Source organism: Notechis scutatus, chromosome 1 (assembly GCF_049901735.1).
Source record: "Notechis scutatus isolate UNSWTSFEM ecotype Mainland chromosome 1, rNotScu1.2, whole genome shotgun sequence".
Taxonomy (NCBI): domain Eukaryota; kingdom Metazoa; phylum Chordata; class Lepidosauria; order Squamata; family Elapidae; genus Notechis; species Notechis scutatus.
In genome coordinates this window covers 31173005-31242955 of record NC_142009.1, presented here as the reverse complement: position 1 = coordinate 31242955, position 69951 = coordinate 31173005, and the positions used below count along the sequence as shown (strand labels likewise).

General features: G+C 38.2%; 1 protein-coding gene and 2 long non-coding RNA genes across 5 annotated transcripts; 1 reads left to right on the top strand and 2 right to left on the bottom strand.

The window, feature by feature from the left end:
• The first annotated feature begins 6436 nt into the window (after positions 1–6436).
• LOC148132726 (uncharacterized) lies at positions 6437–11855 on the top strand. Its single transcript, XR_015746873.1, has 3 exons — positions 6437–6575; positions 8549–8675; positions 11635–11855. It is a non-coding gene; the product is annotated as an uncharacterized LOC148132726 (long non-coding RNA).
• A 20751-nt stretch (positions 11856–32606) lies between these two features.
• On the bottom strand, positions 32607–33781 carry LOC148132725 (uncharacterized). Its single transcript, XR_015746872.1, has 3 exons — positions 33655–33781; positions 33046–33099; positions 32607–32713 (listed from the first exon to the last, which is right to left on the bottom strand). It is a non-coding gene; the product is annotated as an uncharacterized LOC148132725 (long non-coding RNA).
• An 11768-nt stretch (positions 33782–45549) lies between these two features.
• Positions 45550–69324, bottom strand: LOC113424357 (L-threonine 3-dehydrogenase, mitochondrial-like). 3 transcript variants are annotated; one of them, XM_026686021.2, is made up of 9 exons: positions 69204–69324; positions 56109–56304; positions 55256–55298; positions 54822–54892; positions 53370–53519; positions 53078–53250; positions 51072–51162; positions 49612–49881; positions 45550–48960 (listed from the first exon to the last, which is right to left on the bottom strand). In XM_026686021.2, the coding sequence occupies exons 2-9, from the start codon at positions 56290–56292 to the stop codon at positions 48812–48814; spliced, it is 1131 nt and encodes a 376-aa protein (XP_026541806.2). In that variant the 5' UTR covers positions 56293–56304; positions 69204–69324; the 3' UTR covers positions 45550–48811. The 3 variants fall into 3 exon arrangements, with proteins under 3 accessions (XP_026541806.2, XP_087816575.1, XP_026541804.2); XM_087960449.1 differs by lacking the exon at positions 69204–69324 and adding an exon at positions 68109–68136; XM_026686019.2 differs by lacking the exon at positions 69204–69324 and adding an exon at positions 58044–58064.
• Between the last annotated feature and the right edge of the window lie 627 nt (positions 69325–69951).

Genomic DNA, 69951 nt, shown 5'->3' with positions numbered 1-69951 from the left:
CCATTGTTTTTATGGTGTAGGCAAGGTTTGCAAAAATCTGGGAGGGGCAACAGTGCTGTTTTTCACCTGTCAGCATCCCACACATGAGTCCATGTACCCTCCCACATTATAACACACCTTCCTATTTTCCCCAACCCTATGAGGTGGTAGGCTGAGACAGAGTGAGACAGAGCCTAAAGTTACCCAGCTGATTCTCATGATTAAGATAGGATTTGAACTTACAGTATGCCACTTTCTAGCCTGCAGTCCATCACTAGAGCAATGGAAGTGAGTGATCAGTAAGAGAAACCTACTGATGATTGCTTTAGTCACATATGGAGAATGAATGAATGAGGATCAAATACCAAAGCAAGTACCTCATCGAAAAGTGACTAGGCAGAGAGGAAGGGGAAAACAAACATAATTCTGGTTAGAGGGAATTAATGAAAGTCTTAAAAAGAGACATCAAGGGAAAACGAGTGTAAGAAAGAAAAGGGAATTCATGATGTGTGTTGTGTAATAACAAGAAACAGTCACATGTGTTGTGTGGCCATGGTATCGCCAAAGATGGTTTGTAGCAAGTGTTTCCTGTTATTCATTTCTTATTCTTCATTTTGTGCTTTGGCGACATTGATAATTCTGAAAATTGTGTTAAGTTTTTTGGTATGTATCTGCCTCCCCTCCACCCCTGCGGTTTCCTGTATATATTCCCTTGTTTTTTAGCTCAGCTGATTCGTACGGCAGAGTGGATTGCTGCTTCTCAGTTAACTAAAAAACAGCTCAGCTCACCAGCACTGACACAGAGGGTGGTGTTTGAGCGCTGCACGTGCGCTCTCATAGGACCAGTGGGAAAAAATTTGGAATCCCACCACTGCTCTAAATGTGTCTCCACACATTCTATTTTCCTAAAGAAACCTTGGATGCCTTGTGCACTTGATAGAGAATATCCTTCTGCCTTTGAGGCTTAGCAAATCACAAAAGGGGAGTGAAATTCAGATTGACAGATTAACAGAGTTGGAAGGGACCTTGAAGATCATCTAGTCCAACCCCCCAAGCAGAAGACCCTAAACCATTTCTGACAGATGGCAGTCCAGTCTCTTCTTGAAAGCTTCCAGTGATGAAGCTCCTGTTAGGAATATAAGTCACCTAACAGGTATTTGGGTTAGAAATATATAAACCAGGATAAACATTTTAATACTGTCTCTTTAAGGGAATGCAAGAGCATGCAATTGGGTGTGGTTTTTCAAACAGCCATAAGATGGAGCCAGAAACCTGGCTTGTTTTCAGTCTGAGTCTCAGAAGAGAGTGTGAGTGTATCTCTGTTTCCTTCTGTTGGAAAGTATTGCTGTTGCTCCATTTCTTCTAATTGACTGATATTACTGGATTTAATGTAAGTCTGATACTGAACTATTTTTGATACTGGAATTTGATGTTTGGATTATCCCTGGATGAAAATTGACTGATTTTACCTGTGAATGACTTTTGGATTGCTTATTTTGGACTTTGTTTAAACCTTTCTGGAAGTAAAAACCTACATTTACTGTAGAGTGTATCTGTGTACTGTGTGTGTATTATTCAAACACTTCTCTCAAATACGTCTCCCTGTACGCGCTCATTCTCCTAATGGGGAATTACCTCAACAGCTCCCACCACTTCTGAAGGCAAGCTGTTCCATTGGTTGATTGCTCTCGTTGTCAGAAAATTTCTCCTTATTTCCAGGTTGATTTTTCTCCTTGTTCAGTTTCCATTCATTATTCCTTGTCTGGCCTTTGGGTGCCTTGGAAAATAAGTTGACCCCCCCCCTCCTCTCTATAGCAGCCCCTCCTCAAATATTGGTACACTGCTCTCATGTCTCCCCTGGTCCTTCTCGTCACTAGACTAGCCATGCCCAGTTCCTGCAATCGTTCTTCATATGTTTTAGTCTCCAGTCCCCTAATCATCCTGGTTGCTCTTCTCTGCACTCTTTCTAGAGTTTCAGCATCTTTTTTTATAGTGTGGTGACCAAAACTGGATGCAGTACTCTCGGTATGGTCTTACTAAGGCTTTATAGAGTGGCATTAGTACCTCTTGATTGTATCCCTCTGTTAATGCTACTTAGGATTGCATTGCCTTTTTTGGCTGCTGCTGCACACTGCTGGCTCATAATTAGTTACTGCTATTGACCAGGTTTCACCCAGTCTATATGTGTACTTTTGGTTTTTCTTGCCTAAGTGTAGGACTTTACTTTTCTCTACATTGACTACATTCACTATCAACCCCTAGTGTTACCTGCTCATTATCGTCTCCTAGGCTGATATTTATTACAATTCTCTTTGTGTCTAATTTACTGAAAAAGAATTCTGTTTCTCTCTATCTTCATATCAGTGACTGGGAGAACTGTGTGGAAAATTATTTGTCTTCTTTTTGAGAGAGAGAGAGATTTCCTCTTCTTTTGACTGGTCGGGGGAGTTGCTGTGTGCAGTGACCAGTCTGCCTTAGTCTGTACGGGGAATGTTTTTGCAATGCTTCAAGAGAGCAGTCCCTGGCAATCCCAACAGAAGGAACCAGGTGTCCAGGCATCAAACTGCTTTTCCACCACAAAACTAACCACAACCTTCAGTTGCAAATTGCTGATTCTTAGTGGCATACCACAGGTATCCATGAAGAAGAAATAGTCACATATTGGAGACAACAAATGTTGGGGTTAGCAATAGCAATAGCACTTAGACTTATATACTGCTTCACAGTGCTTTACAGCCCTCTTTAAGCAGTTTACAGAGTCAGCGTGGAGTGAGCAGTGAGTACGCCTGCAGTACTGCACCACCATGGTTACAAAGGATTTCCAAACAAGTGAAGCTTCCATGGCACAACAGGCTTTGGGTTTTGGCTCCAATAACCTGAAATGACACTGGAGATGAAATGATTTATTTTTCCTCTTAAAATGAACCTATTTGCAATCACTCTCAGCCTGGAACTTTCAGTCTTCATCTTCCAAATGTTAATTAATACCATAAACATATACCTCTTAAACCTGGATTTTCTAAACCTATCAGTCCACCAAAACAATTTTATAGGAGATGGTTCCAATTGTATGAAAATTAAACTTCCCCTTAGATCCTTGATTAAGATTAAAACACTTGTCATATTTGGGGCTCAAATGTATATGTCAGGGAAACTAACATTCAAATATTATTTTGGAGGAAAGTGTTTGCATGCATTTGATATTTTAGCAAGGATCTCACAAAAAGTGCATAGTATGTATTATATAAAAATATCCATAGAATGAAAGAATATGAAACTTGGGATTGGCACATCAATGGGAGTAATAAGTTAAGGTCTACAGTAGAACCTAATTTACTTTCTTTCACCTCCTGATTCTGAGGCATGGAATAGTTTTCCAAATTTTCTGGTGTTGTGGAACTCTTTGGAGAATGTCTTAAGGTAAACCAGGAAGATTTTTTTTGAGAAGAGAAAAGCTGGTTTACTCTCATATTCCACAGTGTGGAGAGGAATCAAAGCAGGACTTCTGTTCATAGTTCAGTCTCAATCTCTGGATGTATCTTCCCCAGATAGGCTTTGTTGGACAATGGTTATGCTTCTGGAGATTGGATAGAGAGGTCAATTGAAACAGGCAGCAACTGTATATTTGGGGACTAATGAAAAAGAGTGTTCCTATTAGATATAGTTTTTCTGCTCAACCCAATTTGAAAGTGTGGTCATCATTATACTAGAAAAGAAATGCTTGGACCTGAGCCTTTAAGCATCTGAAGCTACTCTTAAAAATTAAATGATGTCACAAACGGAATGCTTCTCTTGTTTGACTTTCAGCTAATTCATTTAAGTTGCTTGTAGCCCTCAGTTCACAATTGCCAAGAGAAGATTCTATTGCAGCCAGCTCACCATTTATTTTTTGAAACATCTGAAGACTTCTTGTTTGAGAGCCTGAAATACTGCCTTTTCCCTGCCAGTATAGAATACTACCTTGTCTCCAAACTGCCTTGGCCTGCAGTTAAAGGAAGACTGTCTGCTTTGCAAAGATTTCCATCGGTTCTTGCATTTAAAAACAAAATAAATAAATCATTCTTGCTATTTTCAGCATTCAAAATGAAAAGTTGTGGCTAATATGTATTTATAAGTTCAACCCTGGAGGCAACAGAGTAGAACTAGTTCCAAGAAGGGCAACCAGGATGAACAACTAAGTTGGAAGGACCTGGGCATGTTTAGCTTTGAGAAGGTGTGGTAAGGTGGGAGGTCATTTCAAGGAATTGAATGGGTGACACACAAAAGAAAATCAAGCCACCTTCAGTCTTACTTTGGAGTGGAGGACATTGAGTAATAAATTTCAGTTAAAAAAGGCAAATGTTGGTTGTAGATTAGGAAAAATTTCCTAACAAAAAGAGAAGTTCAACTGAATGGCAATATGGGAACAATTTCATAATTTAAAAATATTCATTTTTAAAGAAGTAAGACATAATAAAATTGTTTGGTATTTCTTTAGAAACAAAATTAGGAATGGAGGAAAAAGAAATATATTTATATGAAAAATAATAGTTGTTGTTTTCCACCAGAAGATGGCATCAAATATTTCTTTAGTTAGACACTGTGAAGACTTGCTGTGTTGTTTAAGTTCCTGAAATCATCTGGAGGGCCAATGAGGCAATTTGAACGGCGTCATCACACCATCCAATTTATCAAGTTTTGTGGCTGTTTCTCAAAGCATCCAGCATATTGGAAGGATGCCAGCTCATTCAGGCCTGGTGACTATTATGTAAAACAGTGCAAAAGGAAACATGCCCCAGATATTTCTGTCCCTATAAACAATCTTTGACTGCACCATGTCCACACACCCCTTGTCATAAGTACTCGTTTGTTATTTTACACTTATTTCTCTATTCTCCTTTTAAGGTTTTCAATTCCATCCAACTAGAACTATCCTTTTCTTCCTCTTCTTCTCTGCCCATTCATTCTTCAATAAGATACTTGCTTTGGGATTTATCTCATTCACTCATTCCCCCTATTTGACCAAACCAACCATCAGTGTGTGTGTGTGTGTGTGTAGATTAGCCTATATAGTCCATATCAAAATAAAGGTTCAAACACATATTACCAATAAAATTCCAAACAAACAGTTTAAAATGAGAGTAGAGTAAAAAAACAACCATTGTAGGATAAAATAAAATAACCAACCAACCATCAGTAGATATCTCTTATTGATCACTCACTTCCATATTCATATTCATCAGCACCCATTCATTCTTGATTCTCTTTCTTGTTTTACCATACACACTTCTCAAGTGAATGAAGGAAAATATATGTGTCCCGGGATAATGGTACAGACTCCAGTCTGGGTCAGTCAGCAGGACCAGAGGTTTAGTCTTCTGAGCTTGCTTGGACCCACCCTCAGAAAACTTCTCTCACATACATTCTGGTGAGAGACGAGTTTCCTGAGGATGGGTTTCCTTGCGAGTCCAAAAGCTCCCCGAGATTAAATTTCTCAAGCATTTCAGTTTCTCTGAATTCAAGATATGGCTGTATTTCTCAGGATATCCCCAATTCTCTCTTCGATAAGCACAATCTTGTGCAAAGGAAAAGATGCAGAGTGTCCAGAGAGAATCAAAACATGCCTAAAACCTAAAAAGTTGCTAAAACTTCAAGAAGAATGCATGAAACACTTTAGTACTTTGCAGTGAGTAAGGGTATCAGCCGGGATACTAATAATAAAACCTAAGAATAGAAACAAATAGTTAATTAATTAAGAAAAAATATTTTTGGCACAAACATTTGAAGTGTTAGCAGACATTCACATTTTTTTTGATTAATTGCATTACATATTAAAATCCATTATCACAAAAAAAAATTGAAGAAAAAACAAACAGCCTTCAATATCTTTCATTAAAAGTTCATATTCTTTGTGAACCGTTATCTGTACATCTTCCTAATGATGTATATTTGTTCATTTGTTTTATCTGTGAAGGATCTGCTAGGAGGTCATCTTCATTTGTAGTTAGGAGATTTGTTTGATTGTTAAATATATACATATACATACCCATACACGTATCCATACAGATCATTTAATTGTTGATTACAATGCACATATTTTACTTTATATTTACACATTTAACTTCTGCTTTCTGCAGATAAGGAATTATTGTTATCTAATATGGGGCCAAAAATTCTTTGCTCTAACCTAGAGGGTGAAACAGCTAGCATTTTTATACAGATATTTCTCCACCTCCACCACCGCCTCACTAAAATGATATCCAAAAGAGGAAGAAAAAGGTTGGAAATTGGAACACATCTGCAGTAACCAAATTAAATGTATCATGCTCTGTGACTGTTTTGTTACTTCAAAACAAAAATCGTTAGATTGGCAAATTCCAGGAAGAATTTTACAATGACAATAGGTTGGTATCCTATTTTGCTTCATCTGCCACGATGTCCCAACTTCCTGAGAATGCTATAAATTGTGGATGGCAGCTTTCAGGTCAAACACAGAGAGACTGTCCTATTTCTAGGTGTCTTGTAAACTTTCCTGCCTTCTGACTTTTTAACAGAAACTATGAAGGTCCCTCATTTCCTCTTGGCTACTCTGTTTGTCCTCCTTCTGGTTTCTGCAGGTAAGGAGTTAAAAAGAAAAGGGAGGAACAAAGGAAGGAAATGTCTGGGTCTGATCTTCAGCCATGCATCAGAACTCCCTTTTCTGCCTCAGCCCTGGAATGAAAGCATCTTCCAGACCAGGGACAGGGTCTCCAGGCTTTGCTGTATCCTTAGGAACATCCTGGCTGACATCCATGCAGGCCAATGTTCAGCCACAAAGGGGGAGCAACGTATGGCAGGTGGATGGGTTTTAGAACACAGTCTTGGTCTCTTTTACTGAAGTTGGGGTGAGTTGGGGTGGGGGAGAAAATGTGTTTTTAAGCCCCTTTTAAACAAGGAAATGGCTAAGGTGTGTCAGGATAGAGTGACTGTGGGGTCACAAGGGAGGAGAGGCCTTTTAATTGGATGCCTCTCAATCAACGGACTATTCTGAAACTGGTTTCCCACACATCCTATTTTCCTCAAGAAAAACCTGAATGCTTTGTGCACTGCTTGATAAAGAATATCCTTCTGCCTTTGAGGCTTGCCAAGTCAGATCAAAAGGAGAGTGAAATGATCTATGTACAGCTAGCAACACCTTGGCCACAAACCAAGGAAGTGTTATCTTCTCATGGTCCTTTTGTAGGTTGAGATTTATTATATTTCCCTTTCTATCTAAATTACTGTATAATAATTCTGTTTCACTCTAAATCCGTCTTATCTTCATATCAATGTCAGGGAGAACTGTGTGGATAATTATTTGTTTTGCTTTGTTTCTTAGAGACCCATTTCCTGTTTGACAATTTGGGGTGGGATGGAGGAATTGATATGTGTAGTGGCCAGCTTGCTTTAATTTGCACAGGAGTATTTTGGCCAAGTTTCAAGAGAGAAGTCCATAGCAATCCCAATAGAAGGAATCAGACTGGGCAGGCAACAAACAGTTTTTTTCACCACATAACTAACCACTATGCTAAACAAAACTCAATTGTGGGTTGCTGAGTCTTAGTGGCAGACTACAGGCATCCATGCTGGAGGAAAGACCACACATTTGAAATGCACAAATTTTGCGGTTGCAAAATTGCGTCACTTCTTGTGGAAGTGACACTTCCATGGACAACTGGTTTGGCTTTTTGGCTCCAATAATCTGGAATGAAAATTGGAGATGAATTTTTCCTCTTATGATCCCAGGAATTCTGGGACTTCTAGTATAACGTATTTGAAGAGCACCCAGGTAGGTTTGCTGATGAGTGTTTCAACAAGTAAAACTGTTTCCCAGAACACAAAAGTTGCTGCATGATAATTTAACCAAAGAGATATTAGCCACCTCCAGGGGAGTCTCTAACTCTGTATTTCCTGCATTAAATGGAGGGTTGAACTAAACAGGTCTCCATTTCCCTCCAATTTTATGCCATAAAGAAGAGAGAAATTGTATCTTTTATCTACAGTAGTTGAATCAATGTCATCCTTAAGGAAAAGGGAGTTTGTCAGCTGACTTCGGCAATATTAACATTTATGGATGGTTAAACATCCTTAGGAACAAGATCCCAAGGAAAACCCTTACATCTCAAGCAGAGTGGCCATGCTTAACGGCCACAAAATGCCGAATATATTGTATTTGAGAAAAGAAAAGGGGAAAAGGGTGAAAGAGAACTAGTATGAAGCATCTGGGGAGGGAAGGGTTCACTGAGTTTAAGTACTGCATCTTGCAACATTCTGTCTTTCTGTCTGTTTTAAGTCTTTCCTGATTCCCTCTCAATGGCTGTAGGCCATAGGCAGCTCCTCACAGGCCACTGGCAGCCTCCTTCATAGTGGGAGAGAATGACATTTTCTTATTTGCCTCCCTATTTGTGAGATTGCCTACAACTTCCAACATTCTGTAAACATTTTGTTCAATCTCACTCATCTTTCTTCTGATTCTTATCCATATTAATAAATATTTTCCTTGCTTCTTACCTTTCCTTGACGTTCTATCAAGAGTGAATTCTTTAAAATAAGTCTCCCCCCTTCTGTGCAGGATTTGCCTCCAAAAAACCAAAAAATAAAAAGCAATGCTACCAGCAAAATGGTACCTGTAGCTGGAAGTGCAGCAAAAACCTCAGAGGATATGGAAAATGTAGTTTTTGGAGACGCTGTTGCATCAGGTATTTTTTTTTTCTGTTCAATTGAAAGATCCTATAAGTTGTCAGGGAATGAAAGGTTTCTTCCTAAATCTCCTTGGGAACAGTGATCATATTCCTAAGTATAAGAGACTTTGTTTTATATGGATAAAATATGCATTAACATTCAAAGATGAGAAGTTTCCCAGTTTTCCATAATTCAAAGATAAATAGATGATAGGTAGATGATAGATAGATACAGATGAAACTCGAAAAATTAGAATATCATGCAAAAGTTCATTTATTTCAGTAATGCAACTTAAAAGGTGAAACCAATATATGAGATAGACTCATTACATGCAAAGCAAGATAGTTCAAGCCGTGATTTGTCACAATTGAGATGATTATGGCTTACAGCTCATGAAAACCCCAAATCCACAGTCTCAGAAAATTAGAATATTACGTGCAATCAATAAAACAAGGATTGTACATAGAACAATATCGGACCTCTGAAAAGTATAATCATGCATATGTACTCAGTACTTGGTTTGGGCCCCTTTTGCAGCAATTACTGCCTCAATGCAGCGTGGCATGGAAGCTATCAGCCTGTGGCACTGCTGAGGTGTTATGGAAGACCAGGATGCTTCAATAGCGGCCTTCAGCTCTTCTGCATTGTTCGGTCCCATGTCTCTCATCTTTCTCTTGGCAATGCCCCATAGATTCCCTATGGGGTTCAGGTCAGGCGAGTTTGCTGGCCAATCAAGCACAGTAATCCCACGGTCATTGAACCAGGTTTTGGTGCTTTTGGCAGTGTGGGCAGGTGCCAAGTCCTGCTGGAAAATGAAGTCAGCATCCCCATAAAGCTTGTCTGTGGAAGGAAGCATGAAGTGCTCCAAAATCTCCTGGTAGATGGCTGCGTTGACTCTGGACTTAATGAAGCACAGTGGACCAACACCAGCAGATGACATGGCTTCCCAAATCAACACAGACTGTGGAAATTTCGCACTGGACTTCAAGCATCTTACAGTGTGTGCCTCTCCATTCTTCCTCCGGACTCGGTCCTTGGTTTCCAAATGAGATGCAAAAGTTGCTCTCATCAGAGAAGAGGACTTTGGACCACTGAGCAACAGACCAGTTCTGTTTTTCTTTAGCCCAGGTAAGACACTTCTGATGTTGTTTGTTGTTCAAGAACAGCTTGACAAGAGGAATATGACATTTGAAGCCCATGTCCAGGATCCGTCTGTGTGTGGTGGCTCTTGATGCATTGACTCCAGCCTCAGTCTACTCCTTGCGAAAGTCCCCAACACTTTTGAATGGCCTTTTCCTAACAATCCTCTCCAGACTGCGGTCATCCTGCTGCGTGTGCACCTTTTTCTTCCACACTTTTCCCTTCCACATAACTTTCTATTAATGTGCTTTGATACAGCACTTTGGGAACATCCAACTTCTTTTGCAATTACCTTTTGAGGCTTTCCCTCCTTATGGAGGGTGTCAATGATGGTTTTCTGCACAACTGTCAGGTCAGCAGTCTTTCCCATGATTGTGATTCCTACTGAACTCGACTGAGAGACCATTTAAAGGCTCAGCAACCCTTTGCAGGTGTTATGGCTTAATTAGCTGATTAGAGTGGAACACTTTGAGCCTAGAATATTGAACCTTTTCACAATATTCTAATTTTGTGAGATTGTGGATTTGGGTTTTCATGAGCTGTAAGCCATAATCATCTCAATTATGACACATCACAGCTTGAACTATCTTGCTTTGCATGTAATGAGTCTATCTCATATATTAGGTTCACCTTTTAGGTTGCATTACTGAAATAAATGAACTTTTGCACAATATTCTAATTTTTTGAGTTTCACCTGTAGATAGATAGATGGATGGATAGATTGATTGATTGATTGATAGATAGATAGACATAGAGATAAAGATAGATGATGACATTTTATATGTATATTTGTGTGTGTGTGTGTGTGTATGTATACAGAGAGAGAGAGAGAGAGATCTGTGTAATTTATTTGCTGCCTATCTGGTAATTTGGAGTGAAGATAGCTATAGATATATTAGATGAGAGAGAGAGAGAGGCAGGCAGGCAGGCAGACAAACAGACAGACATAGACAGACAGATATGAAACTTCTCATCTTTGACTTTTACCAGTTATGTACTTTTTAAATCGAAGTGCAGCTACATTGCCTGAAATTTTCACTTTGTCAGATGTTATAATACTTTCCTGCAGTAAAATGATACTTTTGATACTTTCCCGCATTAAAAAGGGAAAATGGAATGGGGACACATATACCTGGGGAAATGTACAAAACATGCCTATGTCAGGGAAAGTAACATTCAAATATACAGTACATAATGAAATGAAAGAACATGAGAGCTCTGTGTAGCACATCAATGGGAGTAATAGGAAAAGGTCTACCATAGAACACAAATAACCTTCTATTGCCTCTTCATTCCAAGGCATGGAACAATTTTTCAGATTTTCAGGAATTTGGGGAATTCGTATGGGAATTTTCTACAGGGCTTCTTTTAGAAAGAGAAAAGGTGGTTTACTCTCATATTCCTCAGGCTGTGTGGAGAGGAATCAAACCAGGGCTTCTATTCATAGTTCAATCTCAGTCTCTGCCTTCCCCAGGCATTTCCAAGCACTACCCATATTTCTAGCCTGGTTGGACAGAGAGACAAATCGGCGTAGGACAAGAATGGATGGGGAGGCGGAAGTCTGGAGGAGAAGGAGGTGCGGCCAAGGGTAGGAGACTGAAGGTCCCATTCCAGAATGGGTGTATTTGGGGATTAAAGAAAAGGAATATTTCTGTTAGATGTAGCTATTCCCTTCAATCCATTTTGAAAGAGTGGTTCTCATTAAAGTACTTGTAAAGCTTGGAACTTCACATTAAAGCATCTGAAGCGACTCTTTAGTTTTAGGTTATGTTTGAAACATAAAATGTGTCTTGTTTGATGTTCAGCTTATTGTTTTAATTTGCTTGTTTTCCTCAGAATACAATCTCCAGAAGGAAATCATATCGCAGCCAGCTCACCGTCCATTTTTTGAAAGATCTGTCTTGTCTGAGAGCAACTGAATCCTGCTTTTTCCCTGCCAGCATAGAATATTGCCCTGTTTCCAAACTGTCTTGGCCTGCAGTTGAAGGTTGCCTACTTTGCAATGGTTTCTATGAGTTCTTGCATTTGAAATCAAAATAAATAAGCTATTCTTGCTACTCCTGGCATTCAGAAGTAAAGGTTGTTGCTTTTATGTGTTTATAGGCATAGCCCTGGAGGCAACCGAGTAGAACTGGTTCCTGGAAGGGTGCTGAGGGTGATCAATTAAGTTACATGAAGAGTTATAGAAGGACCTGGGCAGGTTTAGCTTTGAGAAGGAATGTATGTGTGGGGGGAAGGGAGATGTCTCTTCAGGGAACTGGCCAAATGACACACACACACACACACACACACACACACACACACACACACAATCAAGCCTTGTTTTGTCTCACCTCAGAGCAATGAATTTTAGTTACAGGAAGGCAAATCTCGCGTTTATGATAGTTCCTGACAAAAAGAACAGTTTAACCAAAGGGCAATTTGGAAACAATTCATAGCTAAGAGATATTCATTTTTAAATAATCAAACAAAAAAAAAATGAAAAGATTGGAAATGAAAGTATCGACAAAAGCTCTTTGACTTTTTTTTCCAGAACTAGATCTGGGTATGGAAAGAACAGCGCTATCCTTACATGCCAAATAATAGTTGCCCGTTTTGCCCAGAAGATGGCACCAAACATTAGTTTTTCAAGGCTTGTGGCTTAACTTTCTGAAATTGTGTGGAGGGCCAACTTCCCAAGAATGCTACAAATTGGCCACTGCAGATTTGTGTGTGAAAACTCTGGCAGCCCAGGGAATTGGAACAGTGCCAAGTTATGCAAATCTAATAGATATTATTCAAAACCAAAGCAAAAGCACATACTGAAAAACTTACCTAACACACTATTCCTTTCAGAATGAGCAATGTCCCCAAAGCACAGAAAAGAAGAAGAAATGAACAACAGAAAAGGAAACACTTGCCATACATTCTCTACAAATCATTTTTTTACTACATCATGTCTGCACACCGCATCATCCATTCCCTTTTCTTTTTTTATTCTTATTTCTCCTTTATCTCTCTTTTGAAGACTTTCATCGATTCCATGTAACTAGAATTATGTTTGTCTTCCCTTTTCCCTTCCTCTCTGCCTAGTCATTCTTCCATGAGAACTTGCTTTGGGATTTGATCCTCATTCATTCATTTTCCATATGTGACCAAACCAACCATCCAGTGGGGAGATTCAAATTTTTTTACTACTGGTTCTGTGGGCATGGCTTGGTGGGCGTGACAGGGGAAGGATACTGTAAAATCTCCATTCCCACCCCACTCCAGGGGGAAGGTTACTGTATAATCCACATTCTCTCCCCACCTCACTAACCTGCTGTCCCGCACCGTTCTCCTGTGCAGGGCAACAAAAGACCCAGCCGATCAGCTGGGACTCAGGAGGCAGAGAATAGATGAGGGTGAGGTCAGTCAGAGATGGTATTTGCTGGTTCTCCAAACTAGTCAAAATTTCTACTACCGGTTCTCCAGAACTGGTCAGAACCTGCTGAATACCACCTCTGTCCCAACCTACCTCGCAGGGTACTTATTGACTTGAAAATAGGAAGAGGAAGGTGTATTGGATATGGTCAGTGCCTTGAGTTATTTTGTATAACTAATAAAGGCAGGATAAAAATAAATGAATAAATAAAAATAAATACTCCCATTCCTCAGCACCCATTCATTCTTGATTCTCTCCCTTCTTATTTTACCAAACCCACTTTTCAAGCAATTCTGTTTTGTTTGGATTTCTCCTGACATTCAATTCTCTCTTCCACAAGCATACTCTTATACAAAGCCATATCCCCTTCTCACAATGTTTAATTGCTGGAAACAAACTGCATAATACCTAAAGCTTTGTAGCAGCATTTAAATACCTTTAGTTTTGCACAACCACTCTGAAATCTTTAGTAACATTCTACCAAGCTGTGCAAAATAATCTATTTGCCTTAGTTTTTTTCCTGTTTATGTAAACCTTACAATCATTTATGTACACATTACAATGAGAAAGAGGGGGCGAGAGAGAGATTTCCTGTTTGACTCGTTGAGCCAGGTTTCTATATAGAGTGGACCAATCAGCCTTATCTTGCATGGGGAGTATCTTTTTACAAAGCTTCAATGGAATAGTCCTTTGCAAACTCAAAGGAATGAACCAGACTAGGAAGGAAGCAAACTGTTTCCACCACAAAATTAACCATCATGCAAAGCAAACCTCTGCTGCCAGTTGCTAATTCTTAGCAGCAGATGACAAGCATCCATGCTGGGGGTGGGGGTACACACTTGAGACACATATATTTTGGGGTTACACAGGATTTCTTGAAATGAAGCTTTCATGGCACAACAGGCTTGGCTTTTTGGCTCTAATAACCTGAAATGAAAACTGGAGAGACATGATTTCTTTTTTCACTTAAGAGAAACCTATTTGCAACCATTTTCAGCATGGAATTTTCAATCTCCATCTTCCAAATGTTAATTGATGCTATAAATATCTATGATATCTCTTAAAGTCTGCTTTCTACCATGTCAGAATTATTTCATAGAGAGAGGCTCTAATTCCCTGAGAATTCTCCTTCTCCTTTGCCGCATACCTTCTAGAAGTATGATGGTCCACCTATGGCATGCAGAGTCCTCTCTGTGGGCACACCAGCCATTGCCAGCTGCTCTTCCAGATTCCATTGTGCACATGCGTGTGATGGAACCCGGAAGAGAACAGCTGGCCGATGCACATGTGTGCCAGACCAGCTGGATTTGAACACAGAACATTATTGTCTACATATTGAAACATTTTATTTTTTTTAAATCATTTCCCAGGTATAACACTCTCCTCTTTCAAACTTCAAAAATATGAAAGCAAATAAGAAAACATCATCTACTCTCACTATGGATGAGGGAGACTGGCAATGGCATGTGAGAAGTTGCATATGGCCTGTAACCACTGACAGGGATATAGACAGAGAATATCCCAACTTGGTCTCCTCAAAATCATATGGAGATTGGATCCAAGCAAGGACACACTGGCCAGGAACTCTGGGTGTTATAGTTCAATTAATTTGGGGTGTCTTGGCTAGGAGAGAGGCTAATGAGTACATCAACAATTAAATGTATTTTCTGGACAGCACTGGAGTTCCTTCATGAAAACAATTTAACAACAGAGACATTAAGCCACCTCTTGGGGAGACTAGCTCTGGATTTCCTGCATTAAGTGGAGGGTTGAACTAAGTAAATAGTTGTCCAAATCCCTCCAATGTTGTGCCATAAAAAAGAAAAATATTTTATCTGGTTGAAACAATGCCATCTTTAAGGAAAGGGAGACTGTCAGCTGACTTTGGCAATATTAACATTTGCAGATCATAAAAAAACCAATTTAGGAACAAGATTCCAAGGGGGAACCCCCCCAGCCCCAATTAAGCTCAAGAAGAGTATCAAGGCTTAATGTCTGAAAAACATTATGTCATTTTCGTGGGAGGAGAAAAAATGGAGAAAAAGGAATAACATGAATCATTTTGGTGGAGAGTAGGGTTCATTGAGTGTAAGTACTGCAAGTCTTACTAATGATTCTTCTCAAGAATATCCTCCTTGCTTGGATGGAAGAAGGTGGAGCCTCCTCGCTGACAGACCGTAGATCTCATTTCTCTGTGGCTATGGTCCATGCTCTTTCATTGGAGAGCCCCGATCATTATGATTAGGGGCTGAAGCTGCCTTGGAGGGGTGGTGGAGTAGGGGGAAGCCGCAAGCCAGGTTGAGGGGAGCTGCATCTCCCCTCCTGGGCTTGGTCTTTTTCCCCCCGAAGATGACTCCAGCGGTGGTTTAAAATGGCCACCCCGAAGAGGAGGACTCAGCTGGGTTAAGATTTGTGTAGGAGGGAAGAAAGAGGTAGATAACATCTGAACCGGGACAATTGAGTGATACAACTAAACAAAAGTACCCCAGGGTTAAGGTAACATGGAATTTTTAAGAAAAGAAAAGTGAGCAGCGAAATTACAAAGGGACAGGAAAAAAAATAAGAATATATTTCTGTCAGCTAAGCAGGGCTTCGAACCGGGAAAGGAAGAAGCCGGAACTAAAGATTTAACTAAATTGGACTAAAATATTTTGGCAATAAACAGGCATAAAATAAAGCTGGACTTAAGATTGTCAAAAAATAATAATAATAAAGTTTACAAATTGGAGACTGGACTGTGTCAGAATATTGAGGTTCGAAAAACCCTAAATAAAAAAATAGGGGAAAAAGTTGAAGACTTTGTATAATGGAAAGTGCTACCTTTTGACAAAAACTTGAGCTCAAACATCCTGTTTCTGAATGAACGTGTGTGGATATAATATTAAAGAAATATTGAAACAAAGTAAGAATCTTAGAAAGAGAAAGCAGAATAAAGAAAAAAGCAAGGAAAGACTGACTGGGATTGATTGATGTTTTTGGTATAGACCCTAGGCTGGAATAATTGAGAACTTTAGAAAATTGAAAGAAGAAAAAAGGAAAGTAAAAGTGGTTTTTTTGTGGACTTTAATGATCATAAAATACAAGAGTGTGTAATGATGATATATCTTCAGGAATTAAAAATGGAACTAAAAATATGAGAGAATTACTACAGGAAAGAGGTGAATCATTTTGTTCTGTGTTAGAAAAAAATGGAAATGGCAATTGAAGAACAAGAAGAAAGAGCTTCAGAGGAGGAGGAGTCTGTTAGGGATAACATTGTTTTACCCTAACTGTTTTGGGTAAAGATAATAAAATGATGAATCATGGTTTGTCACATAAAGTGTATGTGACTTTAAGCTAAAGGAATGTAATTAAGGGTGCAGCTGTAAAAGTACTATATAAGCAGCAAGGCACTCTCTGGCTCTTACTGGCTGGCTTATTGAAGACTGCGTTCTTGCTGGATCGGGAGGAGAAGAAGTGTTGGATTACTTTGAAGATATTTCTCAATGGAGAGAAGATAAGTTTTGGACAGATTTATTATATGTGTACTGACACTGGCTATTCGACACGGACTTTGCAATTAGAGTATCCTCGACAAGACTTGACTGAATTTGGTATATGACTAATGGACTGTTTATAATGACTATGCTATAATTCTTAAATGGAATAAATTATAATTTTGATAGCACAAGCGTATCTGTATTTTTACTGCGTGTTAACGAGAAGGCTTATCTCACACATTTACCTGTCTTCCTATCTGACTTCGCTGCACGTTCTGTTTAGTTTGTTTTCCTTAACACCTATTGGGGAATCCAGGCTTAACAGAGTCAACTCAAGGAGAAGACATTTTAAATAGACAATTAACACAAAGAACGCTACAAAGAAGTGGGGAAAGAAGGAAGGTTAAAAAGTTGAGACTTAAGAAGGCAATCAAAAGGGGGAATACCTGTGAAGTTGGGAAAGACAGAAAGACCCAGCAGAAAAGGGGAAAGGAAGATATTAAGAAAGAGAGGGATATAAATTGGAATGAGAAAAGATATGGGGAAAAGAGGGGGAGGAGAAGCAGTAAGAAACAGGTGCATGAAATAAAGAAATTAGACTAAAATATTTTGACAATAAACAGGCATAAAATAAAGCTGGACTTAAGATTGTCAAAAAATAATAATAATAAAGTTTACAAATTGGAGACTGGACTGTGTTGGACTATGTATTGAGGTTCGAAATAGTAGTAAAATGTTGAAAAGAAATTGTTTTTTCAGAGATAATGGTTGATGAATTAAAAAGGGGATTCTGCAGGGTGACAAGGGGTAATAAGAATATTTCTGCAATTAAAAATATTTAGAAAATAGGGTAATATAGATATTGATAACTCTTATTAAAAATTAAGGGGGGAAAATATGCTGCGGAATCCAAATGAAAAGATGTAATGATTATTATTGTAACTTCTTAAAAATAATGGTTTATTGGGAATCAAGATGAGGAAATAAAGGTATATTTTAACCACTGAGGTGTCACACTCAAAGCAGTAAAAGGGGAGAAACCTATACTTGTTTTTTTCTTTAGTGTTAAAACTTGTATTAATTTAGAATTTATAAAAAGAATGTGTAATGGAAAGGGAATATGACAGACTAAAGAACCAACTAAATTAATAATATAGATTATTAAAAGCAAGGAGAGACATTGGCAACTTATTATTATTATTATTATTATTATTATTATTATTATTATTATTATTATTATTATTATTAGGCAAACACATATTGTTTATCTTTATTTTTTAAATAAATATTAAAGGATTATATTTGAAATAATTGAAATGAAACAAAAAGGTGCTTCGATTGAGATTAGTGAAAGAGGCCAGAATTAATGTGTTTGTTTCTCTCCTTACTGAAAATTTGGAATGGAAAAGGTAATAATAGAATTAAGTATGCATATATGAATGTATAATTGCTGTCATATTTGTATGTAAAGGTGATGACCCGGAAATATGTTGTCCACTAAAAAGAGATTTTTGTTTTTATGTGAAAAACTGAATAAAATTTGTTTAAAAAAAAAAAAGAATACCCTCCTTGCTTCTTAACTTTCCCTGACCATCCATCAATTAAGCAACAAAGTAGTCTTTTTAAATAAGTCTCTCCATTTCTGTGCAGGATTTGCCCACAGAAAACCAAGAACTAAGAAGCAATTTCACGTTCTTAATGGTATTTGCAGGTTCAGGTATAGTTCATCCTTCAGACAGTATGGAAAACTCATTTTTTGCAAGCTTGTTACATCAGGTGATTTTGTCAAATCAATTGCCAGATCCCATCAGTTGCTGGGGAATGAAAGTTTTCTTCCTAATCTCCTTGGGACCAGTGTATCTTCATGTCTCTCGAGTAGATATGCCCTGTATATGATTGTGATCCAAACATCCATTACAGGAGGATTCGATAATCTCTGAATGTTAAATGCATATTTATCAGTTATATGCATTTTTACCCAAAGTGAAGCTACATTGTAGGGAATTTTCACTTTGCTAGATTTTATGAGGCTTTCATCCAGATATATGCATGCATATACTGGGGAAATGTACAAAATATGCATCTGTCATGGAAGCCAACATTCAAATATGTATTATTGTTAGAGAAAAAAGTTTGCATCCATTTGATGTTTTAGGAACAATCTCACAAAAAATGCATGGCATATACAAATGTCTATAGAATAAAGAAATACAAAACATCTGTGCAGCACGTCAATGGGAGTACAAGTAGTCCTTGACTTGCAACCACAACGGAGCCCAAAATTTCTGTAAAGCGAAACATTTGTGAAGTGAATTTTACTCCCTTTTACAACCTTTCTTGCCGCAGTTGTCAAATCACTGTAGTTGTTAAATCGGTAACAGAGTTATTAAGTGAATCTTGCTTCCCCATTAGAATAGAATAGAATAACAGAGTTGGAAGGGACCTTGGAGGTCTTCTAGTCCAGCCTCTTGCCTAGGCAGGAAACCCTATACCATTTCAGACCAATGGTTATCCACTGACTTGCCTTGTCAGAAGGTCGCCAGAGGGGATCTTGTGACCCTGGGACACTGCAACATTTGTAAATATGAGTCAATTGCAAAGCGGCCGAATTTTGATTACATGACCATGGAGATGTTGCAATGGTTGTAAATGTGAAAAACAGTTGTAAGTCATCTTTTTCAGTGGCTTTGTAACTTTGAATGATCACTAAATGAACTGCTGTAAACCGAGGACTACCTGTAATAGAAAAAAGTCTACCATAGAACCCAACTTGCCCTCTTTGGCTCCTGATTCTCAGGCAAGGCATAGTTTTCCAAATCTTCAGGAGTTTTGGAGCTCATATGGGATCCTTCTAAGGTAAACCAGGATAGCTGCTTTGGAAAGAGAAAAGCTGGTTTATTCTCATATTTGACAGGCTGTGTGGAGAGGAATCAAACCAGGACTTTTGTTCATAGTTCAGTCTCAATCTCTAGCCTAGCCTTCCCCAGATAACCACTTCCAAGCATTCCCCACATTCCCAGCCTGGGTGGGCAATGGTTATGCTTCTGGAAATTGGACTGGAGGATAAATTGACAAAGGACAGCGTGTGTGTAATTGAGGATGAAAGGAACGAAATATTTTCACTTGATGTAGTTTTTCTGCTCAGCCCATTTTTAAAGTGCTGCCCTCATCAATGTAGAAAACAAATGCTTGGACCTTTACATTAAAGGATCTGAAACAACTCTTTAAAGTCAAGTCACGCTTGACTCTTGTCTCTTGTTTGACTTTCTGTTTATTGTTTTAATTTGTTTGCATCCCTTAGGTAACAATTTCGGAAAGGAAACCCTACTGTAGCCAGCTCACCATCTCTCTTTTGAAAAATGGAAGATGTCTTTTTGTTTGAGAGACACTTCATCTTGCCTTTTTCCCTGCCAGCATAGAATATTGCCCTGTCTCCACAGTGTCTTGGCCTGAAGTTAAACGTTGCCTGTTTTGCAATTATTTCTATGAATTCTTGCATTTAAAACCAAATGAAATAAACCATTCTTGCTACTTCTGGCATTCAAAGTGAAGGTTCTTGATTTTATGTATTTATAGGCACAGCCCTGGATGCAACAGAGTAGAACTGGTTCCTGGAAGGGCACTGAGGAAGTTACATGAAGAGTTATAGAAGGACCTGGGCAGGTTTAGCTTTGAGAAGGAGTGAGTGTGTGTGTGTGTGTGTGTGTGCGTGCGTGTGTGCGTGCGCACGCGCATGTGTGTGCACGCGTGTGTGCATGTGTGTGTGCATGTATGTGTGTGTGCGCGCTCGTGTGTGTGCATGTGTGTGTGTAGGGAGATGTCTTTTCAGGACACACACACACACACACACACACACACACACACCATACACACAAAATCAAGCCTTGTTCTTTTTTATTTCAAAACAATGGATTTCGAAACTTGGTTACAGGAAAACGAAACTTGGTTACAGGAAAACAAAGCTTACAGGACTGACACACACACACACACGCACCACACAAAATCAAGCCTTGTTCTTTTTTATTTCAAAACAATGGATTTCAATTATAGGAAAACAAAACTTGGTTACAGGAAAACAAAGCTTACAGGACTGACACACACACACACACACACACCACACAAAATCAAGCCTTGTTCTTTTTTATTTCAAAGCAATGGATTTCAATTACAGGAAAACAAAACTTGGTTGTATATTAGGAAATAGCTCCCGACAAAAAGAGCAGTTTAAACAATATGGAAAGTATTTCATAACTAATACGTTCTTTAAAGAATCAAACAAAAATGAAAGTATAAACAAAAGCGGTTTGACTTTCTTTTCTGAAATAAAACTGGGAATAGAAAGAATAGCACTATATTTACATGAGACCTACTAGTTGTCCATTTTCTCCAGAAGTTGCATCAAACATTAGTTTTCCCTGGCACTATGAGGACTGTATTTGCAAGTTAACACCCTGAAATTATCTGGAGGGCTACAGTGGCAATTTGAATGATATTATTGTACCATTTAATCAACCAAGTATTGTGGCTATTTCTCAAAGCATCATCCATAGTAAGTGTATTGGAAGGGTGCCAGTTTATGCAAGTCTGATGGAAATTATCTCATATTAGGGATTGCCTTATGGCAATAAGGGTAGCATAATATCAGGATTTCTTGACTCTTACTGCATCTGCTGATAGCCATCCAGCATCAATGGATGCATTCTGCATCATCCCTTTGGGAAGAGAGCACACCTTAGAATATTTGCTGTCCACTGTGAGAATTATTCAGATTATCTAGTGGATAAAAGTGCTTAGATTTGCCCTTCCTTGAATTCTGACTGGATAGGGCTGGCTGAGATGCCTGGGACATAGTCTGGTCGTGCAATATGGTATAAGCCAGTGACTCCAAAGGAAGTGGACAAAGGTCTAATTTGCTGTCTACTCAGCTACCTGTTTACTGGATCCAGGTCCCTCCTGTGCTGTGAAGGTGGCCAGGGAGGGGACATGGTTGAGTACATGTTGTAGTATTAGCATCTCTGGCAGATTAGGTATTTTTGAAAGAGGCAATGATGCATCCGTTCCTCAAGAGGCTTACTTTGGGTCCATGGTTTTTGTAACAATTGACTAACCTTCCCTTCTTGGAAAATTGTTGAAAAGGTGTGAAGTTGTTAAGAACTATAGAACTATCCCATTTCAGACTGGGATTTAGTTTTGGTTATGCTTGCCAATAATCTGTAGTGGAGCCAGGATGGCAGTGAGGAATCCATCCTTGTATTCCTTAGTCTTTTAGCAGGTTTTAAACCTATCAACTATGGTATCTTTTTGAACAATGGGAGCACTGTTTTATGTTGGTTCTTTTCTTTCTTTGGGGTCAGTTCCAGTCAGTGCTCATTGATGGAAAGAGATCACTTCCCAAGCTCCTTACTCTGTGAGGTGCCACAGATTTGTGCTCTCTCTTTCCTCCTTTTCACAATCTTTATGAATCCACTGCATTGGTCACTTATTTGAGGTTTGGTATCATCAGAAACCTGATATCCAACTATATCTTTCAACCCCAGACTAGCCAAGCAAAGTTGTTGACATTCTGTCCCAGTGCCCACATGCTGTGTAGTTCAGATGAGAAGGAACTATCCCCAGCTCAGTCCAACCAAGACCTAACGTTGCCTTTGTTAATAGATCTTATATCAAAGTCTTTAGCCATTTTCAAGTTAACTTCTGTTGCTGTCAGCTGCTGTTCTGAACCACTGCCCAGCTTTGGATTTGTAACTTTTCAGTCTATGACTAGTTTGGAAAATGGGAATGGGAAGGAAGCTGCTTTATCAGCTGCTGGCTGGCTAGACAGTCTCAGCATCAATGCTGGGGTGGTGAAACTAATGACCTCTGCTTCCCCTTTCAGCTTGTCTCCTGTTGCTTTATTGAAGTCCAAGCCTCTGCCTCCTTCTTCATCGGTCCCCTGTTAAGATAACAGTTGTTCCACTCCCTTCACTGAAAATTCCTTCTCTCTGCTCACCCACACAACAGAAATCTTCCTCCTACGAGTGGTTTTATATATTAAAGAGACCATCCCAGCAAAATTGATTTATACCGATGATGACGGAAGAATACTAATGGTGGAAATAATAGACAATAATACGAAAACACTCCTGATTGCAATCTATGCCCCAAATGACAAACAAGAAGAATTCTACAAAAAATTACATATGAAAATAATTGAACTGGACTATGCTAATATAGTTATGATGGGAGATTTTAATGGAATTGTAGACAATAAATTGGACTATACAGCACAGAAAACAATAAAGCAAAACAGAAAGACTCTCCCTAAATCTTTTTTTTTAAATGGTAGATGAAATAAACGTAAAAGATACATGGAGAGAAAGAAATGCTAAAACTAAACAATACACCTTCTATTCAAATAGACACTTATCATGGTCCAGAATAGATATGATATGGATGTCAACAGAATTAATAACTAATATTCAAGAAATAAATATTGAAACAAGTACTTGGGCAGATCACAATCCAATGACAATTAAATGGAAAGGACAAAAAAGAAGATCTAGATGGACATTAAATAATACTATTTTAAAGGAAAAAGACTTCACACAGTGGATGGAGAAAGAATTGGCTTTTTTCTTTAGAGAAAACAAAAAGAAGATACATCAATTCAGAATGTATGGGATACAATGAAGGCATATGTTAGAGGCTTGATAATAGACTATACAAGGAAAAGAAATACTATGAAAAGATTATCCTCTAAGGCCTTAGAGGATGAGTATAAAAGACTTGAAAAAGAGCTACAGAAAATGCCACAGAAAAAGGACATCAAGCTAAAAATAGATATAGTTAAACATAAAATGGGTCAAATAGAAAAAGAAGAATTAGCACAGAAACTTAGAGGTGCTAAACAGAACTACTTTGAAGATGCAAACAAACCAGGTAGATGGTTAGCATACAAATTGAGAAAGGAGAAAGAATCAAGGAAAATATTGCAATTAACAGATGACCAAGGCCAAGTTTGCTATGGTAGTAAAGAGAAGAAGGAAATCATTTGAGACTTCTATGGGAAACTATATATGCAAGAGAATATTGATGAGGAAAGAGTTAAACAGTACTTACAGAATGCTAATTTACCTCAGATACCTAAAGAGATTGAAACAATGTTAGAAAGCAATATAATGATGATGGAGTTAACTGAAGCACTCAAGAAGCAAAATAATGGAAAGGCACCAGGCCCAAATGGACTTCCGGCAGAATTTTACAAAACATTACAAGAATCGTTGAATCTTCCATTGCTAGAAGTTATGAATGAAGTTATGTTAAAGAAGAATATACCTAAATCATGGTCAGAAGCCTATATTACACTTATTTCAAAAGAGGAGGCCGATTCATTACAAATTAAGAACTATAGACCTATTTCTCTACTAAATGCAGATTATAAAATCTTTGCTTCAATATTGGCAGAAAGACTTAAAAAATATCTAAATAATTTTATTCATCCTGATCAAAATGGATTTCTGCCAAAGAGACAAATTAAAAATAATATGAGAGTAATCTTGGACACCTTGGAATACTACGAGGCACATCCTGAAAAACAAATGGCTCTGATAGAAGAAGGCATTTGATAATGTGAATTGGTGATTCATGTTATTACTGCTGGAACAGATGGGCTTTGCTAGAAAATTTATTCAAGCAATAGAAGCTATATACTATAAGCAAACGGCAAAGGTAATGATAGAGGGAGAACTGACAGACTCTATCAATATAAGAAAAGAAACAAGACAAGGGTGCCCACTATCACCTTTGTTGTTTGTGTTAACTTTGGAAGTGCTAAACAGAAATATTAGAGATGAAAAGAATATAAAAGGAATGAAAATCAAAAAGGAAGAATTTAAGCTGCAAGCATTTGCAGATGGTCTGGTTTTTATCTTAGAAGACCCTCTAGAAATAGCACCAAAATTGATAGAAAAGATAGAGACATATGGAAAGGTGGCTGATTTGAAAATAAATAAAGATAAGACAAAGATCTTGACAAAGAATATGCTATTAAGACAAAAGGAAGAACTGGCAGACCTATTGAAAATTCAGGTCACAAATAAGAGCAAGTACTTGGGGATATATTTGACAGCAAGATGTAGTACACTAAAAGAGAATAATTATATCAAACTTAAACAGCAGATAGCGCTAGATCTGGTGAAATGGGAAAATTTACAACTGTCACTAATAGGGAGAATTTCAACAATCAAGATGAATATATTACCCAGAATTTTATATTTGTTTCAAACAATTCCAATTAGACTTGGAAAAGATTACTTTGAAGATTTAAATAAAATTGTGTTGAAATATATATGGCAAGGCAAGAAAGCGAGAATAAAGTTAAAACTTTTGCAAGATGCTAGAATTAGAGGAGGATTTGGTTTGCCTAATTGGGAGTTGTATTATCAAGCTACAAATCTGATGTGGGTTAAGGAATGGATAACACTAAGAAATACTAGATTGTTGACATTAGAAGGACATGATTTGTTGTTGGGGTGGCATGCTTTTTTATTGTATAAAGAAACTAAAACACAGGGGTATTTTAGAAGACATTATATACGGGAGTCTCTGTGGTTAAACTGGGAGAAGATTAAAAGACAATGTTATTTGAAAATTCCAGTCTGGCTATCGACTATTGAAGCATTTTCTTATCCTATAATATAGAAAAAGGAACAAACAGTTAGATATGGTGAAATATTGAATGAAAAGGGTGAACTCAAATCTATACAAAAACTAGAGGAACAAGGTATAAAGATGAATTGGTTTTCATATGCGCAAATACATTCAAGGTATGATAAAGATTCTAAAATGGAAGGTTTCTATGATAAATTGACTGATTTAGATAAGATTTTGACAGGTACTGATGAAAAGGTGATTAAAAAATTATACAGTTACTTACTGGGAATTAAAGTAGAGGAAGAACAAGTTAAAGAAACTATGATTACTTGGGGGAAGAATTTTGGATATGGGATCGATTTAGAGAAATGGCAAAAATTGTGGTCTCAAAATTATAAAATGACAATGTCAACAGCATATAAATAAAATTTGTATAAGATGTTTTACAGGTGGCATTTTCCTCCGACAAGAATAGCAAGAATGTTCAAGAATAAATCTGAAAAATGTTGGAAATGTCATCAGACACCTGGCTCATATTACCACATGTGGTGGACTTGTGCGGATGCTAAAAAATACTGGACTAAAATCCACATGTGGTTGGAAAAAATGTCAAAAAAACACAAAACATATAGACTTGAAACCAGAGATATTTTTATTGGGAATTTTACCTGAAATATATAGTAAAGAATTGAAATATCTGATTGTAAATGTATTAACAGCAGCTAGGATTGTATTTGCCAAAAACTGGAAAAATGAGAAAACACCATCATAGGAGGAAATCATTAAGAAAATATTGGAATGTGCTGAAATGAGTGGATTGACATTTGAAATTAGAGAACAAGAGGATAAACAATGTTATAAAATTTGGGATCTATTCTATCAATGGTTAGACAATAAAATACAGTAATGAAATATGTAGACTTTTAGAAAATAATATATAAAGATGTACTTCTTTCTTATTATATCTACAAAATGATTTTAGGATAGATTTGGGGTGATAATATGAACTGTTATAAAACAAACTAAGTAAATTATGATTATCTTGTAAAACATGAATGAATAAAAGTATAGTCAAATGATTGATTAATAATGATACTAAGGTATTTAATTTTTGATTGAAAATATGAGATTATATGCAATGTAATTGTAATTGAAGACTACGAAATGGAAGCACAAAACAATTTGTAAACCAACCGGCACACTGTATGTATACATATGGAAGATGGCTTGATGTTTTTATGTTTTGTTTGTTTATGTTTGTTTTTAAAAACCAATAAAAACTTAAATAAAAAAAAAGAAATCTTCCTCCTACAACCCACACTTAGATGCCATCAGTGTTTTCCTTTTATAAGGTGTGGTCTCATGCTTTTCATACCACATTTTAGTCCTAAGGGAGAAAACAAAGTAACTGAAGAGCTTATGCTGATTACTGCATGCCTGTGATGACCCGGGGCATGGTACAAAAATAACAAAGTCACCAAAGTAGATAAATTCCCTTTAATGCCTCCAACTTGGCTCCCAATGTCCAGTTATTCTCAGCTGGAGATCAAACTCTTCCAAAAAACAATCTACAAAGGGAAGAAATGCAGTCCAAACTCAAAGTAAAGATAATTAGAAATTTTTTAAAAAAACAACCCAAACCACGCTGACATAATTAACACGACAGGCCAGGATGATAAATTGCAGACTTCCAAAAGATACGCAGCACCCACAGTTGGGAGGATGCCAAAACCCAGATAAGCCTTGATAAAGATAATGCATGCTTTGCTTCCAGCAACTTTGCCATGCACAGTTTGCCCTTTTAAACAGGCTTCCCAGCTGCAGCCCATGAAGGGGATCAGGGCCCTTTCCTCTCCCGTAAGCCATGTTGCTCCCTTCTCCGTTCCTCCCTGCATGCCCTAGGATGAAGGGGAGATGGCCCTCAGTCTTCCTCTGAATGCCCAGCTGGACTGTGCCCTTCCCCTGTTTCTTCCACAGTCACTGGATCCACACTCCCACTCCCTGTCAGCTGCTCAATCTCCCCCTCAGAATCGGACTTCAACAAGGGCATGATAATGGCTTTCCTTCCACAATGATGTAAAGCTAAATACTGTCTTCTGACTTTATCTGATAGCATTTTCCTATTTATTCACATCAGGGGTATCAGATTCTCATCATCACAGCGGCTTCATATGTTGTATCATGACTTTTTCCACCTTCATTAAACATTGGCCATGCACGTGGCCAGCACATGACACATCCAATCTGCGGGCTGCAAATTTGACTGCTCTGATTTACATATATTCTTGTTATCCCTATTTCTCACAAGCAAGGGGGGATACCTATTCTTTTGCTTACCTCCTCTTGTGCAATATTGTCTACATCAGGAGTCCCCAACCCCTGGGCAACAGCCCACTACCGGTTTGTGGCCCTTTCAGAACTGGGCCGCACAAGTGGAGAATGAGCAGGCATGCAGATGTGCTGGCAAGTGGCAAACGCTGGTGCTTGTAGCCCCATTTGCATGAGTGGCGGGCATATGTGTCCTCCACTCATGCCAGTTAAGATGTCCATGCATGCACACTTGTCTCTCACACAAAACCATACCCTCCCCCCATACTGGGCTGCTAACCGAGAAAAGTTGGAGAATGCTGGTCTGTATGATCATTCTTCAAGAATATGATTGCTAAGTGATTAAGATGAATAAGAAAAAGAATGGAGGATGCATGCAAGAGTGTATTGTTATTGGCCATGGAGGCTCTGCTTTCAAAAAAGCCCATAGCAATTTGCCATTGAAAATATATTTTAACACCATAACGTGAGATACAGGTGAGGCTATGAAAAGGAGACATGTTATCCTAAAATGATTTATAATTTTTTATATGAAAGGCTGTCAAATCCAAAACTCTGCTTAATGCAGAATCTCAAGTTGGATGCATCATAGTTAAGTAAGCTTGTGATCCTGCTTTTCTGTATCCTATATGTGTATCCCCACTAACCTAGTACTTGTGTGTCAGGGAATTTGAGGAATTACAGCGATTATGAACACATAGCTTCTTTTTATCTATCACAGCTAAAGTCAATGATGGGTATTATATAATGATGGTGGGTGGGTGAACCTGTTTATTCTGGCTTGAATGCCACCTACTTTCTGGGCTCTCCCCAGCACCATCCATACCTGCTTTTTAGCTGAACACCTACCCACAAAGTCTATAAAATATCTCTCTGGAGCAACCAGCTTGCTTTTAGTTAGTATGTTGTATCTGTTGGGGTTATCCTTTCTCTTACTTTCCCCCTCCAATCTTTTCCTGGTGGAGCAATAACAGAAACAGAATTAGTCTCCTACTCTGTCCAGTTAAAGGTATCAACAGTGTTAGAGAGGAAGCAGCGTCACATACGTTCTTCTCACCTCCCCAACACACCCAGATTCTTGCCAGCATATCTGAAATATTTGGCACCCAACTTCTTATTTGTGTACCCACTAAAAGTTTATTCTGGCCTTGATGAGAGAAGTTGCAACGCCCTCCCAAAGACAATATTGCTAAACAGCAAATCAAGGTCAGCTCTCAATCACTGGTCAAAAAGTAACTAAAGTGGTGAAATTCAATGAAGCCGGGAAACTTGTAATGTATTATTATGCAATATGGGTAATAAACAAAACATGAAGCACTGAAGTCATGGAGGAGAAATGGATTTTCAAATCATCTTACAAGTAGATTTTTATACTTTCCCTTTCAAAGACTCCAAAGTGCATCTAACATGACAGAATCATTCTAGTCACCAAGGGAGGGATTGGCACTAGAATTCCTAGACCAGTCAGTGCTGTTTCCCAAGGAGGAAACTCTGAAGTAGTTCAAGTTCCTAGGGAGCAATGTTTCTCAACCTTGGCAGGTTGAGGCTGTGTGGATTTCAACTCCCAGAATTCCCTAGCCAGCCAGTATGTATAAATCTGTTTTCAGATATAGAAACCTACTGGACATCTTTGAGCTTATCATTATTTTTCAGTCTAATCTACTCATCAGGTTATTGTGAATAAAAAAATGAAGGTGAGAATGTTATTCATGCTACATTAAACTTTCAGAAACATTAAAAGAGATGAATTAAAACTAACTAATTGAAAAGGTCACAGAGTAAATTTCCAAAATTGTTGTGGATAGTTTTTTGCCTCTCTCTCAAAAGACGGGTAATGCCCCCGATGAAAAAATAACATTGACAGAACACCATCAGGGGTGGGCTGCTGGGGGTTCGCAGGAGTTCAGGAGAGGCCCCAAATCCCACTCCTGGCTGGCCCCCACCCACCCTGCCCTGCCTGGGAGTCCCCACGCGGTGCATTTTGGATGCAGGTAAGTGCAGAGTGCGCATGGAGGCTTGGGGAGGGCTAAAAATGGGCCTCCTGGAAGTTTGGGAAGGCCGGAAATGGGCCTGTTTCCAGCTTCCAGAGAGCCTCTGGAGCCTAGGGAGGCTGTTTTCGCCCCCCTGGAGGCTCAAGGAAAGCCTCCAGAGCCCAGGGAGGGCAAAAAAACCACTCCTGCCATGGTGCAGGAAGCTAACTGGCCATGCCCACCACGGCCACACCGACTCAGCAACCAGGCAGACAACCCCTTGCTAAAAAAAATTAAGCCCACCCCTGAACAACTTACCCCAAAATATATATTGCCACTTATCTCATGTTGGGAATACCCCAGGAAAGCATCAGCCACAAACCATAGCTAAAAGATTCCTTCTTTCCTACCAAATGCCATATTTTATTGGAGAAACATTCACATTTGAAGCTAAAGTTCAAAGGTGGCCCTGATATCAATTACAAAATGTTTCATTAATGCACTGAGCAGGGAATTGAACAAAAAGCTATGCAGCGCTTTCTCCAACTCCCAAGATTTATTGCGTATCAAAGCAATGGGCTTTCAGCAACAGTATGCATATGAAATCATATTTACAACATTATCTTCATGGCACAATCACCATAATATTCTGAGATGTGTTAAAGACCTCTTAACCAATACAAGTGCCAGTTTTTTTCTGGTATATATAGGTTAGTGTATTTATAAAAGAGTAAGCACCTTATTTGGGGCATTATGATGACACACTGGACTTTCCATATAGGGACACTGTATTCCATTTCTTCTCTAGGCAGGCAAAAAACAATAGTTGCTGAATAATGTGTATCTAGAGCAGGGGGGAGGGCGAGACATTGCTGAGAGAAGGACTTTCCAATCTTTCCTATAAAAGGACATTGATTAAGATCAGTTAAAAGTGAAAGTCCTGCTTACAAAGAGTGAGTTACTGTTCTGTACTGAACTTGCAGCTGTCCCCTGATTTCCATCTGGCTGACAACTATCACTTCCCTGTTCTGCCAGGAATGATGTAATTTGAGAGTCAACCAGTCATGCATGGAAATCCAGCTGTCTGGGGGTGTGAGCCATTTCTGCATAATCATTGGTGGAAAGTAACACTTCTTCCCCACAGCCAGGCAAAAAAACTGAAGCAGACACCAGTTGTGTACGAATAGAATTACCACAAGATCAGCTGAAAGACATGACTCCTCTCTTGTGCCTCTAAGTCAGAGATCCCCAAACGTGGCAACTTTAAGACTTTGGACTTCAACTCCCAGAATTCTGGGAGTTGAAGTCCACAAGTCTTAAAGTTGCCAAGTTTGGAGACCTCTGCTCTAAGTCAAAGGGATAGATAGACATTAGGGGATGGGTCAGAGTGGGCACATGTTACAATGGAGACTTAGAAGGCCGCACAAGGCCACATTCACAGGCAAAAGGAATGGCTGCATATTTATAAGGATATAAGGGATTAAAAAGGGGGGGAGGGGAAGAATGAAAGAAAATCTCCCCATCATTTCTGTAGTGATATATAATCTCTGTAAAACAAGAGGTAGTTTGTTTTTTTCTTCTTCTGAAGTTGTAGGTGCTTCATCACTGGAGGTTTTTAAGAAAAGACTGGACAGCCACCTGTCTGAAATGGTATAGGGTCTCCCAGGGGTGGGATTCAACCAGTGTTACTACTGGTTCAGTGAGAGTTGCCTTTTGCTGCATGCATATGTACAATGTTTGCAAAAAGACAGCAGCTGTGCCGACAGGGCAGCTGACAAGCGCTGTGCGCAGTTGTGCAGCGTTAGAAAAGCCTCTTCTTTCCTGCTTTTCCAACCTCAGCTGTGGTGTGCAAAGCAGCTGAGGTTGAAAAAGCAGGAAATAAAGGACAGCCAAAAGCCTGGGTGGGCAGGTGGGCCAAACAAACGATCAAAAGGTTGTTGCACCAAACCGGTTCGTTGTCTGCTGCTCCTAAGAGCTACCGGTTCTTTAGAACCGGGCCAAACTGGTAGCATCCCACCCCTGGGGCCTCATGCTTGAGCAGGGAGTTCGACTAGAAAAGTTCCGAGGTCCCTTCCAGCTCTATTCTGATTGGTATTAGTTGTACCATATATATATCAAGCCAGAATATTATCAGGGAAGGGTGAAATGTTTTAGGATCGTTTTAGGATCCAATCTGGGTCAGTCACTGGGACCAGAGTTTTCTGAGCTTTTGGACTCGTGATGGAGCTCATCCTCGGGGAATTTCTCTCTAACAGAATGAAAAAGGGTGAAATGTTGCTTTGCTTTTTAAGAAAAAAAGAAAACACTTTAGGGATTACCAACTATTTCGGGGCTGCTTCCTGCCCCAGAGATGTGGGAACTGCATCTGTCATAGTGAAGAACATGGTCAAAGGGAGCAAATGTGTGGGCAACACAAGAGGGCATGGAACTTGAGTGGCATCTGCTTCAGAAGGTCCACTAGAAAGGGATGTGTATAACAAAATTAGGGAATTAGAGAAGTGGGAAATGTGTCGGCATGATGTGATAGGAGGACACAACAATCTTCCTAAGCACTTGGATTCGGCCTAAGGTTTTTTTCCCCTAACTTGTCCATTAAAAAGGTTTTTTAAAAAGTCATGTTAGCTGTATTTGCACGACTGGAGCTTCATCCTTTTTTAAATATGAATTGCACATGTGATACAGTGTGTATTAAAAGGGGTGGGCAAATATTTGATTGTGTGAGTGCAGTGCCATCTTGGCTTTTATTTATTTCCTATGTAAACATTTCTGTCTCTTTTTTCAGCAGGGAAACCAGTAAAAGTTTTGGGTCAGTTTAAAGTCAGTTCCTGTTTCTTACATTTTAAGAGAGCAAACGTTCGTTCCTTGTCCCATGATTGTGATTCTTTGGTTTTCTGAATAACAGAAGATTTCTAAGGAAAAGTTTTCATAGTTGAATTTAGAGGAAAGCAAATTATTTTCAGTTACAATCTGCAGTATAGTTTAATACAGATTCATCATAATTACGGTACATTTTTTCCATTTTTTCCATGTCCATTTAGCAGTTGACTTTCTTTATTCTCGATGTGTTCAGTAGCTTCTCCCTTACATCCAGGATCTTGTATGCTCTGAAAAAATCATCACAAGGCTTCTTCATGCCAAAGAAAAGATTGAATTTCAAATCTTTCTTCATCTTAACTGACCATTCTTGTTCTCTCACTCTTCACTCAATGCCTCATTTTTTTTTATTCCTTGTTACTTGTACTTTCAGGGACTATGTGAAGTAGTTAATGGCCAATCTAAACCAGATTTTCAATACATTGGTCAAAGAGAATATTGTACCCACCACCTTTTCACTTATTGATGGAGGGTAAGATTTTTCCCTCTCCCATTCTATGTGGAAAAAGTCTGACTTTTGTTTCTGAGGAAGAAATTCTTACAAAGTGACACACACACTCACCTGACAAGGTAGTCCAGTTTTTTCCATTGTTGCATGGTTGCATGCATCCAACAACTGGATTTTGTAGAGAGAGAACAACATTTTAGGGTCAACAATAGTTTTGCATCTCCAATTTTTGAACAAACTTTGTCAATAGGTGAAAAGCTGAAGGTAAAGTTGGAAAGCTTTTAGGAGAAATACAATATAACGGCCATGACTTTAACACCAATAGATATAAACTAACCAAGATATAATAGAAACCTAAAAATAAGAAGGTTCAGGTGAGTTGGTTTTCTACTTGCACAGCTCACACATTTTAAATTCAGCCTATTTATTTTGTATCATTACTTAGCTTTTAATAAATTGTCTCTATTTTCCATCTTTCCCCTTCCAATGTTTGCTAAACAGAAGCCAACATGTATTATAAATAAAAAATAAAAATATGTCAGTTTCCCAGAGTAGAAAAAAAAAGCTGAAGCAACATTAGTAATCCACGTCCATCTCCTCTTCTATCTTTAAACTTTCTGGACAATAAGTCCAGCAAGTAACATCCAGTTGCCAGTAATAAACAATGCACAATGTATTAGACACTCCTGACACTATACCCTAAGATAATTTTGTACCGCTCACCACATGTTCTATCTTCTCAAACAGCAAACTAGTAAGAAAGAAGAGCAATTGGTTAGAAAACAAGAGCAAAAGAATCATTTTCCAACAAAAGTATTTATTTTGGAAAAGAACAATATCTAAACTTTTTATTATGTTCTCCTAGCAATATCAACCTAAGAAGAACCTTGATATTTCTGGGAAGTGGGATGGAGCTAAATATTCAATAGAAATGACTATGAATCAGGTTTTCTCAAATGAATACAAAGAACTGATTAAAAAAAACTTTCTTTCTAGTCAAGCTGGTGATTTTCTGGAAACATTTATATAACAACAATATGAAAGTAGTTTCACTATCATTTTCTAGGATTTAGTTTAATTTCCCAGTCTTGGACATAGTTCTGGAATTTCCTGGTGGCTTCCCAGCCAAGTCTGACTTGCTTAACACTTAAGAATGCAACGTTCTCATGTGCTTCCAGTAAGTGCTATTTATTTAGTTAATCATAGCTGCCAAATAGCTGATGCCCTCGGTTTACAATAAATTTACATATACAAAATACATATGAACAGGGAAGGGAAAAGAAAAAAAAGTTTAAGAAAAATGGGTTAACAGATCCAATAAACATCAAATACTTTATCCCATTATTTTTGCTCAACACATCAGATCATATGCATTTTCTGGTTCCCCTCTATAAACAATGTCATATTGCTGGCAGCCTACTTTTTCTGTGGGAGCACCAATCGTATCTAACAGTATGCCTCCACAGATCTGGGTGGCCCTGGTGCTACTGTTCCATAAGGATGTGAAGGCCTGTTGTTTTCTTAGCCTGAGAGTTAGGCTAGCCCTGTAGTTGATGTGGGTTTTAATGTCTATATGTTGCCCTGAATCACTGTTGTGAGATGGGTAGCAAACTAAGAAAGATGGATGGATGGATGGATGGATGGATAGATGGATAGATAGATAGATAGATAGATAGATAGATAGATAGATAGATAGATAGATAGATAGATAGATAGATAGATAGATAGATAGATAGATAGATAGATAGATAGATAGATAGATAGATAGATAGAAAGACAGACAGACAGACAGACAGACAGACAGACAGACAGACAGACAGACAGACAGACAGATAGATAGATAGATAGATAGATAGATAGATAGATAGATAGATAGATAGATAGATAGATAGATAGATAGATAGATGATAGAACATACCAGGCAAAGAAAAGGCAGTCATCTAAAACAACATGAATTCAGTTATGATTAGAAAATCTCTAAAATGTGATTTAAAGCCTAGGAGAAGTTTACTCCTGAAATGATGTTAAGTTTACTCCTGAAATGATGTTAATGTGGGCATTCATTGAGGAGGACATTCTATAAATGGAGTGCTGTCAACTTTCTTTGTTAAGACCTATCTTCTCTTCACTAGTAAAGGGACTTGGAGGACTTAAAGCCTTCTAATGCTATGCTACTAAATAAGATGAAGCATTGTTAAACAGTGAGCAAGACTACTTACCAATCCCATTCCTTCTGCAACTGGGAAATAGTCTCAGATAAAAAGCTGTTTTCCATTGTCTTAGCAACAACAACAAAAATTAAAAAGGTAGTCACTGAGTTTCTGTGGTGTCTTTGTCATCTTTTCAGTACCAGTTTTAAATTAACAAGTTCTAATAAGGAAGAAGGCAACCTTCAAGATTCTTTTTCATGGCTCCAGAATTTCCTCTTATTGTTTGCTACTAAAACCAGCAGCAAAATTCCTGAAAATTGGCAGTACAGCTTTCTGCCTTTTCAACCCCCAAACTGCATAAAACTTTGCAATCTAAACCCTTCCTAGGTGCCCTACATTTTAATAATTTAAACTCTCCCCCCAAAAAAATAAAATGAAAAAAGTTAACCATTCCTGACCATTTTGGTTTATCTGATCTGGCTCATGATTTTTGCCAAAGTGTTAAGAAATGTACAGATCAGTATACAGTATGTGCTATTTTTCCTTGCTATAATACTGTAGGTACTAATGTTTAGGATACTGAACTATTTGTGACTATTAGAAGTAGGAAGAAAGGTTGTCCTTTATCTCCTTTATTGTATTATTTTATCACATTTAAGCAACAATTTTAGTAAATGGAGGTATCAAATAAATATTATAACTCTTTTAAAATATTTGCTGATGACATACTTGTATAAGTGAACATGATTTTGCCCACCTAAACGTACTGGAGCATATCATTTTTGCTTTCTTATTGTTTGCATTTTGTCTAATGGCTTTCTTGGATTTTTTGGGATTATTAAAAAAGGCAACATTGGAGCAAGAGGTGCTACATGTCCTGTACAAAAGAGACAGGATTTGCAATGCTGCTTCTACCATCTTTTTTTTTACATCCTTCCCTCTCCCTCCTCATTCCTTAGGATGCCACTGATTTTTCCATCTTTGTTAAGCTGTAGGTCTACCAATTCTTTTCCTTTACTTTGAATATACTTAAGAAGTCCTTTTGTTGTTCTTAGCACCAATCTCAGTATTCTTTCTCTGATTCTTGACACTAGCTTTACAATTCTGAGGTTCGCTGTTTTCATATATATACAAAGCTTTTTTGTGTAATCCCATTTCTATTGCTATCTTTCATTCCTTCACCCCTTACTGGATTCATTTGCAATTATGCTTTCAATGCATCCCTTATAGGGATTCACTTCCCTCTGCGGGTAACATTTTTACCACTTTATAATATTTTGGTCACTTCTAACCAATTCTCAAAGATTCACGTAAATTAGAATTAATTAAATGGGTCAGCAAGTATAAGAAGATAATTTGAAAGGGGAAGGACTTATTGTAATGCCATCCAAGCTATGTTCATTTGTACTGTAAGTAATATTACAAGTTGCTTATGGAATATTAAGGTAGTAAGTTTTGGAGTAACAATTCAGCTATACTCTATAAAGGGGTGTCAAACTGGCAACCCATGAGCTGGATGCATCACACGCAGGCCACACCCACCCCAGCTTCGCAAAGGCAAAAAATGTCATGATACGTTGCGATATGTCACATGACATGATCGAGTTTGACACCCGTGCTCTATAACACACATTTCCATAGTAAAATAAGGGCTATAATACTGCTTGTCTTAACTGAAGTCCTGTCAGGAGCAAAAGATCAAGACTACATGTGAAGTTCCAATTAAACTGATTTATTATTATGCACAAGAGTCTACTCAACTAATGGTTAACACTGTCTTGGCATTAGTTAAAGGTCAGTGAATCTAACAGCTGAACCCTTTGTGGCTTATATAGAAACTCTAGGCTGATTCCTCTTTTGACTTTGCCTTCAGGTTCTGCCACTTCTCCTACAAGCCCCTTCCGTGTGTGTGTGTGTGTGTGTGTGTGTGTGTGTGTGTGTGTGCCTTTAACCAGTTTAAATCACTGATTTAATTTTATTTATTTTTATTTATTTAATTTATTTTGTCAAGCGGTTATTAGATAACAGGTATAAGTATAAACGTGGTTATGAAATGGATACCAATAAGGAAAAAAAAAGAGGAAAAAATAGGACAGGGATGGTAGGCATGTTGGTGTGCTTATGCACGCCCCCTCTTAGGAAAAGGGTGAGGTCAATAGTAGACAGTCTAAGGTTAAAGTTTTTGGGGTTTGGGGAAGAAACCACAGAGTCAGGTAGAGTATTCCAGACATTGACCACTCTGTTGTTGAAGTAGTATTTCCTACAATCAAGTTTGGTGCGGTTTACCTTGAGTTTGTATCTATTGTGTGCTCTTGTATTGTTGTGGTTGAAGCTGAAGTATTCATTGACAGGTAGGACATTGCAATGTATGATTTTATGTACTATGCTGACATGTCTGAAACAGCAATTTAAGTAATCATGGCAACTGAAATCCTGCTGTTCTACTAAGCTAAGATGAAAACAGTTGCCTACATAAATATATTCCCCTTTCAAGTTATCTTCTTACACTTGCTGATCCATTTAATTAATTCTAATTTAAGTGCATCTTTGAGAATTGGTTAGAAGTGACCAAAATATTATAAAGTGGTAAAAAAATATTACCTGCAGAGCCTGATAGTTAATGGTCTGCCTAACATATGAAGGAGAAAAGCTGACAAGGAGCTTGGCCTTCAGTATGTTAAAAACCATTGACCTGGTGCAAAGAAATATAATTCTAGGAATAGCTTCAGTAGTTCCATAAAACAAAAGTGAAACCTTAAGAACACTTATGAGAACAGAGAAGCTGACCCCTGAATCACCTAATGCTTGATGGATTATGGCTATTAAACAAAAGGGAAATTCATGTTACTAAATAGGGGTATTATGTTGCTGTGGGGCTGCTTTGACTCATGCAAACAGGATCATTCTGTTACCTTTTGCCTTGCCTTTTTTGAGAAAGCGAAACCTTGCATTCACTCCCTGCATTTACAAGAAACAAGGAATTTTACAGTAAACTGGGCTCAGTGCAGAGTTTGGTTAGCACACACAAAAAAGGAAGAAGTGTGTTTGTTTTCACTCCCTTCAGATATAACAAAGAGATTTAGAAACAGGGTTGCTTTACAAAAATAATTTCAGTTGAACTGGTTTCAAATTTTAACCATTATATTACTTAAAATCAATAATTTACCTGAGGTTATGCCTTTTAAGAAAGAATGTACAGAAATCAAATTGCAGTCAAAATGGATCTCCACTAAAGCCCATAAAGCCTTAATGACCAGAAATAAAAAATATATATGAGAGTTGAGCTTCTGGTGTGAATCATGGCTAAGTAAAGGTGTCTCCTCAAACAAGCAGAGACAATGGCCATTGTGGAGAAAAAAAGACCAGTGAGTTGAAATCTCTCAGGAGGATAGATTGTACCCACAAATCAGTGGTGGGATTCAAAATTATTGAATACTGGTTTTGTGGGCATGGCTTGGTGGGCATGGCAGGGAAAGGATACTATAAAATCTCCAGTCAGAGGTGGTATTTACTGATTCTCCGAACCACTCAACATTTCCGCTACCGGTTCTCCAGAACTGGTCAGAACCTGCTGAATACCACCTCTGCCACAAATGCTCTGAATGACAGCTCCTAAAAAGGAGACTGTAAAATTGTAGTCTCCCATACATTTGAGGGCCAGAATAGTGCCACAATAGTCATCTTTGCCCTCTGCAGCAATAGAGCCTTTCACAGGGGTGGGATTCAACCGACGTTACTACCAGTTTGGTGATTACGTTTTGTGCGTGCATGTAAAATAACCTTAGGCTGTGTCACCCAGACAGCTGAAAAGCGCTGCGCACAGGTGCACAGCGCTCAAAAAGCCTCTTTTTCCCTGCTTTTTCAACCTCAGCTGTGCCGCGCAAAGCAGCTGAAGTGGAAAAAGCAGGAAATAAAGGACAGATAAGAGCCCGGGCGAGTGGGTGGGCCAAACAGCAGCAAACAATAACCAGTTCTATGTCTGCTGGTCTTCAGAGCTACCAGCTCTGTAGAACCGGGCATAACCGGTAGCATCCCACCCCTGGCCTTTCATAAGGACACAAAGCTAGCCGAACTGACTTTCTAATCAAAGTTGGAAATGTTCAATTTAACGATTTTATGGATATTAAAGACCTATGGTAACCTTAATTTGAAACGGCAAGTTTTACTTTCTTTCTATTTAAAAAATTATAAACCGAGACTTAAGAATTTAAAATAATGTAAAATTTGCAAAAGGATTTAAAGAAAGTTTTAAATAGATTGGGAGACCAGAGAAGTTTGGAATATTGTTTATTTTGGTGTAAGGCTTGAAAAGCAAATATGTAATATTTATAATCTAATTAAGTATTTATATTGGAAATAACTGAAATGGGATTAAGTCTTGATGAAAGTCGTGTGCAAGTTGCAAATTGACAAAAGGGGGAAATAAACAGAATAAACAGAAAAGAGTTAAAGAGGCTAAGTTAGCTAACTTTTGTGTCTTAAAGAAGTTTTTTGATATATAGATTTAAATACACATTTTAATGGATAAACTTTTGAAAGATGAGAATTTTTTTTAAAAAGCTCTCATTTGACATAGACATTCTTGAGTTTGAAGGCATGGAAGACAATTAAATTCACACTACTGAAATGGGAACCAAAAAAATAAATCAAGAAAACGATCTAGATATGAACCAGTTATGATAAGAAATTCTGTATGATGCCTCTTTATGAGATTTGAAGATTCTTGTTAAATGCCAAAGAGTGATGAAGGATCAAATCCTGTAATGTCATCGGGTTAAAAGATCAAGATTGTTCAGGGCAAAGAGAAGGAATATAAAGTCAAATTACTTGACCAGAGATAAACTGTTTGATGTATTTGGTAACTCCTAATGGACTTTTTGCTGAACTTGGATTTGAATTTGATTTGAAAAGATGATGATTTCTGGATTGTATATTGATAAGAGTTGGGCTAAGTGAGAAGTTTATGTATATATTGCTTCTGTTCTTTTTCCAGAAATAGCATGCTTTAATTACTTCCTTCATTTTAAAAAAAGAAACTTTTTTTTAAAAAAACCACACAACCCTTCCCCATGGCAGTTTTCAGTCCGGAAGATGCTGCAACTTACAGGAAAATGGTCTGTTCTCCCAACCTCTAGATATGGTGACCTGTTATCTGTTTCTAGCCCTTCTCTGAAAATAATGATGCAATAGCAAGATTAGATTTCTGAGCAAACAGCTCCTCCCACCTTGTTGCCAAGCAGCTGCTGGCAACAATAGCACTGTAACAGTTGCTTCCATTTCAAGGGAATCCATGATGGATGGCTTCAGTATTGGCCCTTAAGGGTCGAACAGACTTCTCCAGCACTATGTATGAGGAAATATATCCATTTTTGTTTTAGATGGTTGCATTGGTGTTGCATCCATACATCTGCAAATTTTAACATTCTAGCTCGGGCCACTCAAATAGCAAAGTATAGGACAGGAAGCCAGATCAACCTATCAGCATACAGGACATGCACCTTTGCACAAGATGCATTTGGGATTTGGGATGTGTTTGCATCAGCCCATTTGTGACCACCTGCAACCTATGCTTATCCATCAATTCCTTCGTAGTGTGGGTATGCGACTAAGCTATGGGCAGTTTCAGGCAACTCTAAATCAGCCTTCTTATGCATAAATGCAAGCTACATTTAATGTTAAGTGGAAAACAAACTGACTGGCCTGGTTGAATCTGAGCCATAGGCAGAATTTTCTGGATCCTGTTTGTGCATTGGAGATCCTGCCACAACTACCAAGAAGTAAAACATTATCCTTCCATGTAATGTTGTATGATTATGCTATTGTACACAAAACACAACAGGTAGTCCTTGATTTATAAACGTTCAGTTAGTGACTATTTAAAATTACACGGCATTGAAAAAAGGGACTTGTGACCAATACTTATACTTACGTCCTTTGCATTGTTCCCACAGTTATGTGATCAAAATTTGGGTGCTTGGTGACTAGCATGTATTTTCCATGGCTGCAACATCCCAGGGAATATGTGATTTCCATTTGCAATCTTCCCAGCCGGTTTCCGACAAGCAAACTCAATGAGGGAAGCTGGATTTGCTTAACGGCTGCATGATTTGCTTAACAACCATGGCAAATCATGTGCAATTCATTTAACAATAGCCTTGTTTACCAATGGAAATTCTGGTCCCAGTTGTGGTCATAAGTTGAGGACTACTGATATGTACGCTTGAATCCTGCTATAGTGTTATTTTGTTTGCAACGTATGTGTAAGGTTTTATCTGAGCAAACAATTCTTCAGATTTATGTTTAAGAATTGGAAAGGGCCATTTGGGTCATCAAGTCCAACCCCTGCTCAATGCAGAAACACAAACTAAAGCAGGGGTGTCAAATGCACATCGTCACAGCAGCATCACATGACTTTTTCCCCCTTTGCTAAACTGGGTGGGGCCGGGGCCAGCACAGGACACATTTGGCCCGGGGGGGGGGGGCAAGTTTGACACCCCTGAACTAAAGCATTTCCAGCAGCAGAGAATTGATTAGTCTCCATCTGAACTCATCCGGTGAAGGTGAGTCCACCATTTCACTGGGTAATTGATTTCACAGCAAACTCTTCTTACGGCTGGGAAATTTTTTCCAGTCTATTAGAGCAAGAGTCTCTAACCTTTTGGACCTCAGGGACCACCAAATTCATAATTTTAAATCCTGCGGACCACTAATATGAATTTTTTTTAAAAAAAAATCATATTAGTTTTTAAAAACTAATTTAAAAAAATCATTTTAATTTTTTAAAAATTCATGTTTGTTCTGTTGCTGGAGGATGCAGCGCATCTACTCTGGCGTACCTTAGCAACTGAGTATTTGTCTCTGTCCTCCACTTTCCTGTTTTGTCTGCTGGATCGACGCAGGGGGACATCAACCTAGCTTGACCCTGGGGTGCTCTGTCCTGACCAGCCACTTTCTCTTGGGAGGCCCAAGAGAAAGCACGTGCTCCAGACACACAGCCTTCCAGGAACCATCTTTCAAGAAGCTTGGTCAATCTGAGTGAAGGAAAATGAAGACGGGCAGACTGATGGTTGTGGGAAAGTCAGTCCCATATTCCAGAGCTGTAATAGCCACAGGACTGGCTCTTTGGTCATCCGATGCAGCTGCTCCGGGATGACCAAAGGGTCAGTCCTGTGACAACTACAGCTTTGGAATATGGGACCAGCCCATCTGGGGAGGAAAGGCAGCACTCTGGCTGAATGGGGGGGGCAAGTGGGGGCTGTCCTGGGGAGCGAGGTTGGGAACTGTGGAGGAACCGGCTCCTCCTCAAATGGAAGAAAAGCAGAGCCCCCCATCTGGTCTCCTGTCATTTTCATATCTCCCCCAAGTCAGAGGAAACCTCTCCCTCCTTTGCCAGGTGTGGCTGCTTGGAGTTGGGGCAGGGAAGGAAGGCCGGGCTGCTTCCATCCCTCCCCCTAACCGCATCTTCCAAAGAGACAAAAGAGCAAGTGAGGGGGGAAGAGCGCTGAGCTGAGGGATCTCGCGGCAACTGTTGCTGGGAGCAGAGGCAGAAAGGGGGCTTTGCTCTCCTTGGGGGCAGCACCCCTCAAGCGGCTTCTCAGCAGGCAGCTGCCTGCAGAAGGACCGCTGCCCTTGGAAGGCTGGTCGGACAAAGGCTGGGGAAGCGATTAATTGGGGGGAGGGGAGAAAGTGGGGGCTCCTTTCAGATCCCAGGAGGATTGAGAGAGCTCAGAACTGCGGCTGAGGAAAAGCTCCAAACAATGCCGGGGGCTCTTCCAACCTCATCTGGAAGCAGGCAAGGAAAGGGGGAGGATGACACCTTCACCCCCCCACCAAGAGGAGAGTCGCTTCCCTCCAACAGCCTCCACTTCTGTGGCTTCTCACCTCTCCTGCCCTGGGAGGAGAGAAGCAACCTAGAACTAAAAAGAAATTTCCTGACAGTTAGAACAATTAATCAATGGAACGAATTGCCTCCAGAACTTTAACCTTAGACTGTCTACTATTGACCTCACCCCTTTCCTAAGAGGTCTGTAGGGGGCGTGCATAAGCGCACCAACGTGCCTACCGTCCCTGTCCTATTGTTTCTCTTATTCTTCTTTTATTTTTCTTATATGTACCCATTTCATGTATTCACAACTATGTATACCAGGGGTGGGCAAACTTTTTGGCTCGGGCCGCATTGACTTTAAAATTTGACAGACGGGCCAGGTCAGCACAAGATTTTTGGAATCGCCCCCTTCCCCCTCTTCTCCTCCTTCCCCCTCGGAGGCTCCCTCCCTCGGAGGCCCTCTGAGTCAGGAGTTGCTACCGCCTGCGGCTCAGTCCCGTGCCTCAGGAAGGGAAGGCAAAAGGAAGAGCGCGTCGGTGCTTTGCAGGGAGCAGCGGCACGGAGGCTCAGGCTCAGCGGCTCCTGGTTTTGCCTTTCCTTCCCAAGGCACGGGACTGACCGCATGTCTCGCGGGTAGCATGACAACCCACCGGACACCTGAGCGGGCCGGGCGAAACTGCCTCTTGCTGCTCGGAGCACCACCGGTCGCCTCCTCCAAGCAGCCTGCCCCCACCGGGCTTCCCCTCTGCCGCGGCTCGGGGCCAGGTGCAAGCGCCAGCGAGTTAAAAGCGAAGCCGAAAGTTGCTGGGAAGTTGCTCGGGTGCTGGGAGCAGGCTTTTAAAGTGCCACCCGAGCAAAGTTTAAGCAGCCCGCCCCACCCGCCGGGCAAAACCCTTCCGCTCCTCGGCGGGAAGGCGCTCCAGCCTGCAAACTTTACCTTTGCAAAGCCCTGGAAAAGCGGAGCAACTTCCCAGCAACTTTCGGCTTCTTTTTAACTCGCGGGCACTCGCGCCTGGCGGAGGAAGCCGGATCCTCCTCAAGCAGCCTGCCTGCTTGCCCGCCCGGCTTCCCTTCCGCCGCGCGGCTCGGGGCCAGGCACGGCGCCCGCGAGTTAAAATGAAGCCGAAGTTGCTGGGAAGTTGCTCGGGTGCTGGGAGCAGGCTTTAAAAGTGCCGCCCGAGCAGGACCGCCGAGCCGGGAAACGGGGCACCAAGGCAGGGCAAAGCTCCACCAGCAGCGGCCTAGCTTTAGGTGGCTCCAAGCAGCCCACCCGCCCGCCGGGTGGAACCCTTCCCGCTCCTCGGCGGGAAGGCGCTCCAGCCTGCAAGCTTTGCCTTTGCAAAGTTTAAGCCTGGAAGCCCCGGAAAAAAAGTGGGATCGGCGGGGACTCACCTTGAAGAGGTCGCACTCGAAGGTGATTTCAAACTCCCAGCCGAGGCCTTTGCAAATTTCTTTTCTTTCCTACCCCTAGATCGCTCCGCACTGTTTTGCAGCTTTGGGGGCCATGCGGCACAGGGCAATTACGCCACGCCCAGCGATTTTTTTTCAGGGCGGCCCGGATTGGACAGACCAATGGCAGCAATTTTTTTTCAGGGCGGGCCGCATTGGACAGACCAACGGGCTGGATGTGGCCCGCGGGCCGTAGTTTGCCCACCCCTGATGTATACACTTATACTTATTATCTTGTAAACAATTGGCAAATCAAATAAATAAATAAATAAATAAGTTGTGGATGCTTCCAACACTGGAAGTTTTTAAGCAGAGATTGGACAACAGGGCTTCCTGCCTGAGCAGGGGGTTGGACTAGAAGATCTCCAAGGTTCCTTCCATGTTATTCTGTTGTTTTCTTAAGTGTCTCTGAATGTTGCTATTTTTTAGGTCAGATTTATGTCTTTTTTAAACACAAAAAGGCATAGATACAGGTAGTTCTCAACTTGCGTCGCAATTGAGCACAATATTTCCATTGCTAAGCAAGATATTGTTAAGTTTTGCCCTTATGACTTTTCTTGCCACAGTTAAGTGAATCCCTACGGTTGTTAAACTAGTATCATGGTTGTTAGGTGAATCTGGCTTTCCACTGAATTTACTTATACGTCACCAAAGGTGATCACATGATACTGGGATACTGCAACATCAAAAACACATGCTAGTTGCAAAGCAGCCAAATTTTGATCACGTGACCATGGGGATGTTGCAATGGTGTGTGAAAAACAGTTACTTTTTTCAGTGCTGTTGTAACTTTGAGTGGTCACCAAGTGTATGATAGCAAGTCAAAGGCTACCTGTACCAGCCATTTTTTTCTATAAAAGAACAACATTGCTGCCAAGCAATTGCAACTGATACTCACATATAGTAGATAGACAAAAACAACACAGAAAAATGTATTTAGAACTTTATTCAAATAGTACGAATAACTTTCAATGGAGTGGCAGAGAAAAAGAGAAAACATTTTTTTTTACCTCTTAATCTAGATACAAATATTCCTTCTTGTTAAAATAAACTATGCAATTCAGAACTAATAAAACATATGAATGCTAATACATGAATACATCAGGGGTCTTCAAACTTGGCATGTTTAAGACTTGTGGACTTCAACTCCCAGAATTCCTTCTCCAGCCATTGTTAGCTCAGGAATTCTGGGAGTTGAAGTCCACAAGTCTTAAACATGCCAAGTTTGAAGACCCTTGGAATAAATTAATGAATAACCTTTCATCCATGAATGCTAAATCCCATTAGTCATTGGACATACAGAGTAATACAAAAGTTTGTCTATAATGTATTCCACAAGGGAAACATAATCTTTAAATATCTTGATAAAACAGTAATTAAAACTCAAGAGACCAAATCTTTGCCCAAATACAGGAATTTTGATTTCAATATGCCGATCTCACCAGAATAGCCACAGTCATCTTCCAGCATTTTATCATAAATCAGACTGAACAATAAAAAAAACTTGCTTATGAATTATTACAGAAAAAAGGACAGTTATATAATTAACTCAGCACATTTGTATTTAATAAAGAAAATACCTGTGACTGTTTTTCAACATCATAGTGATCTGTGTTTGGAAAATATTTTTAAGTTCTTAACATTGTAAACTTATTTGATTAGATTTTGCTTAGCGGACCCATTGGGCCAAAAGTATCATCTGAACAGCTATGACCAAAAGTACAAATGCTCTCTCAAAGTTAGAATTACAAGTAAAATTCTAAATGTAGGCAATATGTCTACTGCATTGCAACGTAAATGCTTGTGGCATGCACAGAAATGTAACAAACAATGAAATATATGAGCACACCCTATATCTCCTGAGAATTCAAGGGGTAATAAGGCATGAAAGTTGACTGGGTAGCTTTGGACCAGTCACACTCTTTCAGCTAAGCTCACCTTACATGGTTGTTGTGAGGAAAATAGGAAAAGGAAGGAGTATTAGATAGGTCCACCATTTTGAGTAACTCATAAAAATAAACGTGGGATAAAAAAACAGATCTAAAGAAACTATAAAAGACAACCATCCCTTCACATGGAGATATAGACCATCAGTAGGCCACTGAGTAGATTAAAATGTTCATGTATTCCACTCCAAAGCATGCCTTCAGAAAGCCCACAACAGTGGTACAAAAACAACTGCCTATTCTTATCACAGAGTGACCATGAACCTGGATGTATGGAACAGTACCAATTCTTTGTGTTCAGGAAAGCTGCCAAACTGAAGACTCTTTTTGGAAAGTCTTTGAGGACTGATGACGCAACAGTCCCCTTCCTGCAATTGTGAACATTATTACCAGTACTATTTTCCTTGGTATCAGTGGTGATTGTTATTAGGTTTGGTTAGTTCCTTTTAATTATGGCTATTTTTATATCATCTGTAAGGTTCTCAGAGCTTTTTGAAATTGTGGGGCATATAATTCACAATATATAGATAAGTTAAATATGCTTATACCTTGTCAAAGGAAACATTGCTGGTCTAGGGCTCTTCAACTGGAAACTGATTCAGGGTTGCTAAAAAAATGACCATTAACTTGAGGGACTCCACAAGTATTTCAGAAAAATTCCAAAGCCTTAGGAATGTTGAGAACAAAGGAGTACTGGAAGAGGAAATACCTGGATTCACATTTTATTCCCCTGTGCTCTAAAAGGAGGATACATTATTGCCTAATTCAGGGCCAAGGTTTCTATGGACTGGTCCTACTTTTACATACAGTACAGAATAAAAAAATACTCAAGGCTGAGCAAACAGTATCTGTCTATAAATTAGCCTGGGCTATGGAATGTTGAAGGTATCAATATAAAACAAAGGCAAACAGAGAAGGAAAAAAATCACTTTCATAGGCAACTGAACACATTTATAGTAGGTTGGGGAAATAATTAAACTGTATTTTTAAATCTTGTATTTTCAGTGATGCCAAAATGCCTAAAAATATAGACGTGTATCCCAAAGTACCATAATTTATAAATAGGAAATGACAGATTCACATATTTAATGAGGTTTTTTTAATGAAATCTAGTTTGAATTTCCATAGCATTATTCACGTCATAGATCCAAAATGATCTAACGCAATTTTCCAGCTGCCCAGCTTGCAGCTATCATTACTGCAAGTATCCCTCAGGTTTTTCCTGTCATTTGCTTCCTAGTGCTACAAACTTGGGGGATATTTGCAGGAGTGGGACCTGACCGGTGTAACTACTGGTTCGGTGATTTACATTTTGAAACGTCGTCAGCTGTGCTGCCTGGACAGCTGAGCAGCGCTGCGCACAGCGTTTGAAACAGCACTATTTTCCTGCTTTTTCAACCGCAGCTATGCCGCTCAAAGCAGCTGAGCTTGAAAAAGCAGGAAATAAAGGACAGGTAAGAACCTGGGCAGGTGGGTGGGCCAAAACAGCAGCAGACACAGAACTGGTTCTGTGTCTGCTGCTCTTCAGAGCTACTGGTTCTACAGAGCTGGACAGACAGTAGAATCCCACCCCTGGATAATTGCAACAATGCAGAAGTGTATTCTCTTAGAAACTATAGCATCCTGATACTAATTTCACTTCATGAAAATGTAGGAGGGCTCTAGTGAATAAATAGAGCTTGCAAATAATAAAAACATAAGACCGAATATTTAATCCTTCCAGGGAACTGTATAGTTGTGTTCAGTTTTCTATGAATGTGGGAGCAGGAAGTTCAGGAGAATTTGCACTTTAAGGTGGAACAAACTGTCAAAAAATCAACAGTTGAGAATATGTTTCCCTTTTGTGAAGTCTCTCTTTAATGCTCCTCTCCTTCCCATATCATCTACATTTTATAGCCCAGGAAATTCAAGGTAGGACATAATTTAGTTTTAGTTGTAGTTTTTAAGGTTGGGCACACTTCAGAATGAATAGGAAAAGATGTTTTGATCCTTACACAAGCTCAGTATCTCTCTGCTCACTCATTATACTAGCCCAATTTTTTTCAGCCTTCTACAGAAGCATTTTTGGTCAGGCTTGAATAGAATCCTTAAAAACAGAAGCTTGAATGAATAGCAAAAGGATGATATGTTCATATGAGTTCCAAAATACATCTTCCAAATTCTTACTGAAGCACGTATAGCCCTATAAAAGAACAAAACAATAACAAAAAAAGAGTATATTCCAAATAAACTTTTAGAATTAGGAGAGTAACTGCAGCTAATGAACAAGTATTTCCTGAGGGTATAGACAGCTTTCAGAAGTGTATACAAACTTTTTCTCAGTATATGCATGTATGTGTATATATGTATGTGTGTATATCTTTAGCAAATATACTGTATATGCATGTATATTTCTTTAGCAAAAAGAAAAGTGAACTGAGAAATCAATAATCATGTTCAAAAAGCAGGCTCTTCAAATTTTAGTAGATGAAGTGTTTCTGAGACATCCGGTGGCTGCATCATATAAAGACTTAGCTGACTTGAGCAACTCTGGACACGGAACGGACAGAGCTAAGGAAGTTGAACATGGTGGTCACCAGGTCTGGAAGATCATAATCATGTTTCCATCCCCAATCTTGGCGGGCATTGTTGTCATCAAAAACCATTGGCCAACTGTCAGCTTCAACAAAAATAAAGAAAAACATATATATTAAATCAAAGGCAAAGGGCTTTGAAAGTCCAACCCAAGAATTTCACTTTTTTCCCACTTAGGAAGTTTAGAAAGCAGCAACTTTCAAACAGAGAAAACAGTTAGAAGAGAGGTGATGTCAAAACTCTCTTATAATACGCAGTGCAGAAAAAGCAGCTTTGTATGCTTAACAGATTTCTTTCTCACTGGAGATAATGTATATTCTTTAAGGTATCTGCATGCACATTTAAGAACTTTTAAAACGCAGTCATTACAATCCCATTTGAAAGTCACCCCCTTAGCAGGTAGAAAATCCAGCTTAAAGTTTCAATGCACACTTTGTCACAAAGTTTATATCTTATATGGATTCCTGAAAAGGTACCAAAACAAAAGGTAAAAGCTGAATTTTTGCAGCTTGGGACTCTTTTTTTTAAAATAAAAGTGAGGTCCATCTACAGTATATAGCTGGTGCAATTAAGCAGCTTAAAGTCTTTGCCAGGCCTAGCAATGAAATTTCAATCTTGTACACTTTCTCAAAAAAAAATCTCTCAGTTTGAAAGAACAAAATTGTCCCAGCCCATTGTCATAGCTTCATGCACATAGCTTCATGCAGCATTGTGAAAGCCAAAGCCAGGTACTAACCAATGGCTTGTCTAATGAGATCTACATTGTAGGCAACTTCAAGTTCTGGAATATGCTTCTGGACCTCTTGAACCAGCTCCTCAGGTGAAAAACTCATGGCATTGATGTTGTAAGTCCTCATGCTCAGCTGCTCAGCAGGTGCTTCCATGATCTCCAAAGAAGCTCTAAGACAGTCATCGATATACATCATTGGCAAGTGGGTATCTGGTTTAAGATTACATTCGAATTTTCCAGTCTTGAGAGCATCATGGAAAATTTGGACTGCATAATCTAGTAGAAAAAGAAAAGATGGCAGCATGCCTGGTTCAGGTGATATAACATTAGTTGGAACTCCAGTTACATATAAAAAAAACAGATTATCAATATGGTAATTGATTATCAAAAGGTAAAATGAAAGGATGCTTAGAAGAGTAAATTATTATGAAACACAGCGAAAGTTTAACAGGAACTGTATTAATTAAAATAGAGGTGAATGTTTCAAGTGTACCTTTTATAGTCCAGGTCCAAACTACATTTATTTATTTACATTATTCATGCAGCTAAAATTCTATGGAGACTCTCAGTCATCCAACTATATGGTTGTCTCAAAGCTGCTTTTTCAACTGGACTTTCTTGTTTTTCTTTGAAAATGTTTTGCTTCTCATCCAAGAAGCTTCTTCAGCTCTGACTGGAGGTTGGGGAATGGAAGGATTTCAGTGAAGGGATACAGGGCAGAAAACATCCTGCAGGAAGCACAGCTCCACAACACAGTCCTTTCTGCAGTTCCAAGAAGGCTGCACACCATTTGCCTTTTTTGAGTAATGGGCGTGAGCCTTCTTGGAACTGCAAAGGACTGTGTTGTGGAGCTGTGCTTCCTGCAGGATGTTTTCTATGCCGTTTTCTGTGACCTGTGTCCCTTCACTGAAATCCTTCCATTCCACACCATCCAGTCAGAGCTGAAGAAGCTTCTTGGATGAGAAGTGAAATATATTCAAAGAAAAACAAGAAAGTCCAGTTGTCTCTTGAAAAAACACCTTTGGAATTATTCATGTAGATTTAAAAGAAAAATGCATAAATGTATGTTAAAGAAGAACTGTCATTTAGACGCTGGTTTAGAGCACATTCCTTACCAAAATCTGAGCAACCTGGTAGTTTCTACTAGCAAGTTTTCATTTCCAGGAGTTCAGAAATGAAGAATAAAAGGTAACCATCAGAGGGAGAAAAAGGGCAGGGCAAGCTAAAGAAATAATCTCGGAAGCACCCAGTAGCCTTTCCTCAGCCTATGTTTTTTGCTTCCATCCCCTCTAGTTTTTCTGACTGCCTGTCAGAGACCTACAGAGAATGGCTTTTGCATGAAAAATACATAACTTACAAGCATAAGCAGAACCACTTTTCTTGTGGTTTTACCTTTATATTTTACGGGTTAAATTACTCGCCGGTCAATATAAAAATAAAAGATTGGACTGCATCAGCTTCCTTACCAGTTGTTCCTCCACCAGGCTGGGAATCTGCTGAGATAATGCCAGGATACCTTAGACACCGGAAATCTAGCCCATATCTATAATGATAGTACTGACACACACACATAAAATTAAAAGGGGGAAAGAAGAAGAAATGAAATGTACCATTAATTGTGATTTGTGCCAATACAGGTTGAATTACTTGTTGCAAATCGAAGCTTTATGTTCTATATTGGTGAGAATGATTATTATAAAATCACATGTTTCTAGAGACAACATTCGCTGTAAATAATAACCATATATAGTAAATGGCAGAGTTCGCATCAAAGCCTGACATGACATGACTCGCTAGTACCCAAAAGCACCAGAAAAACCTGTTCTGCATGGATGTTAATTTCTCTGGAGGCATTTGTGGTTATATAAATTGACTGTTTCAATGAATAAATAAATTTCACATTTTGCCGCTTACATCTTCAGAAAATCGGTATTAATTTCCATGGGATCCAAGACCTTAATTAAAAAGGGTCTTGATTTTTGTTGATGGGAGCATACATGTAGGAGTTAAAATTAGAAAGAATTAGAAAGAGGCAGAGGCAAATCAAATGAAACCAGAAGCATGACAAGCTAGTGAGGAGAAGGAAGGACAGTTTCTGTCAAAAGGATAGTGGAAGAGAAATGGCCTTGGGGAGCAGGAGTACTGCACAGGCAGCAATATGGTGTCTTCTTGGTTGCATTCTGAACTCCAAATCCAAAGAAACAGTCTAGTACAGTGGTGTCAAACTCGTGGCTTCATGTTGTCATCATGTGATGTATTGCAACTTTTTCCCCCTTCAATAAACCGGGGATGGGCATGGCTAGCACGAGTTTGATACCTGTGGTCTAGTGGAAACCGAAATGGCTTGCCAAAGAAAGATTTTCAGTCTCAAAAAGCCATAGATTCATAGCGATAGGCGAGAAAAACTGCTTAGCTCTGCATCTTTTCATTAACACCAGAAAATTTCTGTTTCTACTGCTGGGTCATTCTAAAAAAAAAAAAAAAAAAGCTAACTGAAATACAGTAGAATTGTGGCATATGAGGGTTGTTGTTGTTGTTTTAAATAAAATGAACCAGTTAATGTCCCTGCAGTTTTCTTGACATTTGTGGCTTGTCTGGTTTCTTCTTTCTAGGGACTAGAGAGGGACTGGCCCATGTCGCCCAGCAGGCTTTGTGCCTAAGGCAGGAGTAGATCTTACAGTTTCTAGCTTGGTGTCTTTACCCATGACACCAAACTGGCCTCAAAATGATCATAGTAAAATAATATTATAGAACATAAATATATTAATACAAAATACAGATGTGTTCCTTCCATTTCTAAAATGCATATCTTGCTGCAGTAAAGCTGATGCTTATTATAGCTGTGTTCATGTGTGCTGAAAATTTATTTAAGATGGCAACAAACATTCAGGTACCTGAAATGGATTTAGCTACCAACCTGTCTTCAGACTACTGTAAACAGAAGACTCATAGCTTGAAACTTCAGAAGGCTATCATTGACATATTTGCCAAACATTTATGGATTATCCAGATATATAAGAAACCCAGCAATTCACATTTTTGATACCATCTTATATAGTATGCTGGTTCTTAGCCACTTGAATCTGCACACAATCCAATGGTCAAGAATCTTTGAAAAACAAGTTGTTCTTCAGTATTTATCAGCTTTACTCAACAGATTACATATGGTTTTGACATTGTAGTTACTAAAAACATACTGCTTAGAAAGCCTACTCATTGGATTCTCTAATTGTCGTGCTGGAGAAAGCCTACTCATTTTCAAATGTGTGTTGCTATTTGATTTCTCTTATAATTGAAACTGCAAAGGCTACAATTAAGAGTGTCAGTGCAAAAGCAATATAACAAAACTAAAAAACCAGTTATAAGAATAAAAAGGAAAGGAAAATTTAGCTACTGGCTTTTATAGCACTTCCTATTTATATACCTGATTGTGAAAGAACAAGGCAACAAACAACAAAATGGTTATCATTACCTCTCCCATAAGTTCAGCATGAACCTTGGAAACTCCATAGATTGTCCTTGGCCTTTGGATACAAAGATCAGGGGTTGGATTCCTAGGGGAAGTTGGTCCAAAGGCACCAATTGTGCTAGGAACAAAGAGTCGCAAACCATGCTCAGCAGCTATATCAAGAATGTTGTGCAGCCCTGGGAACAGCAAACAAGCATTTTTAAGCCCAAAACAAAAAGGAAAAAAAGAAATAACAAGACTTCTATAGTGCAGTAGGTATACCTAAACAAACAACTATAAATATGTTAAGACATACCAGTAATATTCACAGATCTTGCCAAAGGGACATTAGCTTCTCCAACTGCACTGAGCAAAGCACTGTAATGAAATAGCCAAGTAATCCTGTTGTTCACCACAATCTCACGAAGATTCTTGTAATCCAAAATATCAGAGTAGATGAAAGGACCTAAGTGTAAAAAGGTGGTTTAAAATAATCCATGCTGTGCCGAAGATGTCAACAGCTTGTAAATACAGTCAATGACATTTTCAGTTAAAGAAGGAATTTGATGAATGCATTACAATTTCAACAATTTCTAATTCCATGTTTTTTTATGAATACGGTATTTGCAATGCAGTAGCATAGACAGATATGTACTGTAAGATATGCAAGTGCATGATGTATATGTCCATATATACTATGGGTCACCCATACAAAGTCACTAAAAATGAACACATTTGAATTGCAGCAGGGCTTTGATATATTTGGAATGAATTTCATTTTATCTAGGATGAACATTGTTTGAAGACCTATAAATTTCTATTTTATCCTAGATCGTAACAAAGCATTTAGCATATACAATAAGGACAAGACCCTCTGAAAAAGCTATGCATTGAGAAAGTATGAGAGTGGGTTTAGAAACACAGATTTTACTTAATAAAAATTATGCTTGTTTCAAAGAACAGTTTTTAGTTTAACTTCTTTGCTTCTTGGAGAGTAATACTATGACAGACCACTTATACTGTATTTGAACAGAATTTTGTATTTTGAAAAGTTGCACAGCACATCATTTTGTAGAGCATATAACACTTGGGGCAGAGAGCTCATTTCAGTGAGTATAGCAAAGGAGGCATGACCTGGGCAGAAACCATGTTGGTTGGCCAAAATTGAGGTTGATACAGCAATTGAAACATTGCTTTAAATATGTATTTCCTGCATGGGCTGTTGCAGCATTTTCTTTTACATATCCTCTCATATTTAAAACTCAGGCAATGAGTTAGCAACAAGCAAATTAGCTTAGGTCAAATTAAATACATCTTCTTTGACATAATTTGACACTAATCTCCCATCAATTTCCGCAAGGTTTCTGAAGAACTGAAAAAACCCTGTGACAAAAACAATATTACAATGATTCAATTGTGTCCATTCATGCTCTAATGCTTCCAAGCTATAAGAGTACTCTATCATATTGATACTCTTCTGCTCAAAGCCAATTAAACAATGTACATAACATTATATTTGCTATTCTAATTTCTTATGGCTGGATTATAACAAACATATCTTTCATTGTGGGCAACACTCACAGTCTGAAAGAGGGGGAAAAACTGGAGAGAAACTTATAAGCTTGAGTCATATGACTTCAAGGATGATTGTAAGGATTAATATCCAAAAACCTAAGATTTAACTAAAATAAAATATTCTTGTAAAAAAAACTGTTAAGTCCTAGAAAATAATCACTAAATATTTCTCTTTGTTTAATATGGTACTCACCACTATAGAAGACACTGTCGGGGGGCTTTCTAATATCTGACAGAATCACGTTGTTCTTTCCAAAGCGTTTTCTGGAGAAGATACCATAAGTAATGTTTCATTTTCATTTTGAACACAGCTTTTAGAGCAAAACTTACTCTGCATTTGAGATGCATTTTTAATCCATATATTCTGCACTCCATAATACTGATGTTTCCAACCACCACCCTATCGCTCTCCAAAATAAGTATAACCAACTAGGAACAGATTGTATTATTTTCTTTTTCCACCCCATCTCCCCCGCCCCAAAATAGGGTCAAGATAATATATTAGAAAAGCAATGGCTCATCTGTAGCTGCATATCATGGATGCAAGAAAAAATTAAAATACAGGAAGGCATATAGCCTTAATAAAAGATAACATTGTTAACAGAAGTAATGAAGGTTATGTCTTACCGTAGCAATTTAGCAAGTCCTACTCCAAGCTGGCCTAGTCCCCCTGAAAAGCAAGAATATAATGTTTGTAAATTATAGTTGGAAATTTCTTTTTTTTTTATCTCATTTATAAGGACTATCCAAGCGCAGGAGTTGCTGATGTTCCTAGAAAAGTTCACAGAAAAGTTTAATTGACTAGTTAAACCGTGGCACTTTTACAGATGTAAATTATTGAAAATGGCTGAATTGAATTACTTTTTTATGCATAAGATGCCTTTAAAGGTCATCTGTCTATACTATGCTCTTTAGTTCTGTAGACATATAGTACCCATTATAAATTATCTTGGCTGGTGGAAAGTTCAAAATATTTGAAGGGCATCGGAAAGAGGAAAGAAGATATAAGGATTCCAGTAAACAGAATCCAGAATGCATCAAGTGTACAGAAATAGTTATGGAAAGGCAGCTTGAAGGAGATTATTTTGAACCTTGCTAACGGGGCTGTAAATTGTGACTGATAAGAATAGTAACCACCTGATAAAAGACAAGCACCCTTATCTTCTAAATCTCTGGCTCTTGGGGAAAATAATCTGCCATGCAGGTGGGAACTAGATTCTTTTTTTCCAAAGCCCTAGTGACATCTAGAATTGCTTTGGAAGAAAATCTATTATTCTTTAATGATGGAATTGTTATAGTTTGGATTAAGAAGAGTTGAACCATTTTCTAACGAAGTTTGTGCTCCAACGTATTTAAGTGCCACATAAAACTTGTGTTTAAATAGAAACCAAATGAATATCAATTCACATGATCAGATACAATTGGGTAAAAAAAATCTCATATTAAACAATTCGAAAGTAGCATCTAAAATTTGGCTGACCTGTAATTAACACCCGAGGGTGATCAGTTTCTGAAAAACATACTGAATGAAAGCTGGCATCCGATGGCACCTGCCGGGGTGAAATGCTAAGACCTCTAGCTGGCACAAGAGCAACCTGACAACCACAGCCAGGTTTGTTCAACAGATGTTTAACAGCACAGCTCAAATTCTTGATGGCAGGCATTTTTCAAGTGTGCTGGAAAAGAAAAGAAGAAATCCATTGAATAGTTTTTTCATCACTGTAAAGTGACCAGATTGATTTCTGAAGTTCTGGCAAGTTACCAATAAAAGGGATAGAAACAACAGCTGTCAGCTGCAACACATATGTTCTTCATCAATCTGCTTTGATACTACCAAATACCCTATACCTCCTGATTTTTAAATATATAATAAATAAGATGCTGGCATACTCCAAATATAAGCCAGTATCTAAAAACCTATTTATTATCTGCAATGTGTTTAGGATTCACCAAGTCCTCAATAGGATAATTGAGCATGTTTAGAAGCTAGTTCTCCTAATAAATGGGAAGGTTGTAAGTAGCCATGCCACTCTTGCTATTTTATATGTGTCACATTCCACAAACTTCAGATGTACTTCGCCATAAAAGACTGCCTACTTTTGGTGTTTGGTTAACCCTTCTCAATTTGAAGCCGTTTAAACACATGCACCAATAATCCCCACAATTTTTAATTAAGCAGCCACTGCTGAGTTGGCTGGGGATGGAGCGAATTGCCCTCACAACATATCTGAAAAACAACAAATTAGGAAAGGCTGCTGCAGATTAGAGATGAGCAATCCACAGACTCTGAGCTCCTTGGTTATCAATCCCAAGATCGTGCTGCTGAAATTCAGCAAAAGTACCTTTAATGGCCAAAGCATATAGTGGATTATCTGGACATGTTTGATTCAATGCAGATAATACTTCCAGTTCCCAGCCACACATATAATTGTATTCTGATTATTTGTTAAAATCAACAGCAATGATATTTCTACAGAGCAGCATTCAATATTAAAAAATGTAATATGTTCCATAGATAATTTCCATAAATTGTAGCCATCTTATTAAGGCTGCCAAACATTCACATAACTTGAGTAGAAAGTGTTGCATCTGTTCAAATTGAAATATATAAATGTAAAACCAACCCATTAAATTCATATAATCTCCAGTTCAGGAATTCCCCTCCTTGAAATGGAGAGATACTGCAAAAAGTATCCTCTTTCAGAAACCACAAACCAAAATTATATCCTGCTATTCAGCTCACAGCCAAACTACAACTTTAGCAGCTTGGTTTGGGTTTTATTGTGAGTGGAAACTAAAAACAGAATACTTCATTATTTACTGTTTTAGTGACTGCCACATCATCTCTCTTTAGAATCAATCAGTTAACATTTGCTGTACTGTCAAGCTAACATAAATGTTAAGAAGTGAAGTTACAAACTCCAGATATTGATGAAATTATAGAATTTTTCTTCATTCTTTGCAAATGAACCAACCCCACTCAAGAAATTACACTTCAAATATTAGAAAGGTTAATAATCATAATTATAATCATTCAATTTAGAGACTCCTGACTCTATAGCAGTTCACAGGATGACTTAACAATTGATAATAAAAAATGAAAAAATCCCTAAACTAAAAAACCCACACCCAACCATCTTGAAACATTATTTTTTTTCAGAACTCACCAAGTTTAGAATATCCCCTAAAATGCACAAAGCGCTTAACTAACTTTAATATTAATACAGTGTCTTACAAATCAGTAAAATATTTTTTCAGGAAAAATGATCAACACTCTACTAGATACATTTTCTTTCAGCTTTACTTCACAATATTAGAGATAGAAAAAAAAATCTGCTTTCAATTCAGTAAAAAAACAACCTACAAACTTTCCCACTCCCTATGAAAAACAGATGATGCCAGATAACCAGCTTACCGTCTTTTCTGCAAGTGGTTTTGAAAAGCAAAAGAGGTATATTTATAGGGCACAGCCTCTCTGCTAAGCCAATCAGAATTCCTGAGGTACTGGGAGTTGTTCACTACATAGAAAAAGGTGTGTTCTCTGCATGTGATATCAGCAAAAAGTGGACACATCATACTCCTCTTTTTCAATTTCAAAGGACATGACCTCAGACTAGGCAGGAACGTTTGAAGAAAACACAATCACAGGGCTGCTAGGGATGTTGTTTTTTTTTTGTTTTGGGAAAAGGAAGACTGAATTGTATTTTTCTTTTCCCTAATCAGGAAAGTTAAATTAACTCTGCATGATTATTATGAAAACTGAAATTACAGCATAATATGAGGATAATGTGATTTCAAAGTGCACTTTCAAATTTGTATCCAAAAATTCATCTTGTATCCAAAAATATTTCAAAATTTTATTCCTTATGAAACTTGGTCTAATTTGCATAAGCAAATGAGCATCACTAGTGATGCGAGATAGAAAGTTTCCTACAGGAAAATAAAACATTACAATATTTTTCCTTTTAGAAAATACTTTTCTGTATCACCAGCTATAATCAAGACATATGTTGAAGCCATTTGGGATATTAGTGCAAATATCTTTTAAACTCAGAAACACGATAAGCACTCAAATACTGCTGGTTTGTAGTTGTTTGGATAAAGCATCACCACGTAAAGAAGTTAATGGTGCTAATGTATCTGTGGAAGAGGCCCTTTAATTTAAAGTACTATCAGTACAACACTCAAAGAACACCAAATATCAGATTTGTAGTCAACAGACTTATGTAAGCCTGTATTACTGGCAGCTAATAAATTAATATCATACCATCATGTGACAGATTACCAGCATGACAAAATAATCAGAAACACCTGTTCTGTAGGAGAACAAAAAACATGTCTATATAAATTAGACCCTAGTACTTTTCAGTATCAATAGAACTATTTGTTCTAAAAGTTAATATTAAAAAGAGATGATAAAATCTTTATTGCTTTGTGGTCTTAGAACAGAAAATATAAGGCTATACAAACATATTAAATAATATTTTTAAAAATCAAGACTTAAAATGAATAATCTCTTTCAACATGGTAGAATTGTTAGCATTGTAAGCAGTTACTCAAAAGCAGAGTTAGCTTTTTTCTCACATTCTACAGAAAAATACTTAATAATGTTATTGGACCATCATCCAGTTTCTCATAAAAGCTGTGTCTTCCTTGGACAGAAGTTATAAAGGTTTTGTTTGCTGTAAGGGAAGACCATTTTTAGCAGAAAGCTAATAAAGAGCCCAGTTAGAAATATACAGGTAGTCCTCAACTTACTTCCACAATTGAGCCCAAAATTTTTGTTGCTAAGTGAGAAATTTGTTAAGTAAGTTTTGCCCCATTTTACAACTTCCCTTGCCACATTTGTTAAGTGAATCACTGCAGTTGTTAAGTTAGTAATACAGTTGTTAAGTGAATCTGGCTTCCCCATTGACTTTGCATGTCAGAAGGTCACACAAGGGGGGCGTCACGGGACATAAATGAGTAAGTTGTCAAACATCTGAATATAAATCACGTGACCATGGGGGATGTTGCAAAGGTCATAAGTGTCAAAATGATCACTTTTTTCAGTGCCATAGTAACTTCAAATGGTCACTAAGTGAATTGTTTAAGCACTACCTGTACTGGCTTCTTTCAAAATCAAAATGGCAATAACCAATTGTAATTATTATATTTACAGCTATTATAGTTCCAAAACTTTATCAATTAAAGTAATGTGTGATCATAGTGAATTCAATGCAGTTTTCATTTCCTAATCAATAAAATGATAAAAAGTCAGATGGTATCATTTCTACTAATAACAGTTGTTCATATAAAGATTCTAAAATCCAGTTTTGGGGCAATCCACAGGTCACAAAATAATCTGTATAATGTATTACCCTTGCAAGGATTTCGACAGTTTTAAAAATGCTAATAAGGCTATTTTGGATTCCTTCTATAGAAAAAAGCCAATTATTGCCAAATCGTATTTAATTAGGCTCTCCAGATGTACAAAATATTGTACCATGGAGAAGTCAGAATTGATAATTTGGTTAGCAGTGCCCTATCCAAGACTGCTCACTTATCTCAGCTGTAAGACAGCTCATATCTGTTTCCCTACTATCACATACACACACATGTTCTAGTACAGGGCTGTCAAACTCCCAGCCTGCAGGCCATGCCCATGCCCGTTTTATCAGAGGGGAAAAAACGTCACGATACCTCATGTGATGACATGAGTTTGACACTCCTGTTCTAGTATCTCCTTCGTGTGCCACTTTGGTTAGATGGGCTGAGTTCTCAGCTAGTATATGGAGCGTTTATTTCTCATGGGACTGGTGTGAGAATGGTGAAAGCAGTACATAATACAGTACGCAGTAGAATTATTACTAGAAGTACAGTCATAATTAAGGGGATTCTAGGTTTCCTTTCCTCTTTCAGTTCTGCTTTGACAGTCAGATATGCAAAGCACATACACACCCTTACTGTAGTGGTTGTTGATTGCAAGCTCTTCTTGTGACAGATGCTTGCATAATTGTTATGCTTCCAGTTTTGAAGCTTACTGTAAGCGTTAACTTTTATGTAAATTGAATAATATCATGCAAACAATGTTATGTTCTGGCTGCTAAGCAAGAAGACAGACAATGGTCAGAATAAAAGAGAAGCTGCTGTGATCAGGAGTTCATTTTTCTCTCATTTGGGAAGTCATATGAGCTCCCACTCATCAGGAGAGGGTGGGCATGTTTTGGAAGCTGAGTACAGCATGTAATACTCCCCCCCCCCCACCGTAAGTGAAGGTCTCAATGGGCAGGAGAATGATACTGAGTAGATTGGACCGTGATAGTCAAAGAGGGGTTTTTTGAGGGGGGTGCATTTTGGGAGCTTATAGGGTTTCTGTATATGCTTTTTGTTTTTTTAAAGTATCAGGCCCATTTAAGGTTTATATTATAGCTGAACATGTCCTTCTTCAAAAGCGTATAAAATTACAGGGGTTTGTTTTTTGTTTTTTTTTACTTGAAAGATAATTAAAAGACAATATTAGAAGTGTGTTGGACATTTTGGAATATTTAAAACAACATAATGAAAAAGAAGTGGCATTAATTTTCTTATGTCATATTCTCATATCTTGGAGAGAACTTTATAAAATAGATTAAGATTGATTTATGCTTCACAGAAAGCACAAATAACTGTTAATGGAAAACTAATAAAGCCTTATAAGATACAGAAAGGAATAAGCAGGATGCCCACTGTCTCATCTCCTATTTTGATTCTTAAAATACAGAGTAGTGATACAAAGCAGGACGAGAATACAATAGGAGTAAAGATTACAAAAGAAACATGTAAATAAGGGGTTTTTTTTAGATGACGGGTGTTGATTTTGCAAGCTCATTTAAAGGAAACTGAAACATGGGAAAACTAAAAGAATTTTGTCCATTAGAAGGTTTTAAGATCAATAGACAAAAGACAAAGATGCTAACAAAAATATGAAAATAAAAGATCAAACTGAATTGATAAATAAAACAGGTTTTAAGATTGAGAAGAAAGTAAAATACCTGGGAATCACTATGACAAATGTGAATTGTATGTTGTTCCAAAATAACTATATTAAAACACAACTAAAAATACATGGGAGATGGGAGAAACTATAATGGTCATCGCAGGGGAGAATTTGTGTGATAAAAAAATGTTTTGTTTCAGACAGTTCCTATTTTGACAACTGATGCCCCATTTAAACAATGGCAAAAGAATATATGTAAATTTCTGTAGCAAGAGAAAAACTATGAGTTACATATAAAGTGTTACAAGATGCAAAGGAAAGAAGAGAGTTGAGGTTACCTGGTTTGAAATTGCATTTTGCAGCTTGCTGTCTACTTTGGATGAAAGAGTAGATGTTGCTAAGACCTGAGATTTGGCATGGGTAGCTGTGGTACATTAAAGTCAAGTTTAATGTGGATTTTAAAAATCATTATGTTAGAGGTGCCATATGCCCAGGTTGTGCTCTGTGGCTCTCAATAGAAGAACAATTTCGTAGATGAGAAATAATAGGCAAACACAAATTGCTAACTTATTGTGAGATACAAGAATTTTGTCAAGAGGAATACAAAATAAAATCTAAAGAACTGGTGTCAAAAGGATATAGATGCCAATGGCTATAAACACTGTAAGACTGAGATTGAAATAGAATTGTGTACAATGACGAACATGTATTTGCTAAAATATATGCACTTTTATTCAAATTATAAACAGAAAAACAAGTCTGCATGATAAAGTAGACTGAAAATTTGATTATAATATACAGATGGAAAATAGGGAAGTATGTGATTGAAAGGATTGAAATTTTACACATATAGTCTTGAAAGAATTTTTATAAGATAATGCATTGCTGGTATGTCACTAGAGAAGTTGTCTAGAATATATAAAGACACTTTAAATTCATAGTGGAAATAAGAAGATACATTTCATTAAGCTTAGTGGACATGAAAAAAGCTAGAAAATTTTGGATTCAAATGCATATATTAACTCTGAGGATTTTAAAGGTTAATATACAATTAAGACCAGGGGTTTTTCTTTTAGAATTAATGGACAAACAGTTGGAAAAAAGACATGGAACTTTGTGATTGTATAATGACAACTGCAGTGAGATTACTGTACTCACGAAGATGGAAAGGTTTGGCAATCCTTACAATGAAAGGAGTTGGTGAAGATGACGCATCTTGCTGAGATGAACAAATTAATTTGCTTAATTAGAAAAAAACAATGTCTACTCACTGTCTGGAAACCCTTTGTATAAAACAGAAAAAAAATAAGTTTATGATTTATGGTTTTGATGATTAGATAAGATAGATCAAACGAGAGAAGAGAGTAATGATGTAACTTTAGAGAAAGGGGTAAACTTATAATTGTAAAGATAACTGAAAAGAAGTTTGGAAGCCATTTTCTTTGTATCTTTTTTCTTTCTTTTCTATTTTTTTTCTTACTTTCTTGCACTTAAAAAGCTTTCTCTTTGATTTTTTTCCCCTTTTTCCTTTATATTAGTTTGCATTAGTATATAAATAATTAGATCAGACATAGAACTAGGGATCCACCAAAAATGATTTGGAATTATATGTGATCCTGGGACCTCAGCTCTGCTCTAGGACAAGGATGTCTTATTTCAATATGATTGAGAAACAAGAGTTGGAACATACCACATCAAGAAAAGAGAAGTGCTTTTACCAGGAAATAGCAAGAGTGCTTGTTGTCTTTGTGACATTAGCTGCATAATAAGATAACTCATTTTTTAAAAGGAAATTAATGTTTGTTTGTATATGTATGTGTATATATATATGAACACACATTTGTGAAAGAGATGGGAAATATTTGGATACAGAGTAAATGTTTGCAAATGTTTACTTGTAATAATTGTCTTGTTTTTCTACAGTCCAATTTGTTGTGTTTAAACTGTTCTCTGAAATGGTTTTTTGTCTCTATTAGATCAATACTTCTACATAAACGATTAAAGCATATCTATTCAGACATCCCACTAATTTATGCCAAACTGTTCACACGATCCATTGACTGTTGAGATAATTCCCCGTTAGGAGAATGAGTGCACACAGGGAAACATAGTGAGAGTAATGTTGAATAACACATGACCAGCAGACAGATACACTGAATAGTAAAATGTAGGTTTTACTTCCAGTAAATGGTTAAGCAAAGTCCAAAAAGCAGTCCAAGCCATAAACGGTTAAAGCAGTCAGTATTTCAGTCCAGGGATAATTCAAAATCAAAGTCCAGTATCATAAACAGTTCAGTAAATAGACTCACAGCAATCCAATAAGAAAGACGATCAGCAACAGTCAATAGAGAAAAATGCAGGAACCAAGAACATCGAACAACAGAACATCTAGCAACTAGCAGCTAACAACAACAGAACCCAGGTTTCTGGCTCCATCTTATGGCCGTTTGAGGAACCACACCCAATTACAATTTTAGCATTCCCTTAAAGAGACAGTATTAAATGTCTATCCTGGTTTATATATTTCCAACCCAACTGTTAAGTGACTATCAATTCCTAACATTGACCACTGAGTGATCAATATAATTTAACAAAGTTTAACTGTACAAAATATAACTTTGTATACAGATATTCTATGTTTCAAGATGTTTTCATTTACAGCCCATAATTCTAAACAGCTAATAGTCAAGAACTAACTAACTTAACCTCTGCCTCTCACGTTGTCAATCCTCCTGGCTAAATAATGAGGAAATATGACTATGTGAACCAATCTACTTTGTTGTAAGGCTACATTAACAGAATCTTTCAAGTCTGAAGGTACAAACTTCCGGCCACTACTTTTAACTGCCTGAACAATTAGGGTGGGTCCTTTCTAACTTTCTTTCTCTAATCTTTAATCCTTCTTGGGGCCCTACCTTTCTTGTCTGATTATGTCTTAAGCAGCATCTCTCTCCATAGGTCATCCACATATTCCATTACACATGTATAGGAACATATAAAATTCTATATATAGTTTCTTTACATCCAGAACTGGTGAACAAATTCATGGTAGCAGTATTAGAGAGCACACCCAGACTAGCCAAAGACACTAAGATCGAAATACAAGAATCATACACCTCATCAAACTCTGTCCCCACTACCTACATTCGGTTTGATGAACAAATATACTAACAAACCAAAGAGATATGCATAGAATTCACCATTTTATAATTCATAGCAAAGACTACAATGCATTATCTGGAAAATATAGCACTCCCATACATACAAACAAAGGGAAGAACTGAGTATATAAATGACATCTTCATAATAAAAAAGGAACAACTAGATAAAATATATGAAACAATAACCAACATTTTCAAAGGAATAACATTTACAAAGCAAGAAGAAAACAACAACATACTACCCTTCCTCGATAAATCTCCTTACTAGAGGAAAATAACTGTAAATTAAAAATGCAAGTCTATTGATAAACAAGCCATATGAACCCAAGTCCCAAAGTAACAACCCAATCTCCCGCAAGAGGAGCTGTGTCAGAACAAACATACTGTAGCAACCCAGAACACTAGGAAAATAAACATACTGCCTATACAACATTGTCTAACAAAAATGGTTCCCCCTCCAACTTTATTAAAAAGTGCCTAACCACTCAACCCACAAAAACATCTCAGAAATAACCAACAAGAGTAGTACAATAACATGGCATCATTATAGCACACAAACCAACTAAAGCCCTCCAAAATATCTTAAGGAAACCAAAGGACCCATTAATCCAAAAAGAAAAATCAGGAATCATCTAAAGCAGGGGTGTTAAACTCACAACCTGTGGGCTGGATACGTCACGCACTGGCCACGCCCACCTCCAGTTTAGCGAAGGGGAATAAAGTTGTGCTACATCAGGTGACAATGTTTTGTTGCAGGTTTGACACCCCGATCTAAAGATACAGAGTAAGGACTGCAATGGCTACTATTTATTTGTTTATTTATTTAATTTATGTGCCACCCATCTCACTCGACAGCCGCCCTGGATGGCATATAAATATTGTGTAGGACAGATGGAGAGAAGATTGGCAGAGTGCATCCATGATCACCAACTATCAGCCAGAAAACTCTTCATTTCAGAACACATGGACAGACTCCACCATAATTTCAAGTGGGAAATTGTAGGGATCCCAGACCAAGATACATTCAAAAATGCTAGGGAATTCTTGGAAGTTTGGCATGCAGACAAAGCAACCATCAGTGAACACACAGAGAATAAACTACTTTTACACACCATTAAAATGAGACAATAAACAAACTAAATAGGAAACAAAAAGACCAGAACAACATTATCTCCAGCAGCTAATATGCAGATAAGCAGCAATTAAATCAGACAAAAGATCAAGCAAAAAACATTTTTTTTTCTTTTAATGACCCTGTAATCCCTTGCATTGGGGTGGAGTGGGGCAACTGAATGGAGCTGTTTACTGGTTACATGCCCTTCCTGACACCTACACTGAGCCTCACCGCAGATATTTTCTCTTTGCACCCAGAGACAGAGACAAACATCTGCCGCTGCCTAGCATCAAATTCACAGCCTCCTGATTGTGAGGCAAGAGCTCCATCTCTAGGTTATCATGCTGCTCATCAAGCAGAAAACAATTCCCCCTAATAAAGGAATTACCAAGGAGAAAACCACATCCCTACAATCATTGGCAGCTACTGTATATAAGTGGGCAAACTTAACACTCACTTGCACTGATGGTGTTATCTAGTTGGGTAATGAAACATCTGCAAGCAAACAACCAAGAGAGCACCAAAGATTCCATAGAATTCTTTATACATCCCTGATCCCAACTTTACACAGTTTAAGCTGCTAGGTTTAAATCTGACAGACATTTCTCAGTTACACAACACAACAAAACTAAAAAAGAATTTATATGGGTAGCCATATACATTTAATTAATAAATGAAATAAATACAATTTCTTTAAACCATTCTACATTTCATCTGTAATTTATCTATATTCTAATATTGCTTTAAGTATCCATTCAGTTCATCGTTACAAGATACTAAATAAGGAATATAAATTCAATATAAAGCAGAGCATACACTGAAAACACCTGCGACAAACTACTTGATTGCCACAAATGAAATCCATCTTTCGTAATTGGGCCAAGCAGCACTGTGGACAGTTAAAGGATCATCTGTTTTTAGAGAATATAGATACTTTACAAGAGGTATTGTAACCATAAGGTGCTTCAGGTTGTAGATAGTTAGCACCCACCTTTCTCCTAGAAATATTCTAGGAAATATAAAAAAGACAGAATATTTCCCCTAAAGGAGAAATAGAAATCTTAAGGGACACCAATTATTTGCCCCAGCAAATATTTCAATGCCAGCTTATCTACAGGCTGGACCAGCTCATCTACAACACAAAAGACCTTCACCCTCAGGACATAATAGGATTAGCCCTCTACCCATCTCATCACATGGCACCTGGGAAGATTACATCACCCAGCAAGATTCAACCAAGCTTGGGACTCAAGACAACCTACAAAGTTACCCCTGCATGGCTCCATGGGAGTCAGACAACCAATCAGAATACATTTCTTTCACAGGAACAGGAAACAAGTTCAAAGCCCAAGAGAGGGTAACTGTATCTCATTCTCCACTCCATGTAGTCAGCTACCCAGCACTTCAAACCATGTGGTCCTGTCCACCATTAAACCATCTTTCCAGTCAGCCTTCATGTTTCCAGTGTCTTTCTTCCCACTTGGAATTGAACTCAGATGGACATTTCTTCCAACAAGGTGATGCTGGTGAATTTCAATGCAGTAATTAGAAGCAGGAAAGTATCCCAGACCAGATTTGCAGAGGAACAGTCTTAGAGAAGGTTGCTGAAGAGTTTATTTTTATGGCTTAACCAAAGCAAAGTAATGTTGAAAAAAATAAGAAGCTGATTCAGGAATGCACTGATAGGAATCAGCATTCTTTTTAGATGAAGGAGAAAAGGTGATGTCACAACAAAGAGGCAGAAGAAACCAAGGCAAGGAAAACATATAGTCAAGGAGTTTAGTATGAAGAGGTGGTAAGCTGATAAAGAAAAGTGAGTAACAAATAAAAATATTGCAGTTTGGTTAAGAATATTAAATAGAGAACAAAACAGGTGCATGAGAAGACATCAAGTTAAACTGGAAAGGATTTTTTCCTCAAAGCTCCAGGGAGCTTCTGTCAGTCAGCTTACATAAACCTAACAAATGATTTCAGTTGGCACAAGGCTTTTTATATTCCTACTTCCGTTAAAGATGTACGTATGTGACCCATGAAATGCAAAGACACAGAGATCTATTTTCAGAGACATATTCTTTTACACACAGCATGCAAAAAGGAAAGGATTTAAATTGTATGACAAAGCAAGTATAGGAGAACATGGAGCAAGCAATATTATTAGGGAAGGCAATGGAAGAGGACATACATTTTAAATAGCTGAAGGCATTTAAAGGAATTTTTTAATACTTCCAAGGAAGCTCATAGTAATACCTTTTGCTTTCTTCAAACCCCACCTTATCTGTAAAGAAAGAGAAGGGACCATGCTCTGCATACTGAATATTCTAGACTCAATATTTTAACAGTTTAGGAGTGAATTTCACAGGTAATGAACCAAATGCAAGATGGGTCAGAGTAAAAACAAAAGCTAAAACTTCAAAAATAGAAGTAAAATGAGTTTAAAAAATTAATGTAACAGTCAAGTAAATGAAACATTTTTAAGAAGATAAGTTATGAAATCTTGGATAGGGTTGTAAATCTGGAATTTTGTGAATGAACGTAATTGTGGGCAAACTGCCAGCCGCATATAAGAGAAAAAAATCCAAATTATGTACACTCACTAAATCCTACTAAAATAAGGCACATCTTTAGCCCTTTGGGTTTCTCTGTCTTTCTCTCCAGAACAGCTAGCTACAGTATACTTCAAAAGGTAGAATGAGTTTCATTCCTTCTGAAGAGAAATAAAATTGCTGTAGGGTGGGACCTCACTCTTAAGTTACTTGCATGGATGTATCTTAAAAAAATCTTGGAAGATCTACAATGTGTGGAATAATAAACCGGAAATACTGGAAAAAGAAGAAAAAAACCCTTAAGCCAATTCTGCACAATATGGTGCCCCTCGGATGTGCTCCAAATGCCCCCTAACTCGCTAAAACGGCTACAAGGGCTTTAAGAATGAGCATTTTTCATTGAGAAAACCCTCATTAATCCTTTAAATAATATGACTATGATCAGTTTTGCAGCAATTTTGATTATTAGCCACCTCGGATTGTTTATTAAAACATCGATGAAAAACTGGCGAACAGCAAAATCGACAGCAGAGCTTAACAAAAGTTAAAAGTCAGCCAAGAAGCCAAAGATGTTTCTGAAAATATTCCAACTAATCTTCTCCCATAACCGACTTTCCGCATATGCCACATTACTGGAGTAACTGGTTTTAACAGCCAAGGGCACTTCAAGCCATCCCCATCTTCCGATTGAGAAAATGAAGAAATGTACAGATTAAGTAACGATCAGGATATAAATAAACGAGAGGAGACGATTTTTTTTTTTAATGGAGAAAAGCAGAATGGCCCCTCGGTTGCTCACCTACAGGTCTTTCTTCTCAGGCGATCCACGGGAACACCAGACACTCACCGGAGAATCACACGCGACACTCGCCTTCCCCGTCTTATACTTCTGCACCGCCGGCTGCTGGCAAGTCCCTCCCACTTTCGCTTCAATTCTGCCCTCTTGATTGGGCACCGGCGAGCAGCTCTGACAGCTTTTCCTTGATGCAACCGGCCTCTGAGCGGAGGAACCCGCACCTCGTCATTGAATATTGCTGGCAGGGAGCCACTGGCACTTACCCCGGTTACCATGGGAACATTTGGATTGGCTCGAGCGGCTCGCTCCGAAAAAGAACAGGCAGGGGAATGGCAGTGACGTGTAGAAAACGAAATCAATGACCCGTGTGACGTCACTTCCATTTATAGGTAAATATGGCCTCGGCTCCCTCCCTCACCCGGTTAATTATTAAAGGAGCAGCGCAGGCTGAATGGTGCTGGAGTTTTCACAAAGGGGTAACAACATAAAATAGATTTAGATGGCAACCTCTCTAAATAATAGTCACCATCAGTTTGCTGAGAATGTACAACAATATAGCTCTTATTTTAGTTACATTATTAATTGGCAAAAGTCTATAATATTCCTTTGGGATTTGAATTTTCAATAGATTGTTAAACAGGCAAGGATTACAATTTGTACTGATTCTAAAAGACTTGGGTTCATGGTTTTTCTCAAACGATAGCACAATATGTTTAATAGATGCAATTTCAGTTAATGCAGCGCAATGCCT

What these genes read in the sequence shown, in the direction of transcription:
- LOC113424357 (XM_026686021.2), bottom strand. Translation starts at nt 56,292, where the DNA reads ATGCCTGCCATCAAGAATTTGAGCTGTGCTGTTAAACATCTGTTGAAC. An exon ending in CCCTCGGGTGTTAATTACAG is followed by an intron (nt 55,299 to 56,108) that starts GTCAGCCAAATT and finishes CTTGCTTTTCAG; the next exon opens with GGGGACTAGGCCAGCTTGGA. An exon ending in AAGATCTGTGAATATTACTG is followed by an intron (nt 53,251 to 53,369) that starts GTATGTCTTAAC and finishes TGCTGTTCCCAG; the next exon opens with GGCTGCACAACATTCTTGAT.